The 72,089-nt window shown below is 41.9% G+C and overlaps 2 protein-coding genes across 2 annotated transcripts; one reads left to right on the plus strand and one right to left on the minus strand.

Annotated features, from left to right (window-relative positions):
- Positions 1-7,857: 7,857 nt before the first annotated feature.
- Positions 7,858-40,040, minus strand: SPHK2 (sphingosine kinase 2). The gene is made up of 5 exons (XM_015810947.1): positions 39,559-40,040; positions 18,952-19,101; positions 15,363-15,457; positions 12,576-12,691; positions 7,858-8,875 (listed from the first exon to the last, which is right to left on the minus strand). Exons 1-5 carry the CDS (start codon positions 39,980-39,982, stop codon positions 7,858-7,860), a joined length of 1,803 nt encoding a protein of 600 aa, XP_015666433.1. The 5' UTR covers positions 39,983-40,040.
- Positions 40,041-46,465: 6,425 nt separating this feature from the next.
- On the plus strand, positions 46,466-54,128 carry RPL18 (ribosomal protein L18). Its single transcript, XM_015810937.2, has 7 exons — positions 46,466-46,522; positions 48,674-48,760; positions 49,182-49,289; positions 49,774-49,872; positions 50,838-50,961; positions 51,075-51,144; positions 53,990-54,128. Exons 1-7 carry the CDS (start codon positions 46,520-46,522, stop codon positions 54,063-54,065), a joined length of 567 nt encoding a protein of 188 aa, XP_015666423.1. The 5' UTR covers positions 46,466-46,519; the 3' UTR covers positions 54,066-54,128.
- Positions 54,129-72,089: the final 17,961 nt, after the last annotated feature.

Below are 72,089 nucleotides of genomic sequence, written 5' to 3' on the forward strand. Positions count from 1 at the left end.
TTCAGACAAATAATTGTCCAGTGTCGTCTTAAAAATTTCCAGTGTTGGAGCACTCACAACTTCTGGAAATAAGTCGTTCCACCGATTGTTTCTGTCAGGATATTTCTCCTTAGTTCTAGGGTTGTTCTCTCCTTGACTTGTTTTCCTTGATTTTTTTTACAGTGCTGTTGAAATGTCGAACACTCACTAAATGAATGGTTGTTGAGGACTATCAATATTATTTCTTAGCCAAGCACCCAGACAATGTTGTCATCTGACCTAAATCAAGGGTCCCTCTGTTCTGCTAGCCTCCAAGTCAGCACACAAAGTCAAGGACCAGGACTTCATGCTATTGCTTTTATTGCATAGGATGTTTTTGCTTTGCTGTTGTTTTACGGAGTTGTAGAATATTCACTTTAAACATTATTTAGCTGACAGGCAACACAGCAGAGGCAGCTGGAGACAAAATGTTTAAACTCTACAATATATTCAGACAGATAAACATCCCAAATTACTCCCCCCCCCCTCCATTTTCTTCAGTTGTTATGTGCTGAGGACAAGATTCCCACAGCTGGAGAATCAGAAAAATGCCTTGGCTAAAAAGGAAGGGGTGGTGGTCTGAGACTGGAACAGCCTCCATTACACAGTTGATGACTGTCTAGGAAGGAGACGGAGTAAGGCAGGAGGAACTAACAGGCAAGGCTGAATGCATCGAGGGACAAAAATAAATAGATGCTGTGGAAAGAGAGAATTATGCCTCTAATTAAGATGTGCCTATCCTGACAGCACAATATTCCAGATTTTACAGTGAAGGTTTTGCAGCGAAGGGCCAGAAACGCAAAAAGCAGCATTTGCTAATGGAAAGAGATGTATTGATGCCATTCCCTCCTTTTTTTTTTTCTCACAGTTTCTAAAGCAGCTTGGTACAAATTCTTGGCATCTTCAAAAGTTGGCCAAGCCACCTGGGAGCCAGAAAAACTTCTGTGGTGTTTTTTTCTTTTTCAGATAATGCAAACAACAAAGCCTTAACACAAACCAGGGCTGCAAACAGGCAATTTAAATGTCTGACCTAGAAAAACATTACAACCCATAAACAAATAAGCAACCACTCCATTAAAAACAGGCAATAAGCAGTTTGCCAAACCCAGTTGGAAGTTTATTCTACCGTAGTGAGATCATGATTGAAAAACTGTGTTTTCAACTTGACCCTTCGCATTGCTGAACCTCAAAGCCCTGGAGTTTATATTCCAGGCAGAAAAAAAATAGGGGCATCCTTTGCAATTGATGGGGTCTTAATGTTGGCTAAAGTTGGTAAGCCAAAACTAGTACTTAAAACTGAGCTACAAATGAAACAGCCACAATATGGAGGTTTTGTTTCCAGATTGTGTCTAAAGGCTGCCTCAGAAACAAGAATTATAGTAATCTAATCTCAGTGGGAGCATTGTATTCCAGAGCCTAAGCAAAACTGGAGATGGGGCAAAAATAAAAATCTTTTACCAATTGGAGATGAGAGAAAAAGTCTTTTGGGCTATGCCAGGGGTAGGTAACCTTGGCTCTTTTATGACTCGTGGACTTCAACTCCCAGAATTCCCGAGCCAGCCATGCTGAGGGGACAAGGAGAGGTTTCCAAGCTGAGCCATGCTGGCTCAGGAATTCTGGGAGTTGAAGTCCACAAATCATAAAAGAGCCAAGGTTGCCTACTCCTGGGCTATGCTAACCAGACAGAATTGCATCAGAAATGCAAGCTTTTTACGCCGTCGAAAGGGTAGGATAAAAGAATAAGAAGATTGTATTTATTTGTGACCATTTACAAAACCTCTGCAAACAGAAAAGGGCACAAGCCAAGTTTTAATTCACACAAACTTAATAGGGCCATCCAAAATGGAAATGACACTGCCAGTGTGGAAATGTTTCCTAGGGGTGGCAGTGGGATTGCAAGAAAACAACATTTCAAATGTCATCTACTGAGACAGCTGAAAGGAACTACTTCCTACTCACAAAAGCCCACTTCCTACTCACAAAAACTACATTTCCCAGCATACACTGCAATCATAAAATTCTAGCAGCTGTCAGCAGAGCTTGGGTTTCAGCCATTTTATTCTTTTTACAATGTCTTCTATTCCAACTGCAAAGTATAATATAACCAGCTAAGTATTTGGCCACCCTATTTAATCTATATTTCCTCTTTTTTCTTGGGGGTGGGGATGAAAAATTATTTCTACGAGGTATCCTACTCTTCCTCCTTTTTCAACTTTGCTTAATTTCAGCAACCCTGGAACACAAAATCACGTGGGGTCATACCAATGCTGCGGTGTGTGATAAACATGAACACCACCCAAGTAATGAGACAGTCATAGTCTCTCAGCCCATAATCATGCCTAAGGTGGGACTAGAAATCAGTCTTCTGATAATTAATCCAAAGTCACCCAGTTGGCTTTCATGCCTAAGGCAGACCCATATGATGGCCCTCCCATTTTTTTTTAAAAAAATCCCTCAACCATCTTATAAAATAGATGAGACAGAAAAAAAGAGTGAGGGGCAGACTTTATCCATTCAAATAATGAAATAATGAATTGGGATTTAATTCTCTCCAGTAGAATAGAGCCAACATCATTCTTTCTACATAATTGTTCTATCACGGCTGCTAAAAAATTCTATGTTGTTGAGCAACTGATCACTCTAACTACATTTTTCATAATGAATTAACATTTCCTTCAAATAACCAGGTTGAAAACAAAACAGTTCACTGGAAGACTTGCTAAGGATTCTGGAAGCCCCTTTACAGAATTAGTTATCAGGGTCTTCTGATCAGGGGTCCTGACAACTAGGGAAAAACTGGTTTAAATGTGCAATGTAAATAAGCCTTGATTGTGCAAAATAAATGTTTTTAATCAAATAATAAATTAATTTAAATTAAAAATAAGCCTTCGGATGGTCCCTATCCCATTACCAATTGCAAGTGTTGCAGGATATTTTAAAAAAAATATGATTCACATTTTTGCCATTACCCAAAGCTTGTGAAATTGCCAAGAGGCAGGAACATGAATAAGCTCCATGTTGCCTGTGTACCAATTTCAAGTGGTCTACAAGGGATCGGTCTCTGGGAAGAGAATTTGGCTGGGAAAACAAAAGATGGAAAGGGAGAGAGGGGTCAAAAAGAAACATATGAAAGGGATTATTGAAGAGAATGGTTGGAAGTGAGGGAGGGAAGGAAGGAAGGGGATGGAAGACATGGAGGAAGGAGGAATGGATGGACAGAAGAGGAAGGAAGGGAGGAATGGAGGGAGGAAAATAGGGTTGCACTGTAAAACCGTAAAAATGGCTTTCTTGGGAACCTAAATTTTACAGCAAATCCCAAAGATACACAGCCTTGCCTGTTATCATCTTTATTTTGAACTGGGCTCTTACTCTGCCCCAAGACCAAGGTAGGAGGGGCTTATAAGGCTAGCAGCAAAGAGAAAGGTATTTTCTCACCTTCTAGACTTCCACAAAATTCTTCATTAGGCTAGGGCAGGGGTAGGCAACCTTGGCTCTTTCATGACTCGTGGACTTCAACTCCCAGAATTCCTGAGCCAGCATGGCTCCGCTTGGAAACCTCTCCCTGTCCCCTCAGCATGGCTGGCTCAGGAATTCTGGGAGTTGAAGTCCACGAGTCATGAAAGAGCCAAGGTTGCCTACCCCTGGGCTAGGGCAAGTATCAGCACCCAAGCACAGATATATACATAGAAACAGGAAAAAGTGAGAAAAGAGGGGGGGAAAGGTGAATTCAGCGATTCTACTGGCTTCAAAATTAATCAAGCAATCCAAGAATTACTCCTATGTGCATATATAAGTGACAAGCTGTTAATATTACGACTTTGAGAGAGAGCGCGTCTAGTAAACTTCTCAATACAGTTAACCGAAGGGGCCAAACGCTAGCACCCCATTCTTCCTTCAGCAGCTTTTACAAATACTTCGTGGTAATTCAACCCGTTTTCATAGCCAGGCTCAAGCTAAGGAACTTTTGTGCATTGTGCAATATTATTTATAAATATTATTGCAGTTGCTAAAGAGCAGCAAGCAGCTGAGGGGGCAATCGTTCTTAATACGCTGCCCACGAGGTTAGCAACAACTTATAGTCTTTAAAAGGGGGAGAAGAGGGGTTTTCATCCATGGGGAGGACATGCTCCGACTTGTCACCTGGAGTCCACCAGCACTGACTTTCTGCCATCCTGCTCCCAATGCTCTATTTTATTTTATTTTATTTTTTGGACACACTTTGAGGTCCTCTCTACATGGTCCAGCAGACAGAGGGATTCAGACTTGCATTACCCTTTCTTTCCCCTTCCATCAAGCATGTCTGTTAGCAGAAAATCAAAGCATCAATTAGGATGCAACTTGAAAGGCAGGAATTTGTGATGGCATTCAGAAATGGATATACACGGAGTCCTCGACTTAAGACCAGTCACTTAGCGACTGTTTGAAGTTACAACAGAGTTCGAAAAAGCTAATTGCAACCCGGATTTCAAGTTCTAACATCTGCCTCCCCCAAGATCATGTGACTGTATTGTGGGCACGAACAACCAGCCTGCACGTAGTCATTTGCAACCACCTGTGGTCACGTGGCCACAATTTATATCATATTTGCTGAAAATCAGCCTTTATTTCTAGTTTCTGGCAAAAAATAAAACCCAGCCATAGCGAACAATGGGTTTGCTTAACAACCATAGCATTCATTTAACGATCCCCCCCCCCGCAAAAAAAGCTTGTAAAATTGTCCGTGATCATGTGGCAATCCAATTTATGACCATCACAACTGAAATTGCAGACTCAATTACGGTCCTAAGTCGAGGACTACCTGTATGGGTCACTCTCCATCCCCAAAATCCATATTACACTCGGTTCACTTCACTTCCAGCAAGTTGCTTCACTTCCAGCAAGTTCCTGTTGCTGCTGCTGCCAATATTTAACAAGGACTCCCCCCTCCATCTACATTTGATCAATGGATCCAAATCTACTTTCTGCTCATCCTTGCCATAGACCCAGCAGCATCAGGATGCTTGCAACTGAGGCAAAGTACAAAGCCACACTATGTTTACTGCATGGTGGCAGTGGTGGGGATAGAAACTAACTCGTAAGAGTAAAGATTGAACTGGGAATACTGGGTCTTGAAAAGACAAGATGGAGCAGGGATCTAGTAGCTCTCTTCAAATGCCCAAAAGTATCACGCAGTATAAAGTCAAGACCGCCTTACTCGCATTTCAATCTGCTGGACAGGGGGTAATACATATAAAGTACAAGGAAGCAGATTTCAACTGAACACAAGAAAAAGGATTCTTAACAAGAGATAATCAGCATTGAAGCTCATGACTAAGGAAGGTGATGGCTCTTCTTTGTAGATAACTTCAGCTGGACCGTACACAGCCTCCTATCAGGGATGTTTAAATTTGGATGTTTTGCACTACGGAAGGGTCAGACTCGGGAAGGCCTAAATATCTAAGCTTCTATGATCTAGTTAACGAAATACATCCCAAGGTATCAGCTTCTGGCCTTGTCCTCTTTGTTTTTATGGGCCGGATTCTGTGCTTTCACAACTGGCCCCTCTTTTACTTTGCTGTCGTTTTTGCCTGTTCAATCCTCTTCTTGTAACTCTCCTAAAAGGCAGACAAACCATGAGGAACAGCCATCTTTACACACTGCTTCTTCACTCACATGCTTTCTTCCAGCTTGGAGCTAGATGACAGAGCTGAGAAAGGCTAGAGCAATAGAGTATGTCCAAATTTGCACGACACATGTCCCAAAACGTCCACATGAAGGAGAAAGTCTCATGCCTTCACATTTATCTTTCCCCATGTTTACAGCATAACCCGCGCTCAGATCAGGGAAGGCCAAAAAAGGTTGATTCCTGCAGTGTTTATGTCCACAAAGTTTTCTTGGAAGAATTACAGACGCAGTTTGCTGTTTTTCTCCCAGATTCAGGATATTTTTTACAGCTTTCTTAAAGTTTTGGCTTTCCAAGGTGCTCTCTCACTGAAGTATTAATCAGGCACTTCTGCTCAGCTTTTTGAGATCAGCCAGTTTCTACTAAAGTTGGCATAGAACCTGAAGCGAGTTGAGACTCAAGTCTAAGCGATTACTTGCTGTAGGGATTATCACTGTATATGAGCTTGGGAAAAGTCGGACAAGAGAGATGTTAACCAACTTGGTCTCCTGGTTTGAAATTAGTTACAACAGAGAAAGAGAGGGAGAACACATATTATAAGCTTTGTCTCATATGCAGACACTTATCTCTTACAGTTTTGGATCAATTTAATTAATTGGTTGTTAGCCCCCACATGGTGGGGAGGGGAAAAACAACCACCTTAACACAATTATTCCCACAAGAAAAATCCAGTTACATTCATCCAGTGTATTCCTAAAATGAAGCCACCTTCAAGTCATGATATGAAAGGGAGATGGTATTTTACGCTCCCTCTAGCATACCATAAGCTGGTTAGAAATCAACAGTTGTAGGTTGCAGAAAATAGGGTCTTCTTCCTTCCTTTATATGGCTTTGGTCATCCATGGAGAGGAAGAATAGCAGGACCACCCAAACGCAACCCCCTGTAAACCAGGAGAGAAGACAAAACAATTGGCCTTAATTAACTTATCTGGAAAAAAAACCCAGAGATAAAACACTCCAACAAACAGCGTTTAGCAAATTATCCGTATATTCAAAATCCAGTTTCAGGGGCCGTTCCCTTGGCCTGTATTTAGGGTGGGAAGCCAGGAAACCTGTGGTCTTCAAATATTGTTCCTTTGCCCCAGCCCATCTGACCAGCAATCAGGGATGGGGGCTTTGTAGTCCAGCAATATTTGGAGGGACCTAAGTTTCCCAACTCCAGTTTATATGGAGGACAGGTGCAAGAGTGCATGTCAAGAGCGGAACCGTCAGGGCCTCTACAGTAAATGAGTACTTTGCTCAGTCCCCATCCTCTAGCTCAGAGGTAGTCAACCTTGGCTTTTTTATGACTCGTGGACTTCAACTCCCAGAATTCCTGAGCCAGCCATGCTGGCTCAGGAATTCTGGGAGTTGAAGTCCACGAGTCATAAAAGAGCTAAGGTTGACTATCCCTGCTCTAGCTCTTTTGAAATGTGAGCAAAAGATGGGCGAGACCTTGGAATAGGGGACTGACCGGCCTCTTGGAGAAAGGGGGCAGAGGAATCCCATTTCACCAGTGGAACATAAAGTTTTGCTTAAAGGCAAAGTCCAGTGTTTTAAACCAAGTGCTGAAAAGTCAGGCTAATTTGAGTTCCAAGGACTAAAGGGCAGTGGGAGCCTTAGTGCTCAATTCCTCTGGAATATCTTGAGCTAAACCACCATCCCAGCCCTATAGCTTTAAGTAAACCAGGATTTTTAAGGGACTGGCAAAAATATAAGGTAGATAGACAGCTGCTTACTGTCTCCAACCTTCAATAGTGAGAAAGATGCCTCTAAGCCCTATTGGCAAGATGCCTCTAATCTCTAGAAGAAGAGCTAACTTAGGGTTGGAAAATTATGACAGAAGGAAATGCTGGGTGGAATTATGGAAACCCCAGGTCAATAATTGAGACATTAAAAATACGTATGAGGGCACTACATTTGTGTTCCACCTCACTCAAACCAAGAGACTTGGAGCCCAGGGGCTTCTGAGTGATGGAAAATCTTGAGGCAGCCTGTCGATGACTGCATCTCTTGGAAAGCAATGGTCAAAACAATCTATAGATGCATTAATAGGATATAAGATGTATATGCTCAAATGCCTAGAAGGGTAACGAGTCATTTTAAGCATCTTGCCCTCTAGTGGCTGGAGAACAGATCGAAGGAAACAGAAGTCAAATTAGAACTGTTAGTCTCTGTAAGACAATTAACACAATCCGTCAGAAGGTAGTCAGCTTAGACTGGTTGATCCCAGTAACTAAGTTGGCAACCCCGTGATGGATTTGTCCCTGAATGGGCCCATATTCCACCCGTTCCCCATCAATGGTAATGATTCCCTTGTGAGTGAGAGGTTCTATGCGGAAAGCTCGGACAGGCAGGTGTGTAAAATAAGGACTCTCATGCTCAAAATGAGTGCCTTTCTCCATAGCTAAGAAGAGGCGAATCATGTTTGCCCGGGAGATACCCGCCCTGACAAAGCAAAGATGGATAAGACCATCATTAAAGCCAGCGATGGGCATGGTGAAGAGGTCTGCCCCTAAGTGAGTCTGGTAAATGGCCAAAACCAGCACAAAATCGTCCTCCACCGTCACCCAGGACTTGGGCACCGGTTGTTCAAGTGGGGCCAGAAAGTCATCCAGAGGGCCATGCATTTGCCGGGCAGAAGGCAACCGGTCTGATAGAACTTTGGGCAGATCGGTGTGCTGGGACTCCTTGTCAACTGTCACTTCTGACAAGGTTTCAAAACTGAAGTTGGATGCTTGGAAGCTGGAAGAAGAAGGTGGGGAGCTAGGTGAGGGGGTGGGCTCCTCAGCTGACTCCATCTCACGATGGCGGAAGGCTTGGCGCTCCTCGCAAAGGCCCATATCAGAGACCGTGCGGTGGAGGGGCAGGTGCTGGAAGGGAAGGCTCCCATTGGCGGCTACGGTGATACTGCGCAAAATCGGCCGATGAGTTGCACAACCAAGAGCAGGAAGGTAGGAGAGCCGGCCCCGGTAAGTGTTGAGAGAAACCAGGCGAACCATGGTCCCCAAGGTGAACCGGGCTGGGCCCATGTGCCGGTACTTCTCACTTTCGATGTCCACATCTGAAATGAAGCCCCAGGCCACACTCAGGAAAGAGAAGACACGGGTGCCTGATGCGGTGGTGATGGAGACCAGGTCCAAGGGAGAAATTGCCCCATGGCAGAGCAGAAGGGTGCAGTTTGTCAGCAGCTCCTGGCCCAAGACCTGTTCAAACCTGGCCAATGGGACAAAAAAACAGAGACAGAACAATCAAAACTGCTCAGAGTCGTTTGCCAAGTGGATGGCAGTCCGGTCCAGTCCAATCCAATCCATCTATCAACCTCCATCTCTTTGGAAGGACAGAAAGGGCAGGACAGCATCACTGAGTAAGCACTTAGAAACAATATACAGGTAGTCCTCGACTTACGACTACAATTGAGGCCAAAATTTCTGTTGCTAAGCGAGAAAGTTGTCAAGTGAGTTTTGCCCCATTTTGTGTTCTTTCTTGCCACAGTTGTTAAGTAAATCACTGCAGTTGTTAAGTTAGTAACACAGTTGTTAAGTGAATCTGGCGTCCCTGTTGACTTTGCTTGTCAGAAGGGGATCATGTGACTCCAGGAAACCGGAACCGTCATAAATATGAGTCAGTTGCCAAGCATCTGGATTTTGAGCACGTGATTGTGGGAATGCTGCAACAGTCATGGGGAAAGTGGTCACAAGTCACTTTTTTCAGTAACTTTGAACAGTCACTAAGCAAACGGTTGTATGTCAAGGACTACCTGTACAGGAAATCTACTTTTACCTGCAAATTTAGGAAATAAACTAGGTCAGGGGTAGGCAACCTTGGCTCTTTTATGACTGGTGGACTTCAACTCCCAGAATTCCTGAGCCGGCATGACTCAGCATGGAAGCCTCTTCATTTCTCCTCAGCATGGCTGGCTCAGGAATTCTGGGAGTTGAAGTCCACAAGTCATAAAAGAGCCAAGGTTGCCTACCCCTGACTTAGATGGACAATTGTTTTACAGCTGGAGGATGCACTTGGGGTTTTAACTTTTAGTTTTTATCTCCTGGAGGGCTGCCTGCAGTAGTCACTGACAGACATAATTCAATATTTGTCATATTTGATTCAGATATGTATCACTTGCTGATACTTCTCAAGACATACATATCCCTACAGGGAGAGAAATCTGCCTTCATTCCAGTCTCGCATGCATTGGGAAGTTGTTATTATTATTTATTATTAAATAAGAGGGGATTTTCAAAATGCTAGATCTCAGAAACAATTGCTGTGCATAGGGGCTGAAAAGGTATATATCAGTTCTTAATCACAAGATTTTCCTGGGGGGGGCACTTAAGCCTGTGTGAGCTTTTTCTATTCAAATCTAAAGGAATAATTTTTATTGTAAACAGCCCAGAGTCACAAGGTAAGGTGGGTGGTGTAAAAATGTGATAAATACATAGATACATGGAGGTTAGGACCAACATTTTCATTCTTTTTGGCTTGGGAGGAGAGTTGAGTAATTACAAGGAAAACATGAAAATGTTGAATTCTTAGAGAGACTTAGCCCATCTATTTTTATGTCCTTTTTCAAACTCTAAAAAAAAGGGGGGGAATCACATGTTTTTATAAGTACAGAATGAAAGGGAAAGTCTCTGGATCAAGCTCAAGTTCTGGTAACACACTTTTTCTTGGTTCTATTTCAGAAGTGGGTTGTTTACCGCCTTCGTTCTGGATCCTGTTTGAACATTACACTCCAGCCCTGCTATTTCCTGGCAATCTCCCATCCAAGTAGGAGCCAGGCCTGACCCTCCTTAGCTAAGGATCCAAGACATGATCAGCCAGGTATTACTCACTGTCAATGTTCTTACAAGTTACCAGTATTAGGAGGGTGAAACATGGGTGGGGCAGGGCAGGGCAGGGCATGGGTTTTGCAGGATAGAAACTTAGCAAATGGTTATGATGTTCATTACCCCACACCATAAAGAGGGCCCATTGATGCAAGTGCTTTTCTTTGCCCTCCTAAATGCAAATCTACCTTCTCAAAAAGGACACTTTTATCTAATTAATTACAGGGCCAGTTTCAAAGCCGTGTAACTGCAAGCTTCGCTTGTGAATGGCAGACACAGAGAAGCTGAAAGTTATTATTTGTGGGAGAAGAAAGAAGACTCTCTGTGAATGCTTCCCGATACTCGTACATGGTTTAGCTTCCCCTATCCAAGGACTGAACCTTAAAGAACACAGGATTCAAATGCTGCCACTTTCTGGCTTGGGTCAGAAGTGCAAGGCTAGGATCATGGTGGGCAATGGCCACCCCTTCCCAGGATTTTAGAACAGAACAGAATAGCAGAGTTGGAAGGGATCTTGGAGGTCTTCTAGTCCAACCCTCTTTTCAGGCAGGAAACCCTATGCCATTTCGGACAAATGGCTGTCCAGTCTCTTCTTAAAAACTTCCAGTGTTGGAGCATTCACCGCTTCTGAAGGCAGGTTGTTCCACTGGTTAATTGTTCTCACTGTCAGGAAGTTTCTCCTTAGTTCTAGGTTGCTTCTCTCCTTAATTAGTTTCCATCCGTTGCTTCCTAATAATAATAATAGTAAAGTTGGAAGGGACCTTGGAGGTCATCTAGTCCAACCCCCTGCTCAGGCAGGAAACCCTATACCATTCTTAAAAACTTCCAGTGTTGGCGCATTCACCGCTTCTGGAGGCAGGTTGTTCCACTGGTTAATTGTTCTCACTGTCAGGAAGTTTCTCCTTAGTTCTAGATTGCTTCTCTCCTTGCTTAGTTTCCACCCGTTGCTTCTTGTCCTGCCTTCAGGCGCCTTGGAAAATAGCTTGACACCCTCTTCTTTGTGGCAGCCCCTGAGATATTGGAACACTGCTATCATGTCCCCCCTCGTCCTTCTCTTCATTAAACTAGACATACCCAATTCCAGCAGCCGTTCCTTATATGCTTTAGCCTCCAGTCCCCTAATCATCTTTGTTGCTCTTCTCTATTCTTTCTACAATCTTTTTTACATTGTGGTGATCAAAACTGGATGCAGTATTCCAAGTGTGGCCTTACCAAGGCTTTATAGAGCGGTACTAACACGTCGTGTGATCTTGGTTCTGTCCCTCTGTTAATGCAGTCCTAGGCTGCATTGGCTTTTTTGGCAGCTGCAGCACACTGCTGGCTCATATTTGATTGTCCACTAGGACTCCGAGGTCCCTCTCGCAGTTACTATTATTGAGCCAGGTACTCCCTATACTATACCTGTGCATTTGGTTTTTCTTGCCTAAATATAGAATCTTACTTTTTTCACCACTGAATTTCATTTTGTTAGATAGGGCCCAGTGTTCAAGTCTGTCAAGATCCTTCTGTATGTTAGAATAGAATAATAACTTTATTGTCACTTTGAATGTCACTTTGAATGGCAAACATCAAAATTAAATTTTGTTGCATTCAGCTCTCAAAGGGTCACCACCTCCAATATACACTACATAAATATGATAAAAATAAATAAATTAATATAGAATTATGCATATACCCACATATATTATATGACACAGAGAAATAACAGCCTATAGTAGCTCGGGTTATGTATACAAGTGTATGGCGAGAAAAACGAATCTTGCGAGTTTACCAGACGGATGGCATAGGGAACAAAGCTATTACAGAATTGGTTAGTCCTGCTAGAAATACTCTGAAACCTCCTCCCAGAGGGGAGTAACAGAAACAGACCATAAAGTGGATGGGTGGGGATCTCTAACAATGCTTTGAGCTCTAAACACATATTAAGCCTGTCTTCTGGAGTGTTGGCTACTCCTGCCAGCTTGGCATCATCTGCAAATTTGATGAGTTCCCCATCTATCCTCTCATCCAAATCATTGATGTAGATGTTGAAGAGTACTAGGCCTAAGCCCCACTGCATTATATTTTAGAGAGGGTCTCCCACTTACCCAGCACTACAATTAATAGCTGCTGCCACGGCATTCCCAGATCCGCAGGGAAGAATCCCCAGAGGCATTTTAACTGCTTCCTCCCAGTCAGGACGCTCCATCAAACCATTAATAACCTGAAAGGAAAGCAGAGAAGGGTGAACATAGGTAGCCCTCGACTTATGACTGGCCCCTTAGTAACTGTTCGAAACTATGACCTGCGGCCGCGCGGGCGGTGTTGGGAGGGACTCGTCACTCCCATGTAACGCCGCTGCTGCGCGAGCTGCACTGGTTGCCAGTGGCCTTCCGGGTGCGCTTTAAGGTGTTAGTTACCACCTTTAAAGCGCTCCATGGCATAGAACCTGGCTACCTCCGAGACCGCCTTCTGCCACAGATTCCCTCCCATAGACCGGTACGCTCCCACAGAGTGGGTCTCCTCAGGGTGCCGTCGGCCAAGCAATGTCGGCTGGCGACCCCCAGGGGGAGGGCCTTCTCTGTGGGTGCCCCTGCCCTCTGGAACGAACTACCCCCCGAGATCCGGATTATTCCGGATCTCCTTACTTTCCGCCGCGCCCTCAAGACATGGCTCTTCCAACAAGCGGGCCTGGCCTAGGGAGGATTTTTAAATTGGGTTTTTTAGAAATTTTAATTATTACAACACTAAAATATTGGTTTTAATTTGGTTTTATTCGGTGGGGTGTGTGGGTCTCTCTTTGTTTTTAATAATGTTGTGAGCCGCCCTGAGTCCTTCGGGAGAAGGGCGGGATACAAATTGGAATAATAAATAAATAAATAAATAAATAAATAAATAAATATTTATGATCCAGATTCAAAATTACAATGGTTGCCCCTCCCATGATCACATGACCACACTTTGGGGGCTTAGCAACTGGGCCACATTTATAGTCATTTGCAGTGCTCTCTGGTCACAGTGACCAGATTTTACAATGGTTTTGTGAAAACCGGCCTTTACTTCTGATTTTCTGCAAATGACTTAATGAAAATGTTCATAAAATTGTCTGGCCATCATGACTTACAACCATAATAGGCAGGCTCCATTAACTTGAGGACCACTTGTACTTCTAATGCAGTTCATCAAAAAAAATAATAATAATCAGAGGAGACCATACAAGCATAGTAGGAAATCCAGCACTGCTGTTTTATATGTTCTTCCAAGGAATCCTACAGGAATTTTTTTGGGTAAAACCCTCCTGATCAATCAACAGGATTCCAAAACGCAACATTATTCTCTGCGGTGGATATGCAACAATTCAGTCCCTCTTTCTCTGATCTTATGCCCTTCCATTACATGTAGCCCTTGACTTCTATTTAACAATCATTTGAAGTTAGCATGGTGCTGAAAAAAGTAAAACCTGTCCTCGCACTTATGACCGTTGCAGTGTCTCCACGGTCACATGAACAAAAGTCACATGTTTAGCCACTGGCATGTAAAGGCAATCCCCGACTTAGGACCACAATTGAGCCCAAAATTTATACTGCTCAGTGAGACATTTGTTAAGTGAGTTTCTCCCCATTTTATGACCTTTCTTATTACAGTTGTTAAGTGAATCACTGCAGTTGTTAAGTGAGTAACACTTTTGTTAGGGGAATCTAGCTTCCCCATTGACTTTGCTTATCGGAAAGTCGCAAAAGGGGGATCACATGATCCCAGGACACGGCAACCGTCAGACATACGAGTCTGTTGCCGAGCGTCTGAATTTTGATCATGTAACCCTGGAGATTCTGCAATGGTCCTAAGTGTGAAAAACGGTCATAAGTCACGTTTGTCATGCTGTTGTAACTTTGAACGGTCATTAAATGAATGGCTGTAAGTCAAGGGCTACCTGTATTTACAACAGTTACAGAGTCCCAAGACCACATTATGTCGTTTACGACCTTTTCAGAGGGAACGTCTGAGATAAAACCAATGGGGAGAAGCTGGATTCATTGGACCATGTGATTCAGTTAACGACCACAGCAAAACAAAAGCTGTGAAATCAGGTGTGACTCCCTTAATAGTCGCACTGCTTAGAGATGGAAGTTCCAGTCCCAAATGTGGTCGTTAAGTCAAGGACTTCTGCATGTGGAAATTATAATCCAACATACCTGGAGGGAAAAGTTCAGCTAATGTAGGCAAACACCTATCTCAGGAATATTTACATATGATCTCTTGGTAATATTTTTTAGGAAGAAGATATCGGGAAGAACATACAACACAAAATCAAGTAAATTCCTATGTTCTCAATTAGCCTCTTTTTCCCCACCCCCATCTAGACAGAAGGTGGAAGGAGAGGCCTTCTCTTCCCCAAACCCCACCCAAATAGACCAGAAAATTTTAATTTTTTCCAGTTTTAAGAGAAGCAGCAAAGGAGCTCTACAGGTAACTGGAAGTGAGTATGAGCAGGTGTCTTTTTGAACTTAGAATAGAATTGAGCTCGAAGCGACCTTGGAGGCCTTCTAGTCCTCAAGCAGGAGATCCTTCTAGCTCAAGCAGGAGACACTATATCAGGGGTAGGCAACCTTGGCTCTTTTATGACTCGTGGACTTCAACTCCCAGAATTCCTGAGCCAGCCATGCTGAGGGGAAAGGTAGAGGTTTCCAAGCTGAGCCATGCTGGCTCAGGAATTCTGGGAGTTGAAGTCCACGAGTCATAAAAGAGCCAAGGTTGCCTACCCCTGCCCTATATCATTTCAGACAAGTGGCTGTCCAGTCTCTTCTTAAAAATTTCGAGTGATGAAGCACCCACAACATCTGAAGGCAAGCTTTTTCCACTGGTTAGTTTTGTTGTTGTTGTTGTTTGAACGATACCTCATGAAGAAGTCCGTCTCCTGAAATGACCACAATACCATCCCATTCATCTAAACAGATGCTCTGCACCAGCTCCCGGGCGTGGTTCTGTCTCTCTGGGGAAGACAAGGACAGGCATAACATTAAGTAGCTGAGCTCCTCCAAGTCTCTTTTCTGACCTGACAGCTTGCTTCAGTGTCTGGTGTCTTGGTGACAACTGTGATTTGTCTTCTGTGAGAAGGAAGTGGCTATTTATAAGTATATGGAATGAAGAAGCTGTTGCATTAATTACTGAATGGCTGAAGTTATTGCACAAGTGTGTGTGACTGGCACCGTGGATGAAAATCTGGGGCTATAAAGTAAATGGCTGTAATTTCCGCATTTTGGTGAACAATTAATTCTAATTGTATTTTAGTGATTATGCAAAGCTTTCGGTGAGGAGGTTTGTGTTTATGACTGAATGCAACTGTCAGCAGCAGGAAGCATAATTATTTTCAGTGGTGCAGAAAGCTGGAGAGAAGGACGGAGGCGGAGGGGAAATTGTGTGTTTTTTTTAAAAGGTTTCCTAGGGAAGGCTTGGCTGGAGAAATATTTTTCACCCTCCCCCAAAACCTCACAGCTTCCCCTCTCTTGTATACTGCAAGTGTTCTTATGGACACGCCTGTTCTCAAATGTTGCAAGAGCTTCATGTTTAGTTGGTAAAAACTGGTATATCTAGATTCTAGAAGATCATTCTGCAGATGCTAGTCAATCCTGACCTCTGGAGAACCCTGAAGCAAAGGCAGATATAGCAAATTCTAATATCTCATCCTGAATTTTGAGATTTTTTTTCGTTAACCTAATTCACAGATGTTTATGGATTATGCTCCACAGAATTGTCTATGGTGATCGTTTCATTGTTTTCTACAAGAAACCACGATTCACCAAGCAGGTCATTTTGTGAAAAAACCTATTTTAGCAAAATTTCACTGAATCCAATGGATCCTCTGGCTGTTAGTTTTCTCTATATCTTTTTTAAATATGTGGGTGGCTCTAGAAAACTTTCACTCCCCATGGATGAAAACAGTATTGAGTTTAGCAGCTGGATTTCAAATTTTCAGAAATGGGGCATCAACATTTAGAGGCTTTATTTCTTTAGAGCAGGGCTTTTCAACCTTTTTACCCATTGTACCACTTTTAGGATATGGCAACATCCAAGTATCACCAGCAAGGTGTCAAAAACTTGATGACCCCCCCCCCCCAAAAAGGAAAAAAGTACAGGTAGTCCTCGACTTATAACAGTTCGCTTTGTTCGAAGTTACAATGGCACTGAAAAAAGTGCCCCCCAAGCCACAGCTGAGCAAGATGCCTGCCTGCCCGGCGGCGCTCTTCCTCCTGTCCGAGGTTTTCATTGTTGTGAGCATTTCTGTTGAGGATTGGCAGCAGGGGTGGGGTTGGGGGGGTGTTTGGTTTTTATTCCCCCCATCTGCTGGGTGGTTGCAGCAAGTTTTGGTCACTTCACATGACCCTGGGACACTGTGACCATCATAAATATGAATCAGTTGCCAAGCACCTGAATGCTGCACTAGAGATGCTGCAACATTCCAGCTGATTGGTGCTTCTTCAGGGCTCAGCAGAAGCACCAGGATCAGCACCGAGCTCCAGCTGGAGCCTGGCACTGATCCTGGCGCTTCCACTGAGCCCTGATAGCCCCGAAGAAGCGCCGATCAGCTGGAAAGCGGCACTGATCCTGGCACTTCCGCTGAGCTGATAGCCCTGCAGCTCCAGCCCTCTCTTGCTCAGGCTTGTGCGGTGCTACTACCGGTTCAGCTCATTCCCCTCCCCCGCTACTTCTCTAGGATGGTTGTGTACCACCTGCCAGGTGCCAATGTACCACAGGTGGTACCCGTACCACTGGTTGAAAAGCCCTGCTTTAGAGAACTGTTGGTTGCAGCCGCCACTTCTACACATAACATGATCTAACTTTTGTTTGGAGATTGATTCCACTATCTTTCCAAGATTAACCTGATGAAAACATGAATAGTAAACACATGTCTATTCTTCCGTTTTGATGAATTTTGAAGCATCTTGGTTTAATTTGCCAATAAAGTAAGTGCACTAACCTGAACTCCCAAAATAGAATGCAGCTAATCCTCGATTTACAACAGTTCATTTAGTGACTGTTTGAACTCACAATGGCACTTAAAAAAAAATGACATGATCATTTTTCACACTGACACAAAATTGATGCCTGGCAAACTGACTCAGATTTATGATGGTTGCAGTGTGCCAAGGTCATGTGATCACCTTTGAAACCTTCTGACAAGCAGGGAGAAGCCAGATTCACTTAACAATTGTCTTCTAACTTAACAACTGGAGTAATTCCCTTAACAACTGTGGCAAAAAAAGGTTGTAAAATTGGGCAAAATTCACTTAACAAATGTTTCACTTAGCGGAAATGTTGGGCTGAAGTATGGTCATAAGTCGAGGGCTACCCGTAATAGATTTTATTTCAATAATGTTGGGTTTTCCTCTCCACCTCGTGGTCAACATGGGATGTTAAAAGTTAACTCAGTTCACATTACATTTTGCAAAACCCACACTTAGTTTTCCCTGCTTCTAACTTTCTCCTTTCAGTAGTGTAATATAGTCAAACTTGGAGCACTTCTGCTGTTCTCGTGGTTAAAAAACTGGAAATGAGAAATCCCTACCACTTGACTTAACATCACCCAGATCACGGGTGTCAAACTCGCCTTGTCACGTGACATGTCACGATGTATCGTGACTTTTTTTGACGTGGCCTCCCCTCCGTATGACGCAACCGGCAGTTTGACACCCCAACCCAGATAAATCAATCAGAGATCTACTCCACATGTGGCACAGAGTGAGAGCAGAGAAATCCTGTTACTTTGGTCCAAGAATTTACGGTCACTCAACTATTTCCTTCAGATCCTAGAGAACTCTGTGACCATAATTGCCTCCAAAATGTTATTTTTCACTACTTTGATATATAAAAGAAACAAACACATAATATAAGCAGGATTTTGTTATGTGTGTGTTTTTGAGACTTGACTTGACTTGACTCCTAGTGACTGTCTAGACAAGTCCCTGACATTTTCTTTGCAGGGGTTTTTGGAAATGGTTTACTGTTGCTTACTTCCTAAGATAATCACCAGCCCACAGTCACCCAGTTGGTTTCATGTTTAAAGTGATACTAGAACTCACAGTCTCCTGATTTCCAGTCTGCTGCCTTAGCCACTATAAGAAACTAGTTCAAGGTAGGATTACTAGTTAAAAAAAGAATAAAGACTATCATTATCCTCACCACCACTACCACCACCACCGGTATCCTGGAAAATCACAGTCATTGAATATATCCACAAATCAGCTTTGCATTCTTGTTCCACCCATGATGGCTTCAAAACATCAACTCCTTAAAAAATAAATTATGGTTTTCCTGGGCCAACTTCTCCCATTCTGCTGGCCTTCTGATGTATATGAACTGTGATTCCCAGAATTCCAACTTGCAGGGCCAGTGGGATTCTGGAGGACACCAGCATGGGGAAGGCTGTCAAGAGATAAAGTCATCCACTATTCTTAAGGTCACTTTTTTCCCCATTGGAGCTTTTACCTGTTTGGATCAAGTTGAAGCTGACATCTGCCTCAGTAATCATGGGAAGGATGTGACTCTGACACCACTGCAGTGCGTTACCTTTGCCCCCAAAGGGGTTGAGCAAGAGGAGCAGGCGGCGGGAACGTGGCAATAGATTACAGCTAATCTCTGAAGGGAGGAAAAGACAACAAGAAGATTAAGCATTTGCACTGACCAAATTAGATAGATAGATAGATAGATAGATAGATAGATAGATAGATAGATAGATAGATAGATAGATAGATAGAGAGAGAGAGAGAGAGAGAGAGAGAGAGAGAGAGAGAGAGAGAGAGAGAGAAGCTTTATTGTCATTTTATACTATGAGCACACTGGCATACATTAAAAATGAAATTCTGCTGCCTGCCCTAAAAAAATAAATAAATGTGTGTGTATTCGGGTCTTTTCCCATGTAAAATTGAGAGTATCTTGGCGACGTTTCGACGAGGTCCCACTCGTCATCTTCAGGCTGGGGTCTTCGGCTTCGTGCTTGTGTGAGCAAAGTGTCATCGGAGCTGCCGTCTCTCTATAAATATTGGTGTGTGTGTGTGGAGTGCTGGCTTAGTTGCTGTAGGTGGGTTGGTTGGCTACCATGAAGCCCTCTCCCAGAAGGGAACAAGAAAAACTGGTCATAGAGAGGACGCGTAGCGTCCCTAACAATACTGCGGATTGTACTCAAGCAGTATATATGCCATGTCCTGGATTAGAAGGAAGTGAACTACCAATAACCTTTTCTGCTGTTCACACCAGGATAAGTAATCATGGACTTATCTTCAATCTAGTGCAAAACTAAAGTATAAAATACAAGGTCCAGTCCTATGATAAAATCAGCTTCACATACTGTACACATTAAGGGACTATAAGCAAAAGCTCCTGATATTCTAATTTGTGCACATACCAAAGATAAATCAAGTGGATCCTCATACAAGGGTGGAAAAGGCAGAGAAACTAATTGTTATGAGAGAAGAATAGCAAGTTTCTAAAATTTGGTCACAGTCAACGTTTAAATTTTTAAGAAAGCAATCCTACCATAGGTACATGTCTGAAAGGGAAAGAAATTTAGTCAGTTATGAGGCTGAACTGATGTAAAACTGCATACAGGCAGTCCTCCACCTGGGGACACAAACTGAGTCCAAAATTTCCAATGCTAAGTGAGACAGTTGTTAAGTGAGTCTGGCCCCAATTTACGACCTTTCTTGCCATAGTTGTTAAGGGAATCTCTGCATTGTTAAGTTAGTAACACAGTTGTTAAGTGAATCTGACTTCCCTGTTGACTTTGCTTGTTGGAAGCTAGTTGGGAAGGCTATAAATGGTTATAACATGACCCAGGGACACTGCAACTGTTATACAGATGTGCTAGTTGCCAAGCAACCAAAATCTGACCATTGGGATGCTGCAACAGTTGTAAGTGTAAAAACCAGTCATAAGTCACTTTTTTCAGCGCCATTGTAACTTTGAACGGTCACTAAACAAGCAGTTGTAAGTCAAGGACTCTGTACAGTATTGCATTCACTATGGGATATCTTCCTAGAATGCAAGGAAAAGCATCACATCACTTCAGCCTTTGCTCAGGTAAACTAGCTAAATTCACATTTCAGGAAGCAGAATCTGCCGCCTGGTTTCTCATGAAGGCATCCAAAAATGCCAGCTCAGTAGTTAATAATAATCCTTCCACACTGTGCAAGCTTCCTGCTCAAAATTCCACCCACGAGATAAAAGCAGCTTTTCCAAATTGCAGGCAAGAAGGAAAGACAGATTAATGCTGAAAAAGGAAGCCTGCAGTTCCAAATAACTGATTGATCTTCTCAGGATCTGCAGCTAATCTGCTAATTTTAGGTCACAGACACTCAGCGTGACAGCACTAAAACCTCACAGCATCTGAAAGCTGTCTGAATGGTATTTTCAATACTTTGCCCTAAATAATGACCTTTCGTGCGGTGGGCTTGATCTCTGAGGATGCTACAAGGCTGGCTGCAGGCGCCGAATTGTATCGTATTTACACACATGGATCTCTATATCTACCTATGTACTGATGTGTCTGTATGCATAACTATTAAAAAGTCAACCTCTATCCAGTGCAAAGTGAAGGCATCTATACTGAGAATTGTGAACTTCAACTCCAAGCTGGCTGGGGGATTCTGGGAGTTGAAGTTCACAGATTTTAAAATTGACAAGTTTGGACACCTCTGCTCTAGAATCTGGGTTTCCCACATTCAAACTGTCCCCACATCCATTGCAACTGTTGGTTTAATTCTTCTGACTTTTATTATCATGATCTTGTATTAGTCTATTATTGATTTTAGGGAAGAAGGCAGATCTCCTCTTTATTTCTACACTACACTATCCATTGGTACATATTCTTAAACCCAAGAAAGCAAAACTACCACCTTCGGTTCTTTGATGCCTAGTATGAATTTGCTAAGAGCCAGTTGGGGTAGTGGTTAGGTCTTATTATGCTAGAAATCAGGAAACTGTTCAGTTCAAGTCCTGCCCGAGGCAAAACACTAATGCTATTTTGATTTCAGCTGTCATCTATTCCAGTCCTGCCCTTTTAAGATTATATTCAGTATACAGCTCAGTAAACATGAGGCTGAGGTGTGCCCTCATTTCATTCCCTTCCCTAAACCATCCATTTCTCCGAATTCAGTTGTTAGCGTATGTTCTTTTTCCATAAAGAGCTTCTTCATAAGAACAATAAAATCTCCCAATAAGTTCAATTAGCCTTACAATAGTCCACATTTTAATATGATCACAATTCTTTCTGTGCCATTTTACATCTTGGCTTTTGCATTTATATATCAGTTGTTTGTGGTTAGTTTTTAAATTATCATTAACATTGATAACTTGTAAATTTTAATGTTTTTTTATTTTGTTCTTAACTGTGCTTTTAGTCATGTTATATACTTCTTTATTAACTTGTTTGTAAACCGTCCAGAGTCACTTACGTGAGATGGGCGGTGTAGAAACTTGACAAATAAATAAAAATATTATTCTATGTTTAGGTTGTATGTTGCCCAGTCACACTGCCTGAGTAGGGCAGCCTTATACATCCTTATATAAAGAAACAGCCTTGCTTTTGTGAAGAAAACAAAGATGAATCTTCTATATTTTCTTGCTCTTTATTTATCCTGTGTTAGCTCTCTGTTCTGACATTTTTCTGAACCCTGTCTGGCTATTTAGAATTTCTTTCTCAGCACACTTTGTATTCTTCTTTGCCAGTTCTTCACTGAAACTTGACTTCCATGAGGAATTAGTTCAATAATGTGCATACTTTTTTTGCATTTCATTTCTTTGGTATAGATATGTAAGACAGTATTATCCAATTTCTTGGTTGCATGGACTTAATTCACATTGGTTGATATAGAGAAGTTAAAAAATTTAACTCTCTTTTGCACTGATGATGTTACCTAGTTTGGGTAAGGAAACGTCTGCAAGAAAACAACCAAGCTCAGAGAGTACCAAGGACTCCAAAACTCTTTTCTTGTAACTTTACACATTCAATAGTAATTCAGCTGAGCTTAGTGATTTCTTATTTGATAATAATTGGATAATTTACTTCATTCTTATATGACAATAATTTGACATTAGAGCAATTGTCTATAGTACCTTATTGTCTAAGACAGGGCTTTTCAACCTTTTCACCCATTGTACCCCTTTTAGGATATGGCAACATCCAAGCACCACCAGTTGCCTAGCAAGGTGTCAAAAACTTGATGACCAAAAAAAAAGGAAAGGAAAAAAGTGATAAAGTACAGGTAGTCCTCGACTTACAACAGTTTGCTTAGTGACTGTTCGAAGTTACAATGGCACTGAAAAAAGTGCCCCCAAGCCACAGCTGAGCAGGACACCCGCCTGCCCACCCAGCGGCGCTCTTCCTCCTGTCCGAGGTTCTCATTGTTGTGAGCATTTCTGTTGAAGATTGGCAGCGGGGGTGGGGGGGTGTTTGGTTTTTATTCCCCCCGTCTGCTGGGTGGTTGCAGCAGGTTTTGGTCACTTCACATGACACTGGGACACTGTGACCGTCATAAATATGAATCAGTTGCCAAGCATCTGAATGTAAATCACAAGACTCTGGAGATGCTCCAACATTCCAGCTGATCGGTGCTTCTTCTGAGCTCAGCAGAAGCGCCAGGATCTGGCGCTGATCCTGGCGTTTCCGCTGAGCCCTGACAGCCATGCAGCTCCAGCCATCTCTTGCTCAGGCTTGTACAGTGCTGCCACCGGTTCAGCTCATTCCCCTCCTCCGCTACCACTTTTCTAGGATGGTCGCATACCACCTGCCAGGTGCCAATGTACCACAGGTGGTACCCGTACCACTGGTTGAAAAGCCCTGGTCTAAGAGTTGTCACTACTTCAATATAATATCTCTCTGCATATGATTCTGTCATTTTTTGTGTGAAGTATTTTATACTCTAGTACAGGTAGTCCTCAAGTTACAACCATAATGAAGCCTGCCATCATTGCTATAAGTTATGAAGGTTGTAAAATGGTCATGTGACCAATCTGACTTTATGACCTTTTTTGTGGTGGTCATAAAGCAAACCAAATGTTCGCTATGAGTGCAGTTTTGCTAAAAGCTGGAAATAAATACCAGTTTTTGGCAAAACCATTGTAAACCATGGTCACATCACCATGGGACACTGTGATTGGCTGTATATGTGGCCTGGTTGCCAAGTGTCTAAAGTATGGTCACATGACCAGGGGGTGACCATTGGAACTTTGAATCTGGGTCATAAGTACCCCCAACAGGTTCAACAGAACGTCAAACGGTTGCTAAGCAACTGGACATAAGCTAAGGACCATCTGTATTTTCATCTTTCATTTGCTTCTATAGAGATAGAGTTTTCTTGAGATTCTTTCTTGGCTGAAGTATTTTTAATCTTGAAACCATCTTATTTTCTGTTTTTCTCCATTTGTTGACATTTTTTATTGAGATTTCTTTTCTTCTCCTTTGTTACTTTCTGTTGGAAGTCTACACTGAATCCTTAATATCCTGTTCTGGTTTATCTAAGGCTTGTGCTGTCCAAATTTCTTCAACTATCATAATAGCTCATTCTAAAACTCACTTGAATTTATTCTCTTTGAAATTGATGAGATTCCTCCCTCCTCACTTTTTACAGAGTGCCCAATCTGTTCCAGAAGCATTCATCTCATAATTTAGGTCTAGTGAATCTACTTTTAATTGATCTTAAATTCTGACTAGACATCTTCCAAGACAATACTTGTTTAATCAGTTTAGTAATAATAATTTATGTCTATTTCAATCTGCACCTGAAAATATTCTGACTGACTTGCACTTCCAAATTTGGATTCCCATTTGATCTCAAGTACATCACCAGTTTCTAATCCCTTCACGCTCACAAAAGATCTAAGTCCAGCCCTCCTTGAATTCTGTTGACTCTTATTGCCGCCTATTTGTCTTGACCAGGGGTCTTCAAACTTGGCCCTTTTATGACTTGTGGACTTCAACTCCTCAGTCAGGCACGCTGGCTGAGGAATTCTGAGAGTTGAAGTCTACAAGTTATAAAAGCAGCAGACCTGAGGACCTCAAAGGACAGGTGAATTAGTGAGGTGGCTGTTTTTATAGCTTTTAAATGATTCTAATAATTGTTAATAATAATGATTTTAGATACTTACTGTTTTAGTTTTGTTATACCCTGCCCAGAATCACTTATAAGATGGGCAGTTATATAAATTAGAAAAATAAAATAAAAATGTAACAGCAATTTGTGACTGCCTTTATTAGAGTTGATTTTGGAATTCCTTCTCCTAGATCGGATGGTTGTTAATATCATTGCAGAGTCTCATTGTGCATATTAGTCTGATAAAAAATAATATTTTTAAAAGATTATTTAAGAAGTAGATCTGGACTTCGGATATCTTGAATTATGAAGGCAGTATTGATGGTCACTGGGCACCATAGAGAGCTCTTCTAAATGCAAGGACAGTTTATTAGCTTTTACATGATTTAGGGATTTGGCATTTATAATTGAGAACTTGTTGATCTACGCCACCTTTAGTAGTAAAAGGTCAAATATTGCCTCCAGCTTATTAATCTTTAACTATATAATCAAATTTTACAGAGATATAAATCTTCAGAAGCACAAATATGCACAACATATTAGACAATTAGGCAATCACCTACTGTTATTTCTCAATATTTTATATAATCAGGGTTCAAAGATCTTAGAGATAATTATTTATTCAACTTCAATGGGTATACTCTGTAATAAAACATCCAAAGTATAACTGCTCAAATAAAAAATAAGTCCAAAGATAACATCACAAAAGAATATGAAAAATGTAAGTTCTAACAACAGCAAGAAATAAATAACTAGATGGATGTATTCAGATGTCAAAAGTCCTCTTAAATAATTCTGGTTTAAATATTTTCCTAAAATCATACAGTTCAGCCCTCTAGTTGGTACAAGACTGGAGTGTCGTAGAAAACATGACAGATGACCATCCTATTTCTATAGTAGTGCCTAGAACTGGTTTAACAAGGGGTGTCCAACCTTGGCAATTTTAAGACGTGTGGATTTTAACTCTCAGAATTACCTAGCCAACCATGAGGAATTCTGTGAGTTAAAATCTAAACATCTTAAAGTTGCCAATGTTGAAAAACACTGTTCTAGATGGAAGCTGATCCCAAATTTTAACTGTTTTATCATGCTGCTCAAGCAACAATCTGGCACAATTCAACTTAATTAAAAGCCCCACGCACTGTAATGCACTGAGAGCAAGTATGCCACAAAGCATGACATCATTTCATTCCCCAAAACTGTCAGATGAACCTCAGAGAAGGGCAAAAGCTTTCTAGGATGATGCTGGTTTATGGAAGAAACTCTTCCCAATATTTATTCTGCATGTACGCAATGGCACAATAGGGGTGAGACCTGAACAGGTACTTAAGCCTTTAAGACGCAAGCTTAGGTTGGGGCTTCGAACAGTGGGCAGGGCCAAGACAAAGAAATGGGTGAGGCCATACAGAATAGTAAATCTGACCTCCAAACATTTATTGATATTATAATTATGATATATAATTATTCTGTTTATTATGTTTCCCCATATCTAGAGTTAGGCAATCATTTCTGTAGTAGTAACCGTAATTTAAAATGCAATTCTCTGTTTGTTTTCACAAAGCAAACATGCAATGAGGACTAGAGACATTGTGTTCTACTTTGACTTTCATCAGAGTATAATTGGGACAAACCTTTATCCCTATCATTTCTACATGGCATCTTCTGCTGTTTCTTAAAGATGACCTTACTCAATTTCCTATTTTCCAAATATACAGGTAGTCCTGGACTTACAACCACAATTGAGCCCAAAATTTCTGTTGCTAAATGAAACATTTCTTTAAGTGAGTTTTGCCCCATTTTATGTCCTTTTGTGCTACAGTTGGTTAAGAGGTGTCCTTGATGCTCTATGAGCTTTGTTGTTTTCTTGCAGAAGTTTCATTATCCAAACTATGATATATCCAAACTATATATTACCTAGTTTGGATAATTAAACGTCTGCAAAAAACCAACTAAGCTCAGAGAGCACCAAGGACCCTTCGTTTCAACCCTGAACTATATAAATATTCTCCTTTATTAGTACAGTTGTTAAGTGAATCATTGCAACTGTTAAATTAGTAGCACGATTGTTAAGTGACTCTGAATTCCCATTTACTTTGCTTGTCTGAAGGTAGCAAAAGGCAATCGCATGACCCCAGGACACTGCAACCGACACAGATACAAGTCAGTTGCCAAGCGTCGGAATTTTGATCATGTAACCACGGGGATGCTGCAGCGGTCGTAAGTGTGAAAAATGGTCATGTGTCACTTTTTTTCAGTACTGTTGTAGCTTTGAATGTCACTCCCAGCCTGGCTCTAATGCCAGAAACCCAAGCAGGAGAAACTTACTTAAAGCAAAACTAAGTGCAGAGATGGAATACAGGAAGTCCTCAACATACAACCATTCATTTAGTGAGTGTTCAAAGTTACTATGGCACTGAAAAAAGTGACTTAAGATCGTTTTTCACACTTACAACCACTGCAGCATCCCCAGGGTCACATGATCAAAATTCTGACACTTGGCAGGTGGCATGTATTCATGACAGTCCCAGTGTGCTGGAGTCATGTGATTCCCTTTTGCGACTTTCTGACAAGCAAAGTCAATGGGGAAGCCAGATTCACTTAACAACCGTGCTGCTAACTTAACAATTACAGGGAAGAAAGCTTGTAAAGTGGGGCAAAACTCGCATAACAACTATCTTGCTCAGCAACAGAAATTTTGGGCTCGACTGTGGTCGTTAAGTCGAGGACTACCTTGCTGAGAGGAAGGAATATCGTCCTTTCCTTTCTTGCCCTGCTTTGTTGGCTGGAGAGGGGGCACTCCTGCAAAAAAGAAAGTCTCCAATTCGAAAAGTGAATGGGGTTGGGTCCCCATAAAAATACAGGAGGGTGCCTGTTTAATTTGTCTTTTACACCGTGGGAAAGAGCCACAATCCAGAAAGCAGCTCCCTGCACTGAAAGACTGGTGACTCTGCAAATGAGCGTCTGGCTCCACTCTGCAGGTCTCCCGTGGAGTTTCTCACCATTAAACTGCAATGCCAGCAGCTCTGTCTCGGATGCACAAAATTAGGATTCTAGGGTGGACAACTACACTTAGCTTATGTCACTCCCAATGCATCTGTGCCTTTTGATCATGGAGTCTGTTGCCTAACAGTTGGGGAGTGTAGTGCAACACTTTCCCAAAGGAAGAACAAACTGTTCGTGCTATGGAGATTCTCAGTCATCCAGGTCGTGATTGTCCCAAATATGCTTTTTCAGGAGGCAACTGGACTTTGTTTTTCTTTGAAGACATTTAGCTTCTCATCCAAGAAGCTTCTTCAGCTCTGACTGGATAGTGGGAAATGGAAGGATTTATACTCCTTGCAGACAGCTGGTCATTTGCATTCTTTTAGAAAGTCCACATTTTGGACAGAGAGGACCGCTGGTTTGAAAGAGGGTTCAAAGAGGCCATCTATGTCAAAATTGAACAGCCCTCCCTCAACAGAGGGGGAGGGATCCACCATTATCTATCTCCAGTCTGCAACACAGTCCTTTCAGCCATTCCAAGAATGCTCCACACCCATTTGCACCACTCAGGTGGCCCTGAAGACACAGAGAAGCCTCCAGGTAGCTTTAAGGACTCTCTAAAAGGATGCAAATGAACAGCTGTCTGCAAGGAGTATAAATCCTTCCATTCCCCACCATCCAGTCAGAGCTGAAGAATCTGAGAAGCAAAATGTCTTCAAAGAAAAACAAGGAAGTCTAGTTGCCTCGTGAAAAAGTGTCTTTGGGAAAACTGTTCATGTGTTTGTTTATAGATTGTCCTCAACTTATGTCATATCACCCCAGGCACTTGGTCACATTTATGGCCATTTAAAGCGCTCTTCGGTTATGTGACTGCATTTTACAACGGGTTTGCCAAAAACTGACATTTCCACTCTTCGTCAAACTGGCCCACAGCAAACCATCGACTGCTGCAAGAAAAGGTAGTAAAATCAGATCAGTCATGTGATTGACCTGATTTGTGACCATCATGATTCCAACGAGGAATCAAGTACTCCTAATTACCTTTGCAGCTTCTTTGCGCAATAAACCATGTAGCAATAGTACTAAGACTTATATACCACTTCACAATGCTTTACAGCACTCTTTAAGCGGTTTACAGAGTCAGCCTATTGCCCTCAACAATCTAGGTCAGGGTTGTCAAACTGCCGGCCCACGAGCCGGTTTCATCATACCGGAGCCGCGCCCACCCCATTGCCGGCAACGGCAAAAAAGCTCCGATACGTTGCGCGACGTCACGTGACATCGTGAGTTTGACATGTCTGATCTAGGTCCTCATTTTACCGACCTCGGAAGGATGGAGTCAACCTTGAGCCAGTCAGAATTGAATTGCTGGCAGTCGGCAGAATTAGCCTGCAATATGGCATTCTAACCACTGCGCCATCTGTTGTGGTATTATTTAATTCAAAATTTATTTACTATTCAATTCAAGATTTATTTGATATATTTCTAGGGCCTTTAAAGGCTATGCAACCTCAAAAGGTGGTTCACATGACGTTACTAGAATTAAGTCATAGGACAATAGCCTAAAATACACAGTCCGTAGAAAAGAACTGAACAACTGGACTCAAAACTTCCAGATGTTTGCCAGCTGATTCGTGCAGATGTTCAAAACCAGAGAAGCTACAATAGAGATCTGAGGCAAAGTCCAGGAGCATGAGATGATATAAAAGTTCGACGACTTCTCCTCAGTCACTGGTGTCTCACCTTCTGGTTATCTGAGGAAATTTCATAAGAGATTTTATATAGGGGTGAAAAAATCTCCAGAACCTGGTTCTGACTGAATGAGCTTTATTTTTATTGATTTATTAATCACATTTACATGGCTGTCCCCCTCACAAGAAGTGACTCTGGGTAGCTTTGTCACAAGATCTAAGAAATATATGGGGGGAAGGGGCAGAAATAACCTGGATTAAAAATGAGGGTAAAATTCCACAGTAGGAACAATGATGAGAGGATTCACACACCCCAGTACAGCTGAACTAACCAGAAGGACAGACAAAGCAGCTGTTTCCTGCAATAATTTTACTTCTTCCTTGGACATTCCTTATCATGGTATCTTACTAAATAGAGAATAGAACTACAGAACTTGCTGAACTCACAAATCAGACTAAGTACTAAATCACAATAATGATTTGCATGTGAACCACAACCCACTATGATTTACAGTATGCCATTAAATCCTATTAAAATCTCAAGTGATTTAATAACACCAGGTTAAACAGTTTCCCACACCACATTTTGCAATCTACACTGCATGCTCAAAGAATGCCACTGAAACTCATTGGCAAAGCAATTTTCATGCAAGGCAACTTTTTGTAGCTCTCCCACAAGATCAGGAGACAAGCTTCAAGGTGTTTAATTCCTATACAGGGAGTCCTTGTCTTACCACCATTCGTTTAGTGTCCATTGGAAGTTACAAGGACATTGAAAAAAGTGATTTATGACCATTTTTCACACTTATGACCATTGCAGCGTCCCCATGGTCACGTGATGAAATTTGGTTGCTTGGCAATTGACTCATATTTACGACGGTTGCAACGTCCCGGGGTCATGTGATCCCCTTTTATGACCGTCTGACAAGCAAAGTCAATGGGAAAGTCGGATTCACTTAACAAACATGTTACTAACTTAACAACTGCAGTGTTTTACTTAACAACGGTGGCAAGAAAAATCGTAAAACGTGACAAAACTCATTTTAACAACTATCTGAGCAACAGAAATTTTGGGCTCAATTGTGGTCACAAGTCGAGGACTTTATGTAATTTATACCTTTATATCAGGGGTCTTCAAACTTGGCCCTTTTATGAGTTGTGGACCTTAATAGATCAACAATTTTACTTAATGAAGTACAGTTATTACTCAGAAAAAAATGTGTTTTCCTCCACCCTCCACCTAATATGATGTGCACAACCAAACGACGTTTCCACTTCTGGTTTCTTTTCCCAAATGCCTGCTCCATATAAATTGGCACCACCATCTCTTGCCCTAGGCTGATAGGCCAATAGGTCTGGATAACATTGCAGCCCAAACGCCATTGTCCCTGAACCCACCAATAAACTCTCTCAAGTCCCAATATACAAAGCACAAACAAAGAGTTTTATGGATCGATACCAAAGGATTCAGTGATTCTTCCAAGGACAGAAGATGCACAATAGATGCAAACCCTTCAAAGGTTGGCAGCAACTAGTAGCTCTTAATGGGACAGAAATGGAAGCTCTCCTGGAGACTATGAGAATTCCATCAATAATGCATTGGATTCAGTGCAATCAATTTGATCACCCTCAAGTAACTGAACTATCCCCATGTATTACATAGAGACTATTTAACTATACTGATCCCCATAGACAATATGATTAAATACGATTGAATTTAAATGCTGTTTCCTCTTCATTCTGGCACTGCCCACATCTTTCCTGCTGGCCTCTGCTATTTCTCTGCATGCCACACAAAGATCAAGAACGATCCTTGTGGGGTGTGTTTGGAGACTAGAGAAAGAAGATGCAAACAGCCCTTCTTGCAAGCATTCTTTCCACCAAAATTCTGCTTTATGCTCCATAAATACAGGTAGTCCTCATTTAATGACTATTCGTTCAGTGACTGCTCGAAGTTATGATGTTGCTGAACAAGTTGTAGTTATGAACAGTCTTCAAAGCTCCAATAAATCCAGTGGTCACATGATCGTTATCTGGACACTTGGCAACTGGCTTGCACTTATGACAGTTGCAGCATCCCATAGCCAAAGGATTGCCATTTGTGCAACCTTTCCCCTCAACCAAAGTCAATGGGGAAGCCAGCAGAGAAAGTCACAGGTTGCTCGCACTCTCCCCCAGTCTTGCAGCACTTTGCTAGTTACCTAACATCCTCCCCTGCCTGATAGCAGCCATTACCTGTTTGCTGTCCAAACCATTTAGGACTTGCTTCATGATCTACAATCCTTGCTTAACAAGCACAAACAGGGAATGCCAGAATTGCTGTCGCTAAGCAATGTGGTCATGCGATATTGTGCTTTATAATTATATCACGGAGCGATGGAAATCCCAGTCCCAATTACTGTTGTTAACCAAGGAGATCAGAAAAAACAGCCCTGTGTTCTAAGCCAGGAGTCTCCATGGCTGGCTGAGGAATTCTGGGAGTTGAAGTCCACAAGTCTTAAAAGTTGCCAAGTTTGAAGGCCTCTGTTCTAATCTTTTGGGGTCCAATCTCCAGTATGGGACTTAGATACCAGTTGTGCAGTGTTAAGGACTTACCATTCCTTAGGCTTTACCATGATGATGGGAACCCATGTGGAAAAATATTGGTAATCAATCTCTCTCTCTCTCTCTCTCTCTCTCTCTCTCTCTCTCTCTCTCTCTCTCTCTCTCTCTGTGTGTGTGTGTGTGTGTGTGTATACACACATACATACTTACATATACATACACACATACATGCACACACATACATACTTACATATACATACACACAAACACACACACACACTATGGAGAGCATCAGGATAGAAATAGTTCTCAAATGGCTTTTCTCCTATATACTGGAACAGAACGTTATATACAATATTCTAAGTACTGCCAGCATAACAGGATTTCCATCATTATAATGCTATAATTATAAGCTGAGTTATTTTGCACTTTGTAAGTAATGATTTATAGCCCCCTTTTTTTTTTCTTTCAACATGCACAGGTGTTCCAAGGTTGCTTTCCATCCAGCAAGCTTCAACAAAGTTGTGTCTTCATGTAATTCAGTTCACATTCTTGACATATAAAATGTATCTACAAATACAGCTTTTTATGCTTTGCTGCACAGATTTTAGCTTAGAGGGGAGATCAGCCCCCAGGGTTCATTTGTGTTTTGATTATATGTACAGAAAAAAATACCAACTGATTATTATTAAACTATTGTTTTCTTCTCTTCACTCCATCTTCCATGGACCTTTCCCAACTGGACTGAGCAGCTGAAATTCTTCAGCTTTTTTCTTTGCTTCAGTTGAAAAACAGAACGTTGGTACAAAAGCAGAGCTGACAGATTTCCTGTCAATGGAAATGATAGACTGAAAGAGCCTGCAGGTTGAATTCCTGGTGCAACACAACCTTTTAGATTTTAGCCAGTCCCACAGAATCTTCTGGATGAGGAGAACAGAGCAACATTGTCTAAGCCAGGGGTAGGCAACCTTGGCTCTTTTAGGACTCGTGGACTTCAACTCCCAGCATTCCTGAGCCAGCTATGCTTGCTCAGGAATTCTGGGAGTTGAAGTCCACGAGTCCTAAAAGAGCCAAGGTTGCCTACCCCTGGTCTAAGCAAACAAGTCTAAGAATCTGGAGAATGTATGACAATTCATAAGATAAACGATAAAAGTTGTGTAGCATCATTTAAAGGAAGCACCCAAAGCACAAATCACTTACTAAGGAGGAAACCTGCGTATAGTGTGTTTTCCCTGCCAGGCCACCCTTCTTCCATAAAATCACTAACCACTTCACAAAAACAATTAATCATATAAATCTTCTAGCAGTAAATGTATTCAGCCACCCATCACCAATGGGTAACGCATCATACAGAAATTCCTGGCCACTTCTGAACTAAAATGAATGAGGGAGACTGTGCTCTTTCGGACAATTCCCTTTTAATACAGGCCCTCCTATGCAGTGTTCAGCACTTCCTCTGCAGTTTTTTAATTGCTGGTACAGCTGTCTGTGTTTAATGCATCATCATCATCCCTTAGAAAGCCTGCTCTTTCTCTTGGTACACAAACTCTGAAAGCAAGCACTTCTATTCTAAGGGGGCATATAGTTCTGTACAAAAAGTACTGCATCTTATGGAGCAGCAATTACTTTGACTTGGTTCTTGAGAATTTGTCTTACAATCAGCTCATTCCTGACTTCTTTGTGGAATGTGCAAAGCCAGATGCAAAAGGAGGAGAGAATTTGTATGATGTTCTTCGTTAAAAAAAAATCACCCACTAGTTTTAGCTAGTACTGAATCAGGCACTCATAGGTTAAAGAGCATGTTGTGATCTGTGAAGTCTCAGAGAACATTTGATCTTGCCATGGTTAGGCTCTGATTAGACAGAGCTGGGCAACTGTGGCCCCTTTACAGCCTATGGACTTCAACTCCAAGAATTCCTCAGCCAGCCACACTGGCTCAAGAATTCTGGGAGTTGAAGTCCACAGGTCATAAAGTGGCCAAAGTTGTCTACTCCTGAGTTCGAAGTTAGAAACTCAGTCACTTTGGGGGCAATTTTCCCTACAATTGTCTATGGAGATTCTCAATCATCCAGCTCATAGCTATCTCAAAGGTGTTTTTTCAAAAGGCAACTGGACTATTTTTTTTCCTTGAGGAAGTAGTTTTGCTTCTCATCCAAGAAGCTTCATCAGTTATGACTGGATGATGATGGTGGTGGGGTGGAAGAATAGGTTCTGACAGGATGGTGGGAGGGGGATGGAAGGATTATATTACTTTGCAGTCATCTGGTCGTTAGCACTCTAGAGCTGTTGAAGCCACTTGGGGGGTTTATTCCATTTGATAAAGATATTTAAAGCAAGCAATCTCCTCTTGGAGATAGAAGCTTTTGAATCTCCTTGAACTTTTGTAAATGACATTGCCATAGGTGTATACTATAGGCCACCTAACCAAATGGAGGAAATAGATAAACTTTTTGCTAGTCAGCTAAGGTATGTAGGAAGCACATCACAATAGTAATGGGGAAGTTTAACTACCCTGACATAAACTGGGAGACAAACTCTGCACCAAGTGGAAGATCAAACAGATTCCTGACAAACCTAGCAGACAACTTTGTCTTCCAAAAAGTAGAGAAGGGAACTAGGGGATTAGCCATATTGGATCTAATTCTCACTAACAGAGATGAAATGATAGAAGGTGCTGAAGCCACAAGAACCTTGGGAAGAAGTGATCATGCAATATTGGAATTCAACATTATGAAAGCATAAGCAATAGAACACAGTCAAACTAGAGCCGTGGTGGCGAACCTATGGCACGCGTGCCACAGGTGGCACGCAGAGCCCTCTCTGTGGGCATGCGCGCCGTCGCCCCAGTCCTAGGCATTCAGCTGGGTTTTATAAAACCATTTCGGTTTAGGCCTCTGCCGCCGTGTGCAAAAAAAAAAAAGGTTCAATCAATTAATCAATTTCAACTTCTCGTGGGAAAAAAAAGATCTTGCAAAGTTGGAATTGATTGAATTTTTTAGTCCCAACCAATCTGCCTTTACCACCGAAGCCATGCCCACCCAATGGGCCACGCCCACCCAATGGGCCATGCCTACCCAATGGGCCACGCCCACCTGGCACCTGATGATACATAAGTGGGTTTTGGGTTGCAGTTTGGGCACTCAGTCTCTAAAAGGTTCGCCAGCACTGAACTAGAGTCTTTAAGAGAGCTAATTTCAATAAACTCAGAGAGGGCTTGGGAAGGATTCCATGGATGAGAATCCTCAAGGGGAAAACAACTCAAGAAGCTTGGGAAATTTTGAAAAGTGAGATAATAAAAGCCCAGTCTAGCACAATACCAACAAAGAAGAAAAATAACAGCTCTCAAAAGGAACCAGCATGGCTGCATAAAGAACTCTCTGATTAATTGAAAGATAAAAAGGACAAATATAAAAAGTGGAAAGAGGGGCACATAACTAAGGCAGAATATCAGAAAATAGCCCGAGCCTGCAAAGATGAAGTGAGGAAAGCTAAGGCTCAAAATGAACTAAGTCTTGCGACAACAGTAAAAAAATAACAAAAAAAGCTTCTTTCAACATGTAGAGAACTAGAAAAAAGTGAAGGAAATGATTGGTCCATTAGTGGGGGAAAGTGGCAAAAAGGTGACAAGCAACAGGGAGAAAGCAGAACTATTTAACTCATTTGTTTGCATCTATCTTTACACAAAGGAAAAAAACAGCCCAACCTATCAAAAATAGTGCCATAAAAAAACAGAATAGAAACACAAGTTAAGATAGGCAAGAAAATGGTAAGTGAGCACCTGTTTAGCCTAGATGAGTTCAAATCACCAGGACCAGATGGATTACACCCCAAGGTTCTCAAGGAACTGGCAGATGTGATCTCAGAACCACTGAACTATATTTTTCAAAGATCCTGGAGCACTGGGGAACTACCAGAGAACTGAAAAAGAGCTGATGTCGTTCCCATCTTCAAAAAAGGAAAAAAAATGGATCCAAGAAATTACAGACCTATCAGCCTAACCTCAATACCTGGGAAGGTTCTGGAAAAGATAATCAAACAACGAATCAGCGAACATCTAGAGGCAAACAAAGTCATTACTAAAAGCCAACATGGGTTTGTCAAAAACAGATCATGCCAGACAAATCTTATTGCATTCTTTGACCAAGTGACAAAATTAGTGAATCAAAGGAATGCTGTGAATAATTTACTTGGACTTCAGTAAGGCATTTGATAAAGTAGATCACAACCTACTACTTGATAAGATAGAAAAATGTGGGTTAGACAGCATCACCACCACATGGATTCGTAACTGGCTGACCGGTCGTACTCAGCATGTTGTCCTCAATGGAACAGCATCTACATGGAGGGAAGTGTGTAGTGGGGTGCCCCAGGGCTCTGTTCTAGGCCCAGTGCTCTTCAACATCTTCATCAACGATTTGGACGAGAGGATAGATAGGGAACTCATCAAATTTGCAGACGACACCAAGCTGGCAGGAATAGCCAACACTCCAGAAGACAAGCTTAAGATACAGGAGGATCTGGACAGACTTGAACACTGGGCGCTATCTAAAAAATGAAATTCAATGATGAAAAAAGGCAAGAAAAACCATTTAGGCAAGAAAAACCAAATGTACATGTAGAGTATAGGGGGTACCTTGCTCAACAGTAGTAACTGTGAGAGGGACCTCGGAGTCCTAGTGGACAATCACTTAAATATGAGCCAGCAGTGTGCTGCAGCTGCCAAAAAAGCCAACACAGTGCTAGGCTGCATTAACAGAGGGAAAGAATCAAGATCATGTGAAGTATTAATACCACTTTACAATGCCTTGGTAAAGCCACACTTGAAATACTGCATCCAGTTTTGTTCACCACGATGTAAAAAAGATGTTGAGACTCTAGAAAGAGTACAAAGAAGAGCAACAAAGAAGATTAGGGGACTGGAGGCTAAAACATATAAGGAACAGTTGCTGGAATTGGGTATGTCTAGTTTAATGAAGAGAAGGACGAGGGGGGACATGACAGCAGCGTTCCAATATCTCAGGGGCTGCCACAAAGAAAAGGGAGTCAAGCTATTCTCCAAAGCACCTGAAGGCAGGACAAGAAGCAACGAATGGAAACTAATCAAGGAGAGAAGCAACCTAGAACTAAGGAGAAACTTCCTGACAGTTAGAACAATTAACCAGTGGAACAACCTGCCTCCAGAAGTGGTGAATGCTCCTACACTGGAAGTTTTTAAGAAGAGACTGGATAGCCATTTGTCTGAAATGGTATAGGGCAGTGGTGGCGAACCTATGGCACTCGTGCCAGAGGCAGCACTCAGAGCCTTCTCTGTGGGCATACGTGCATTGCCCCAGCCTCGCCTCCCCCTGCGACCCACTCACCAGCAGCCCCCCTGGAGGAGAGTCGCCCCCGAGTGTGGCCCATGCGGAGCAGCACAGCCAAGGACATGGCAGCCAGGCAGCGTGGACAAGACTCGGCCCTCATGCCCCATTGCGCAGAGTTGATGCTGCGGGGCGCAGGCAGAGGAAGAGGCTGCCATGGCGCTGCTGGGCTGCCTGGATGATCTACAGTGGGCCCTGGAGGCGGTGAGTGGCCCTGCGGACAGGCAGGGCAGGGGACAGGGTGGGGGCGGAGTGGGGGGTCGAGCTGGGCGGGGCCAGTTACTGGTATAGGGTTTCCTGCCTGAGCAGGGGGTTGGATTAGATGACCTCCAAGGTCCCTTCCAACTTTATTATTATTAATTTCAGAGGCACAGCTCTAACTCAAGTAATCATTCCGCTATTAGTATTGACTCACATCATACTTTGATTCTGTAACCAATTCTGAGGCCTTCATAGCTTTTAATTTTATGTGCTGTTTACAGGTAGTCCTTGATTTACTACCACAACTGAGTCTGCCAAATACAATAATCATGGTTGTCAACTGAGTTATCACATGACCAACCCAATTTTACAAGCTTTTTTGCAATGGTCATAAAGCAATTGCCATGGTTGTTAAGCAAACCCATTGTTTGCTATGGGGTGTTTTTGCTGGAAACCAGAAGTAAATGTTGGATTTCAGCAAAAATGTAGTGAACTGCAGTCACATGATTGTGGAATGCCACAATTGGCCAAAAATGCAGGCTGGTTGCCAAGTGCCCAAAATGTGGTCACGGGGACTGGATTGTAAGTATCTTTTAGGAGACCATCTTTAACTTCAAATGTTTCCTGACTGACCGGTCGTAAATAAAGGACTACCTCTATTCTATTTGACTTTCCCTGCTCCTCTGTTATACATTGAATAAGCTGTTGTAAATTGTGCTGATAAATAAGAATACTCAGTGAAGAATCACTATCAGTCTAATATTCTTTAATCTAACACAACATATTCTGTATTCTTTAGAATTGTTGTGCTGATTGGAAATTACAAAACTGAATTCAACACACTTGACTTCAGAGCTACAGCTTGTAAGCAAGTTGTTCAACATAAATGGATTTTCTCCTTCAGGTTTCCATGTACACGAATTGCAAGTTAAACACATTTCAGTGTGGGACATATAGCCATTGCAGCATTTGACTCCATACTTCCCAGGACATTTGTGCTCACATTTTAAACAGAAAGTTCATTCAGTTGGCAAAATATACCTTTAGACTGTTTATAAAAGGAAAAACAGACAGGTATATATTCTCTTCTAGCATAAGGGTCCCCAACCCTGGTCCGTGGACCGACACCAATCCGCAGCATGCCAGCAACTGGGCCGCACAAACAAACGAAGCCCCACCCACGGGATGCAGGCAGTATGCAAAACCACATCCCCTCTGGTCCGCAGAAAAACCTTTCTCCATGGCACGGATCCTTGGTGCCCAAAAGGTTGGGGGCCTCTGTTCTAGCAGACAAGAGTAAGAATGGAAGGAGGTTTTAAAAAAAACAAAACAATTTCAGCGAAACATGACATTTCCAGCACTCAAAACTGCTCAGGGAGAAGAAAGATCTAATACAATGTAATCTGAGGGGGCCTTAGCTTCAGTATCTTTGAATTCTGATGGGAGTTGCCTTCCATTATACAAAGGCAAGTCAACACAGCAATAATTTTATTAAAATGTGCTGTACTTATTAGGAAAGCCACAACTTGCTTCCATCTCAATTACCAAATACTTCAAAAGCTAGCAACACCCTGGAAGGCAAGTTTGCATCTTTCCAGGGCATTCCAACATCATGGATTTGTAGATTGGGAGATTAATCTACTCTGTAATCCCAGCAACATGAAAGTAAGTTTACAATAAGATTATAAAAATGATAATTATTAATCTTGCAGTACACATGATGCAAAATTTAGAAAGAAGATAACAGAGATAGATTTATATTCTGTAGGTCATGAGTTTGTATTAATTAATTCTGACTTTTTTAACTAAAGATTGACACATCTGCCAGCAGATATACCGTACTCTAATCTAAGCTGATGTTCGGTTTTTCAGATATCTCATAAAATTATGTGGCAGGTCTGCACAATGCTGTATTTATTAAACTTATATGCCATCCATCTCACTGCTGAGCCATTCTGGGGGTTCTCCTATTATTTAACCACCACCACCCCGACACTTTTATTCTTTACCATCCAGAAAATCATCCTATCAGGCTAAGGACTTGTTATAAATTCTCTCCTAATGAGCTGATTTCGATTTTTTAAAAAACAGACTGATAAACACACAAGCACCCATTTGACTTGTAGTCCACAACAATACAGTTTAAGGAATGCCATCGCGCAGAAACAGATAACATTTACCATCTCTCCAGGTGAGAAGCAATACTCCCCAATACAGGACACCCCTTACCTGTTTCACTGGAAATTGGAATCCCCAACACTAGGCACTTGATGGCAGCTGCCCATTTTTCGGCAAGAGCCTGGTTTTCCTTGTAGTGCTCTGCTCCATCCACTTGAAAGGTCTTTGCAATCCGCTGCCGGGCCCGTCCTGAGCCCACGGCCACCTTTTTTTTCTTCAGTGGATAGGCAAAGATGCAGAAGAATGCTGACTGGTTTGCTACTGTATGACTGCGTAGTGTGTGGCAACCAACCACATCTATCAGCCGTATCACGGTCCGTTGATCAGTGTCCGGCTTGGGTACTAGGCGTTGGATATGCAGTTCAGTCCGGGTGAGGCTGAGGGCATAGCGGATCCCCTTAGGGGGGTAGGACCCAAACTCCCCATGGAGGATGGCCTCAGAACCTTCTTGACAAGGCTTCAGTACCAGATTCATCTTGTCATGGAACCCCAGCTTTGCAATTGTGCTTTAATATCTGTCAAACAACTAGTTCCAACCCATCACTACTTAACCTCCTTTTTCACCACTCCACCCATCACCCAAGATTTCAAAAGCAGGATTTAAAACCTTTCCATTCTCACAGGTTTTTCTTAGGTCGGCTGAGTGGCCGATGCAACTTACTTTTACCAAGAAACTTGCTTCCTCACTAGAGCTTCTTAAGCATTTTCCAGAGTTAATTGCTCTTTTATTGAGCAAGAACCTTTGTGTCAAGGAAATGAAACAAGAGGAAAAAATACTGGCATGTACATACCTCCCCAACTTTTCTGAAAAATGTCATCCAAATTCTAGAGGAATGAACACAGACCTGTCTGATCCTAACACTAGAGTTAATAAGTTTGAATTGAGGCTTTTCTTATCAAAACAAGTGCTTCTTCAGAAACATATGTAGAAAATCTGGTTTTCAGCATGATTTCACCTTTAGATAAGGAGTTTAAATGTTTAACTAGGAAGCTGTCCAACCTGTAAAAAAATCTAATCAGAACACCTGGCCACAAAAACATACTATTTTTAGCAAACTCTTTCCCTTCTCTTTTACAAATCTGCTTCCCAAAACCTCAGAGAAGGGAGAAGAAAAGAACTTCAGTTAAACATTAAACAATAAAAAATACTGATCTGTTTAGGGGACACTCAGGAATGAAAAAGAAAAATACCAAAAAAAAAGAAAGTTGAGTTTGGAAAGAGACTGCAGACACAACATTCTATCCTTCAACTAGCGGCAAACAGAAATGAAATACTTTTATTAAGCGCCCCATTGGTCAACCTAACTCAACTGTTTTCACTCCCGAGGTTTAGAAAAAAAATAGTTTCTCACAAATATTTGCAAGAGCGTGTCATCATAAAAGGGGGGAACAGGGAAAAGCTCTTTACAAAAAAAAAGTGGAGGAGGGCAACAGAGCTGATCATTATTACACACACACACAAATATACATTTATACTGGGAGGGAGAGGACGTTTGAGATAACCCCCCAGAAAGGACCCTATTCCCCTCTCACCGGGCACTCTTTGTCCAAAAAGCCAGATGACCTTAGGAAGGAATCTGTGGAGAGGAGAGGGGGAAAGAAGGAGAAGCTCCCGGGCACTTCTCAAGGTCTGCCCACCCCTAACAACCTCCAATCTTCAGCACCTCTCCCACACTTCTTTCCACGCCATCCCCCTCTTTGCTCAACCCCGGCTCTTCTTCTCGCTTTCCGAGCATAGTTCTCGCCTCTGCTCTGAGCTGCACACTGCCTCGCATGCTACATCGGGAAGTGTTCTTTTCTACCTGGGGAAGGATGAGCAATGGGGTGGGGAAAGCTTTCTCCCTCCCTATCAGAGGTCAGCAAACCGTGGCAGTCCCGCCCCTCAACGGCACTCTCCTCGGACATTGGTGAGCGGTTTTGCCATCTTTGACGACAGCGAGGGTATAAAGTAGCAAACCGGCCATCTTAGTTAAGGGATAGACGCCAACGAAGGGGCTCAAGTTAAAAAGAATGTTGAGTCCTTAAAAGTGCTAACGAAAGAGGTTGCTTCTTTCAGCGATGATAGGTTTTGCTGAGGGGAGAGGGACAATTTGAGCTTTGGGCAAAATCAAGGGAGAGAGAAATTCCCAGCTTCCTCCAGGACTGCCATCTTTAATAAAGGAAATAAACGCAGACTGTCTCGAGAAGAGGGATGCGGTGGCGGCCATTTTGGATCAGGGCAATTTTATCTTTCACAGACAATTCCCAAACCTAATACATTTAAAGTTAGGGAAAGTTCGGTATGCGTCACGTAGTGTCATCCATTTTGGATATGGGCAAAACGTGGCACGTTCACCTCGATTTTTTTCTTATGGAACGCAAGCCTTGATTGGCTGCTTTTCAGCTTAGATACTAAAAAGAGCCATTTATAGGCCACTATGGGCTTTCACTCCGAAATTGACATATAATTAATTGTAAATATACAATGTACAGTCTCTAGTCTACATCATACCTATTCATATTATTACACTTTCAACAGAAACAAAGTGGTATGCAGTAAACTTGCTTATATACATAATACAAGTAGTGCTTTTTAGACACCAGAATTGGGACTGGCAACTTGGTCATTAAGCAGAACAGTCACTAGGCGAAATTTTACTTCAGCTTTCCCTTGTTTTACAGACCTACGAAGATTATATATATGAGGCCAGATTGCAAAGTTACTTTTCATCACAGTTGTAGCTAAATGAGGACTACCTATATAAAAGTATTAAAGTCAAAACTAATCTGCTGAAAGCAATTTAAAAGACTTTGTAGTTTTTTTAGACACACTAGGCTATTCACTATTCCAAAGGAAAATATATTCCACACTTTAGGAGAAATATAATTCTATATATTTCTTTTATACCTGGTTAACAGGCTTCCATGAATAAAAAAAGACACTATGATAGATTCTTCTTCTGTATTTAATGTATTAACAGATTTATATCATAAGATTGATGGGCTGAATGCCAAAACAAAGCAAAATTATGGCATACACTCAGTGGCGGGATTCAGCCGGTTCGCACCACTTCGGCAGAACAGTAGCTATTTTTTTATGCTCAGGCCCAGAATACCACCACTGCATACACTTGAAAGGAGATCAGGAAGTCTGTAATTGAGGAGTTTGTCTGGCAAGAATAAAGAATGCTTATTCACACAAAATAGGCACATGTAAAGCTTGTAACAATTCTGGATGGTTAGAAAGCTGATAAAAGTAACAAAGACTTAGGCATCTTGCAAGCTCAGCTAACAGTTAGGAATAGAGATGGCCTGGAGCAAATAGGAAGTATATTAGATACCTCCTGGAGCATTCATTAGCCAAGGCATAGGAATAGGGATGGCTAGAGACCAATAGAATAATTGTTAGATCATTATTGAAATGTTTATTAGATTATATTTCTTATATATCCCGTCTTCTCCTTAGTGAAAATGTATAAAGCTTTCTTAATTCTGTGGTTAATTTCCTTGAAATTTTGGCCAGGATCCCTTTTCTTGGAGAGTTTCAATAAAAGAAAACAAAACCTGCATCTCATGTCTGGTGTACTTCATTGGCCTCAGCACCAGGCTCAGACCCGAATTGGGGACAACAAGATGGTGTTTTTATTTTGCATGTACCTATATAAATAACTATGTTCAACACAAAGTAAAAATACCTCAATAAAATTGATACATCACTTGTAAAACATCCAAAATTTGTACAATAATTACAGTGTAAGATCACAACTAAAATATATAGACTTAGTATGGAGGGCCCATATTCTTTTTTTTTTTTTCTGTTCAACTGTGCCCAATTCTCAGAAACTTCCTGGACAAGCCTCTTCATATATATATTTTTACAAGGTTTTTCAGAAGTGGCCCTTGCCTGCTTCCTAGCAATGAGAGAAGATGACTAGTCCAATCTTAATCAGCTGGTTTATACCTAAGGTGGGACTAGAACACATATCTATCCCATTATCTAGCCTGATGAATTCACAATCAAGTAATTCCGGATGGTAAATAAATCTTTTATTCACAGAAGTCAGCTATGCATGCACATAGCAACAAAGGTACCTAAAACAACACTGAGCACCTACGGAAAGATATATTGTTAACGTAACAGAAATTAGGCATATTAAGGTCAGGTGAGGGACCAGGTATCGGCTGACTAACAACTGTTCTTTTTTTATTATTATTATTATTTTTTATTTTTCACCATACACCATACACCAAAAACTACATAAACATAAATCTTTTCTTCTAACAGAACAGCGCTTTACATTTTAAATATTCTTTACATCTTATTTACATTTTATGTACATCAATAATTATGTCTTTTTCTTTTTCTGTTCTAGCCAATTATAACATTTATTCCAAATTTCATAAAATTCTGACGTCTCCTTGTCTTTTAATTCTAACGTAAGTTTGTTCATTTCTGCGCATTCCAAAATTTTATACATAATCATATCATTTGTGGGAATATTTTCACTCTTCCAACATTGCGCATATGCTATACGAGCTGCAGTCAATATGTGTATAAATGATGTGTTGGAGTTGTTTTTCCATCTTTAAATTTATTATGCCCAAAAGAAATATTTCTGGTTTGAAATCCCTTTGTATCACAGTTATCTCCTGTATCCAATCTCTTATCCGTTCCCAATAATTTTTTACTTTGGGGCACAGCCACCACATGTGATAAAATGTTCCTTCTTTAATTTTACATTTTCAACACTTCGGGTCTATGTTTTTATACATTTTGGCCAATCTCGACGGTGTTAAATGCCATCTGTAAATCATTTTATATTGATTCTCTCTATATGCAGTTGATAGCGTCAATTTGCAATTTCTGTTCCATAATCTTTCCCATTCCTCTAAATTTATATTTCGCCCCACATTTCGTGCCCACGCTATCATTGGCCCCTTCACTATTTCTTCTTCTAACTCTATCTCTAATAGGTATTTATAAATTNTCTTTATACCTAAACATCTTTTTTCTCTCTAATGTATTGGGATGAATCACTGCCTCCATCGGCGAGAACCAATTTGGAATTTTCCCATAGTGTCTTTTTTTTATTTTTTCCCATATCCCGATCAATGCTCCTCTTATCTGATGCTGCTGGAAATATGTTGATGTTTTCTTCTGGTTCGCCCATAAAAATGCATGCCAACTCACCTGTAGATCATGTCCTTCAATCATTAATATCCTTTCATTATCCAAGTTTATCCAATCTTTGATCCATAACAATCCTGCCGCATAATAATACTGTTCTTAAAGGCATAATCCTCATATATCACCACTAATACTTAAAGGACTGTGGTGGTAGAAAGGTTATGGGCATTATGGGCTCTGTTGCAAATAATCAGTGTTGAAAGAAAGGCAAATGGCTGTATCTAATGAACATGTCTAATGAGAGACAGTTTGGTCTAGTGGTTAAGGCACAGGCTAGAAACAGGAGTCTGTGAATTCTAGTCCCATCTTAGGCATGAAAGCTGGCTAGGTGACATTGGACAAATCAGTAGGAGATGATGAGTTCTAGTCCTGCCTTAGGCACGAAAGCTGGCCGAATGACTGGGCAAATCACCAGGAAACTGAGTTCTAGTCCTGCCTTAGGCATGAAATGGGCTGGGTGGCTTTGGGCCAATCACTTTCTCTCAATCCAACTCACCTCACACAGTTGTTGTGGGAAAAATAGGAGTGGGGAGTATTGTGTGGGTTTGCTGCCTTGTGACTAACAAAAGTATTTGACAAAAGAGTACAGTAGCCAGAATGAACGAATGAATGTGAACTAAATCAAAAGGAGTACACCAAGTGGTTGGTGGTGGTAAAAAAAAGAGCATGAATGATGCAATTGGAAAAATAATTTATTCTTTCATGAAGATGAAAGAGAAGACTGAGGCCATTGTGATGGAATTAGAATTTATCATACTCTGAACAATTGCAGGAATGTGGAACTTTTTAGAAAATTTGTCTGAAAATTCATTTTGATTTTTGGCTATAGTAGACTAATATTATTGTTCTCTTACAATGAAAATATAGAAGACAGAAAAATAGATTTTAACTAGTCCTCTTTCCTTTTCTTGCTTTAATTGAGGGGAAGGTGGGTTACTATATCTTACATATTTTCTGCTTCTTTGTTGCTTTTCCAAAAGGTGTGATATTAAGGTGATCAACCGTCCTCCTTTAGGGAGGACAGTCCTCCTTTTGTAAGTTCTATCCTCCCTCGAAAAGTGTCCTCCTAAATGTCCTCCTTTTCGATATTTGAAGACTAATCTGCAGGGCTTTTTCTCTCTCATAGAACGCTCAGAACGGCGTTCTGGCACCTTTTTTTGATGGTTTTTTTCCCCAACTTTTGCATGAGCTGTGCTACTCCCACTATTGGCTTTCAAAAGCCAATAGGAATTGCTGCTGAGCGTGCCAAAACACCCAGCTGGCAAACTTTGCACATGCAAGTTATCTGTATTATTGTTACAATGAATAAAATGTTTCTTTTATTTACTATATTTTTTTCTTCAATTTATTTATGTCCTCCTTTTCATTGTAAAAAAGGTGGTCACCTTAGTGATATGCATGTAGGTTCATCCCACAAAGCTTCAGTGAAAGCAATACTATCAGGTTGATCGGCCATAACTAAGTTTCATCCGATATCGAACAGTTACTTATCTCTCTAACGAGATATAATTGATCAGAAAGTTAACCCGGAAGCTTGGTTTCTTGACAAAGGAATGTCGCTCTACCTTACGTGCACGGTCTTAACATCACCATAGAGCAGGGGTAAGCAACCTTGTCTCTTTTATGACTCGCGGACTTCAACTCCCAGAATTCCTGAGCCAGCTATGCTGGCTCAGGAATTCTGGAAGTTGAAGTCCGCGAGTCATAAAAGAGACAAGGTCGCCTACCCCTGCCATAGAGAGATAGAATTACCCGTTTCCCTGCCTCATCCTTTCGTTCCCATAGTTCTTTGCGCGTCGGTGGCCTCTTCCGGTCTCTCTTTTTTCCGGCGGTGCTGACGCCACCATGGTAAGAATTGAGAGGGAAGGGAGCCGGGCTGTTGAATCGGTTGTAATCTTCTCCGGGGAAGCAGCCTGGAGTGCAGGTTGTGTTGTGTTGGTAAAGTGGGAAACATACAAGTTCTGGGGGGCCAGGATCGAACCCCGATACTAGGGAGGGCTGCCCGCGGAGGGCGGCCGTTGTTGCAGGTTGGAGTTCGGGCCTAAGAAAGCTCCCAGTTTGCGAGCTCTCCTAAAGATCGGGCAGAGAAAAGCTCGAACATGTGTGTGCGCGACAAGCCAGAGTTGAATTCTTAAGTGTCATCTAATTACTTTGGTTGTAATAAAGAAACATTAGATGAAAAACGGGGATCCTGGTGTCACAAAAATTTGCTTCGGATATCCTCTAAAACAGGACGCTATTTTGGAAGAGTGTAGTTTTGGTGCCATGTGACTATTACAAAATAGTGATAGTAGAATAAATACTTTTGGTTTTTTTGTGTCTATTGTTTGAACAAACTAGGAGACATAGGATTCAACGAGATTTATTATATACAGTGTAGTAGCAATAGGCAAAGCGACTTTTCTGGATGTAGGAATAAATTACAGTATAGAACAGGGGTAGGCAACCTTGGCTCTTTTATGACTCGTGGACTTCAACTCCCAGAATTCCTGAGCCAGCATAGCTGGTATAGAACAAGAGAAAACTTTTAAAAATGGTGACTAAACCAGATATTGGTACTGTAGTGAAAACAGACGGGGATGGGTCTTTTCGTCATGAAATGTAGATAAACGTGAAGGGTGAACACATAATACAGTCTATAATTTGAGGAACACATAGCTAAAGTAAAAAGATCAATCTCGGTTGAATGGATTGGAAGATGAAGTTGTACTTTTATATATAGAGAGAGATATATAGAGATATAGATAGATTTGAGAAGAAATTTATTCAATTATTTACAAGATGCCTCACTGTTTCAAACAGCACATTTCCCCCTATGAATTAGTTGATGCAAAGCTATAGGAATAGAATGGAATAGAACTGGAAGGGACCTTGGAGGTCTTCTAGTCCAACCCCCTACTCAAGCAGGAGACCCTATACCATTTCAGACAAGTGGCTGTCCAGTCTCTTCTTAAAAACTTCCAGTGATGGACCAGCCACTAATTCTAGAGGCAAACTGTTCCCCTGATTAATTGTTCTCACTGTTAGGAAGTATCTCCTTAGTTCCAGGTTGCTTCTCTCCTTGATTACTTTTCATTCATTTCCTTGATTAGTTTCCATCCGTTGTTCCATCCAACAGTAGTAGTATAATTCTAGTATAGTTCAGTTTAGTTTATTGTAGTCACCTATTTACCTGTGTGTGTTTCCTAGGGCTGAGAGAATGACAGGCCAAGGTCACTTTGTACCTAAAGCAAGATAGATCTCCCTGTCTTCCAGATTTCTATCCTAATGCCTGAACCACTAAACAAAACTCAAGAGTAATTTCTAAAGAAATGCAATTATTAAATAGTACATAAATCTATCAATACTAAATAGAACTGCGAAACCTAAATGTGAATAACTTATTAAAAAATGAAATAAAACTAAGTGGCTTGTCTGTGCAAACCCCCCCCCCCCAAAAAAAAACCCCTCTTTTTTTGTTGTGGTACCTGGCTGTATTCATTGGGACAGAGCAGATGAGTCAAATTGATGCTTCTCATACTCAACAATTTTAAGATTGGTGGACTTCAACTCTCAGAATTCCCCAGCCAGCATCTGACTGGGGAATTCTGGGAGTTGAAGTCCATGCATCTTAAAGGTTCTTGAGGTTGAGAAACACTGGGTCAGATAGCAATGGATATAGATAAAATAAGTCTGAATAATCGTGGCATTTGTCTAAAAAAGGGACTAACAGCTACTTATGTGACCCAACATAATAGGGATAGTATGGTGCAACATGGCTGAATGTCTGTTGCTGTTGTGCCATATATCATTCTAATGTCATTTACATTTTGTTCATTTAGTTTTACATACATATCTGACCCTAACCCTACAGGGGAGAGTGTCATTCACAGTGTAATTGTATATATCTTACACAGATATATACATGTATAAAAAAGCAAGATATTTTTTTATTTGTCAGGGAAAGGGCATATATAAGATATTTCCATTAACCTGAATATTTCTCTTATTTGTCACCAGGGAATTGATATTCGCCACAACAAGGACCGTAAGGTTCGGCGTAAGGAGCCCAAGAGTCAGGATATTTATCTTCGTCTCTTAGTAAAGGTGAGACCCAAGTTTTGCATTTACATGAAAAAATATAAATACATGGGTATTGGGGGGGGGAGAGTTACACTTGACAGCAATGTACTGTATGTATAAAGATTCTAGGTGTCATCATTGATCACTTTTGCATGATATGATCCTTAGTTGCTCGGAAATCTATTAGCAATATTTAGGTTTAATTTTAGACTCTTCATTGGGCAATGCACCTCTTTCATAATGATCCAGGCGATTTTAGGAGATAATAGACTCTTCTTTGTGGTGATATTTGAGGAAAGTGTGGACTTCCATTTCATTTGCAAAGGTCATATATTGAATAAGGTTGCTATAAAATGCTCTAAATTTGAGGCTAATTTCTAGATACCTTGGGGCAGGGTGAGAGAATAACGTAGTATATTTGGAGGTTTAATTTCCACCCTCTCAGCTCTACAGATTCCTGGCTCGCCGGACCAATGCCAAATTCAACAAGGTGATACTCAAACGGCTATTCATGAGCCGCACCAACCGGCCTCCATTGTCTGTGTCGCGCTTGGTAAGTGCAGACTCTTCATTTCTCTATCACTTTTCTATTTCTTGGTCCTTCCGTTACCCCCTCGGTTTTAGTCTTTCCTCTTTGCTTTAAGTATGATTTGTGGTTGTCATTGTTCCTACCCTGTGGAAAGAAGCGATGCCACCTCTGCTGTGGCTTTAACCAAACAGAAAAGAAAAGAAGAACGGAAGTTGGTATAGTGATGAGCTCAAGAGGCGAACAGTGGTAATATTCCAGTAGGAGAGAATATTATTAACTCGGAAGTGCTTGGTACTCTCTGAACTCAGTTTTCCTGCAGACCTTTCATTAGCCAACTAGAAATGTCTGCAGGAAAACGACGACGCTCAGCACAGCGATATTCCCCTCCTGATTAAGGTTGTAGGTTATAGCTAAAAGCAATGCTGCTAAAGGACCAATGAAGCCTCTGTTTATAAAGACAAATTGGTCAGGACAGGCAGGCTAACTTGATCCCTCTCTTATTCTCTAGATCCGTAAAATGAAGCTCCAAGGGCGGGAAAACAAAACAGCTGTTGTGGTGGGCACAGTGACGGATGATGTTCGCATCCAGGAAATTCCCAAACTGAAGGTATCCTGACTGGTGGCAGAGTAATTCTTCAGATGGGAGGGGACGTAGAGCAATGGACGGATGGATTTCTCGACAGCTCAAATTTCATAAACTAGAGGAAAATAACAATATATAGGAGCGTACAGTAAATACAGAACTATATGCAAAAAGGCGGTGTGTATCTTCAGTAAATATTTACAGTATCCGTTATCCATCATAGCACCACCTGAGTGGAGTTTGAATCGTTGATGAAAGCGTTGTGCTTGAGAGATGGAAGACTTTTTTTTTTAGATAAAGTGCTTTGCTGCTGATTCTACCCAGAGCAGAAATGCAATTTTTATGAGCGCTTTTCTTTAAAATATTTTTAATATTCTGAACCTTGGCTTCCTGACTAATTGTTGAGTGTCTCATTGTAGTCAATTGATTAAAGGTACTGAGATGTAGGTGAATAGGTAAATAGAAATGTCTTCTATCATTTGCGTGGGTTCAATTCCTATCTGTTATTATAATGGAGACAGTAAAAAAAAATTGTTACACATGTGCACAAGCTTGTTCCCATTTTATCCATATGCAAAATAATCTAAAATTACGGATGCATAAAACCCTTTCCTGTGGGGAACAAGGTCTCATATTTTCTAAGTGTAGATAAGCCATTTAGGGGCAGCAGTTAAGAGACCAGGCTAGGAACCAGAGAACTGTTGAGTTTTAGTCCTGCCTTAGGCACAAAAGCCAGCTGGGTCACTTTGAGCCAGTCACTCACTCTCGGTCCAATCTACCTCACAAAGTTGTTGTTGTGGGGAAAATAGGAGGAGGAAGGAGTATTAGGTACATTCATGCCTTGAGTTATTATTAAAGTAATAAAGACGGGACAACAATCAAAATAATGATCCCATGGGTAATGATGGCTGCCTGTGCTTACATTTTTTTTATTGTTGGCTTTGAGGATTCTCATGTTGCAGACTGGTTTTTTTTTCTCTCCTCCCCAGATTTGTGCCCTCAGAGTCACACAGGGAGCCCGCCGACGCATCCTGAAATCTGGAGGCCAAATCATGACTTTTGACCAGTTAGCCATGGCTGCCCCTAAGGGCCAGGGAACTGTTTTGCTTTCTGGTGAGTCGGGAGAGGACATTAAAGACTTTCAAGAGTTTTGAAGCTTTTATTGGTCTTAGTCCTGTTGATGTCTCAGCCTGACTGAAAGATCTCTCTGAACTTGCCTCTTGTAGGACCTAGAAAGGCCCGCCAGGTTTATCGGCATTTTGGCAAGGCTCCTGGTACCCCCCACAGCCACACTAAGTGAGTATTCCAGACCATTAGGTTTCCTTCTGGGCATTTGGCTCTTACCCTATTTTGTCTGATTTACAAAGTCAAGAGACGGTGGTTCAAAAATCACGACCACTTTTTAAAAGACTTAATTTGAGCTGAATTTGTGCTTTTGCTTAATGCTTACTCTTCTGCAATGACACCTTTGGTTTCTAAACTTACGGGTAGTCCTTGACCTATGATCACAATTGAGCCCAACATTTCTGTCGCCAAGCAAAACAGTTGTTCAGTGAGTTTCGCCCCATTTTATGACCTTTCTTGCCACAATTGTTAAGCGAATCACTGCAGTTGTTAAGTTAGTAACACGGTTGCTAAGTGAATCTGGCTTTCCCTTGACTTTGCTTGTCAGAAGGTCAGAAAAGGTGATTCCCCTGACCCCCGGGACACACTGCAACCGTGATATATACATGCCAGTGGCCAAGGGTCCAATTCTGATCATGTGACCATGGGGATGCTGCAACGGTGATGTGAAAACTGTTCATAAATCACTTTTTTCAATGCTGTGGTAACTGAATGCTCACTAAACAAATGGTTGTAAGTCAAGCACTATCTCTACTGCTTGCTTCTCCTAATCTGGCTCGCTCTCTTTCTGATGCTTTGCCTGCACCTTGTTTGGAAAGTATTGAAAAGGGACACCCTGCAAAGTGGGGAGGCAGAAGTAAAAAGTATCTTCCAGGCCATGAAGCAGCAGTGCCTTCTGGAAGGCTGGGGGGGGGGGGGAACTATATCAAAGGCTTTCCCTGCGTATCTGCAAGCTTCATGTTAGTTCTGGAATAGTTAGTAACACAGCTGTGCGTACACGATATCCAGGAACAGTCCCCGGGTCAGCTGTGTTGAGCATGCTGAAAGGCATGGCTGTTTAAAGGACCGATGCTTTGTGAAGGGCTGTTTCCAGATTTTCAAGGAAATCTGGACTCATGTAACACTCTGAGTCCAATATTGTCCTGGAAAGGTCAGTTAAGTTAATGCTCCAGGACGATGCTTTGTAATTGGAAGGCATTTTCAAAGTTTCCCTGAATGATTAAATATATTAGGAAGATTTGAGAAAGTTGCTCGATGGCCTTTCGAAATTATGAGTTTGTAAAGCACTTCTGGCTGTCAAAAAATGTTGCGCCAACACACACATCATGCGATTGCATTTCAGGTGCTTGGCAATTGGCTTGCCTTTATGGCTGGTTGCAGTGTCCCACGGTTACATAATCATGACATGCTATTCAGAAGAGTGGTTTCATGCTTATGACCACGAGGTTGGCGGAACAGCTGCCGATTCGCTTAACGATATCACAAAAAGTTTTGTAAAATCGTGTCCAGTCACTTGGGCGCCTCAGCTTAACCATCCTAATGACTTCTGACTGGAAATCCAGTCCGAATTGCAGCAATAAGTTGAGCGCCATAAATGCAGTCATGTGACTATTGGCATGACGTTTTACGACAGCCAGAAGTACATTACAAACTCGTAATTTAAAGTGGTCATATCAGCAACCAGTGTAAGTTGAGGATTACTTGTATAACAGCTGCTTTCATCTTTAAGACTTTTACAATGTTATCAGCAAAATATGTGCTCTTAGAATGAGAGCTGAGGATTTTTGCCCAGTTGGCATAAAAAATAATAGGTACCAGAATTATTATTATTATTATTATTATTATTATTAATTGCATTTATATCCCGCCCTTCTCCTTTCGGACTCAGGGCGGCTGACAGATTAGATAAAAAGCTAACATAAATACATATTACACCTAATTAAAAATTTAATTAAAACGAAATATTTGAAAGTGTCCAATTAAAAGTAATTAAAACCCCTATAAAATCCCCTAGGCCNTCTCTGGGGGCAGTTCGTTCCAGAGGGTGGGAGCTCCCACAGAGAAGGCCCTCCCCCTTGGGGTCGCCAGCCGGCACTGCCTGGCCGACGGTACCCTGAGGAGACCCACTCTGTGAGAGCGTACAGGTCGGTGGGGGGTAATCTGTGGCAGGAGGCGGTCTCGAAGGTAACCAGGTCCGGTGCCATGGAGCGCTTTAAATTCCTGAGAAAACTATCAGGATCCATAATTTGCCACACCAGATTATTAGATTAACTAAAGCTTTAATTCTCTGCTTACTTTTTTCTCTGGGGAAAAAGTTTGTACTCCGCAAGATTAATACCTGAATAGGTATGCCTCAAACTAAATTGAAAGAGATTTTTTTTTTCATCTTTCAATCTCACTATATTTTTAGATCACCTCAGAAAATATTAGTCCTTCCAGCTTTGCCAGAAAGTAGGATGGAAACTTTATGACGTACATCACTGTTCTTGCATTTGTATATTTTGCAGTAACTTTAAAAAGTGGTGCTCAACATGAATTGAAGAGCTATGACTTGCAATTACTTGTTTCATGTAATATGTTAAGGGATTTTTTCCCCCCAAGCCTACCATGTGGGAAAAATGAATTGTGCTTTGTAATATCTGCAGCCATTGAACTATCTCAACCTATTGACAGGTTTGAGCTGCAATTCTTACATAGTTTTCTGTTATCTACTGGCTGAGTATTTTAGGAATAAGGAAAGTCCCACTGAATACTTATTCTTGGAATTAGAGGACCTTTTAAAAGCTAAAAATTAAATAATTTGAAAGCTAGAAACTAGTTACTCCTTTTTCCATTTAAGAGAGAATCCTGTTAGATTAGGGAGTGAAGAAAAGGGACTAGAAATAGGAAGCCACATTTTGTGGCTTTTTTGAATTTCAGAACACACGTGTTTTCTGTCCTCTGCATAAAAATAGGATATAACAATAGGCCATTTATCTTACTCCCCCCCCCTCCCATCCCTTCTCTCTTTTTCCAGGCCATATGTCCGATCCAAGGGGCGGAAATTTGAACGAGCTCGAGGTCGTCGTGCCAGTCGAGGCTACAAAAACTAGAATGTTTCATTAAAAATGTAAAGACAATTACATGTAAGACAATTAAATTTTTTTTGCCTCAAATTAATATTCTGACAGCGTCTGCTTGTTTGCTTAGAGTCCAGCATGCAAAGATCTGTTGAGTCAAAACAGAATTTGAGACTTCACTTTAAAATACATTCTTCTCCCAAGAAAACTTTACCTCACATAATTAATAACTCACATTGTAAACAGGGTTGTTAAAAAAAAGGCAGTTATTGTAAGAACTTTAGCAGAAACGTTGGCTGGCTAGTTAAAGTTAAGGACCAAATAGGATTTGGTCCTTACAGTGGCACTTTGGGAGTTGGAAAAATATTCTGAAATTGCAATACATTTCAGAGCATTGAGAGACTTTCTTGGAAGATTTTAAAAAAAAAATAGAAGTAATATGCTAACCTAGTCTTTAAGCACTATTTTGTTAGCCGTTGGTGACCCAGAATTAGAGGCAGTATCTGAGAACAGACTGGAAAAAAAAAAGGAATGAAATTTACCACGCTTGAATCTGGGATCTAGAACTGTTTGCTTTAAAAAGAACAAGATGGTAAAAAGACCCATGGAATCAGTTTGGAGTACTGGTTAAAATACCAGGCTAGAAACAGGCTGAGTTCTAGTCCTATCTTGGATAGGATGCTAGCTGGTGACCTGGGGCCAGCTAATCTCTCTCAGCCCTAGGAAAAATGCACTGTCAAACTACTGAAAATGTTGCAAAGAAAACCTTAGTTGCCAGTAGTTAAGATTTGACAAAAAAAGGAAAGGGGGAGAAAAAAACCAAACCAGTCCCCAAAAATTTCTAGGAAGGAAACTGGAAAACATGATAATGTTAACAATTCAGGAAAATAATTTGGGGAAGGGAATTTGAAATAAAATTACTGGATTGCTGGACTGTGCAGGTAATATGTGAATGTTGCTCTTGTTTTATCCATGATCAAGGAAAGCAAGAAAGTATTAGCTCCGAGGAGGGATTCATCTTAACTGAACAGACCTGTGATCAAAACGTTAACAAGTAAGGCGGTTATTAAAACGAAAGTCCTGAGGATACTTGAATCCTTGCTCTAGATTAGACCCATTGGTTCATGCAGCAGGCAGGCCAAGTAACAGGAGATGATCCAGGCCCTCCTCACTTGGTCTTCCATATTCTGAGGGTGAACCAGGCGCAGGAAACGGAAGCCGAGAGCCTTGTCTGTCAGGCTACGCAAACTCAGTACCTGCCTCTTGGCAGCCTCTTGCTGAGCCGTCAGCTCCACGGGTCCCGCCTGCAGGAATGGAGGCAGTGAGGGCAACTCGCGGCTCCTTCCTGCACTGAAAGTGAGGAAGCCGCTAGGCGCCGCCAGAGCATACCCATGGATTGAATAGTGGGCCCGAGGACACCGGGAGCCATCTCGTTTGCCTCGCGTCGTTCCTTGGGCTTCAAAAAAAAGCTCTGCGCAGTCCAGAGCCACCAGCACCATGTCGTGATGTCGAAGTTGCTGTTGTGGCTTGAAGGCATCTATGTAGCGCTGGCTGAAGGCAACTGGAACCTGCCAGTAGTGAGAAATACTCATTTGCTGTAGGCCCACGGACAATGTAGGCATCTATAGGCAAAAAGATTAGGGGGGAGGTGGTGTACGATCTAAGCTGGATGATTAGCAACAGGAGTAATAGTTGGGATTCAACTAATTAAGTCTAGCATCCTGTTCCCGCGATGGTAAAGCAAATGCTTTTTTGGGGGGAGCATAAGAAGAATGGGATCACAAGGCTACCCCTCCTATTTATGTTCCCCAGAATGGATGTTGAGAGGGCCACATAACCCTTCTCTTTTTTGCTGCTGCACCCTAAAAATCAATCCAGTGTTTTCCAAACTCAGCAACTTTAAGACACGTGAACTTTGACTCTTAACAGTTGAATTAAATTCAATAGTTGAAGCCCACACATCTTAAAAGTGCCAAGTTTGAAAAACACTGATTTACTTTGATAAAGGGACAAATGAATATATGGGAGTAATACATTTAATTAAAAGTTTGTTTTGGCCCTGCTTATTTTTTGGAATATAGTCCTTGGTTAAGCCAAGGCTTAGTGTACCCCTTGATCAGATACAACCAAATAGTAGCAACTTTGCAAGCGATAGTGGATCATTAGTATGGTTTGCGAATAGGAAACTGTTCACAATTGGAATGAGATTCTGTCTTCACCCAATGTCCCAATTGCTGAGATGAGAGAGTTGTCGTCTAAGTCCTTTCTCAGTATAATGCTTCTGGATAAATACGATGGGGACCGTGAACCAGGATAAAATGTTTGCTGCCCAGGAAAATATTCAGTGACATTCAGAAAGTCACAGATTGACTTTCTGCAAAGACGTATTGGTGAAGGTCTTGTTTTTATTTTGAATGATCAAAGAAGATTTGGAAAATTGGGACATAAATGCATAAAAGAGTCCAGGGAAAGGGTTTAACTCTCATTAAAATAAATAGAAAAAGTGTGGCAATTTAGTATATTCCATTAATTTTAAATGATATACTTCAATGTAATTCAGATTTGAAGCACCATACAGATCAAACAGAAGAGCCAGTTTGAGGCAATGGTTAAGCCACCGGATAAAAGACAAAGAGACTGGGAGTTCTAGTTTTGGTTTGGGTACTAAGCCAGATGGGTGACCTTGGGCCAGTCAACTCATTCTCAGCCCTAGGAAGCTGGCAAGGGCAAACCACGTCTGGAAAAACCTTGACCAGAAAACTGCAAGGTCTTATCCAGGGAGTTGCCAGGAGTGAAAAACTGACTCAAAGACACACACACAAACACAGATCAAACAAGAAACAATTTTTTATTCATAATTCCAGGAGTGGGAGCATGAGGCAGCCTAAGGTTTGATCTTACAAGGAAAATACACAATAGATCTATATAGGGTTGGGTTTAAGTATGTCAGGGGTGTCAAACTCAATTTCATTGAGGGCCGCATCAGCATTGCGGTTGCCGGCGGGGGGGGGGGGGAGGGGGGGGTGCGGCCTACTGGGTGGGCGTGGCCAGCTCTACATCGTTCACGTCAAGGGTGCCTGTGGGGGCCTGGGCAGGAGTGGGAGAGATCTGAGGGTCTATGGCGGAAGGGGGTGGGACCAGGGCAAGTACCAAGGCATGGTCTACTGGAGGAACCTCACTGTTCCTCTCAGGCCATGCAGGGGGACTGGATGGTGCGGGCTGCCCAGAGCCCTGGGCAGCAGAGGTCAAACACCCAGCCTGGCCCTCGAGCACCTGTGGAACCAAGCCCAGCCCCACTTCCCCAAGGGGCGCCCAGCTGCACTTATCTCCTCAAGGCTGCTGCTGCTGTGCTTGCTCTCCTTACCCAGGCTGCTCATGATGGGTACGAGGGCAAAATCAGAGAGAGGTCCATTCCATCTCCATGGGAGGAGACCCGGCTTTGTATCCAAAGCTTCCTTAAGCAATAGGATGGGAGACTCCTGGATAGGGCAGGAGGAGGGGGCAAGGGGAGGGTGAAAAGGGCAGCAGGGCAGGACTAAGGCAGGACTTCCCTCAGACCCTCCCTCTACTTCTTTCCTTCCTAAGTACAGAGTGGTCTATGCGGCAGGGGCTGGTTCCTCACTGTAGCCTTGTGGAGCTAAGACTGAATGCATTTCAGCATAGATGGCCACCACAAAATCGTACATTGGCTCCCAGCTGGCCTGGGCCAGGGCCAGGGCCAAGGCAGCGGGGGCCGTTCCCTCACTGTTTCCAGGATGGCTTCGCGGGCCACATGAAACCACTTTGCAGGCCGCATCCGGCCCCAGGGCCTTGTGTTTGACATGTCTGAAGTATGTTACGTGCTTTATAGCCTGATCCACTAGGGGGCACTGCAGACCTATACTTAAAGAAACTAATCCCTGCTCTGTCAGCCAAATGCCCTGAGGCAAATTGAAAGCTAAATGTAATTCTTAACCGCAGCTCACCTTCCATTACTGTTTTTTCCCCCACATTTATTCATTGAATAAGCCTTTTTTTAATGGGATAAACTTCAACTCCCAGAATTCCCCAGCCATCCATGCTAGCTGGAGAATTTTGGGAGATGAAGTCCACCGATCTTAAAAGTTGCCAAGGTTGAGAAATCTGCTTCAGAAACTGTCAAAGGGAAAATTAAAGACCATCACATATAGAAAAAAAGTTTTTGAAGGAGCACATAAAATAAATAATCCGAGTGCCATTTTAAGGATAGACTGAGGGTTGAGAGAAATTCAGATAAATACAATAAGCAGCCATTGAGGAAGACTGAAATCACTTTTTCTATGCTGCTTCAGTATCTGAACAGTTCCCATCACTTTCAACTATGAGACCTTAGCTCAAGAAGTTTAGGACAGCTCATCTGGACTGGGATGGGGAAGCAAGGCAGGCAGGCAGGCAGGCAGGCAAGGGAAGAAAGGAAAGGGAAAGGAAAGGAAAAGGAAGGAAAGGGAAGGAAGGAAGGAAGGAAGGAAGGAAAGGAAGGAAGCACTGGCAACAACCACTCACCTGTCGTAGTTTTTGTTCCATCAGTTCCATCCAGCTCAGCCAGTAGCGGGAGGCTGTGGATTCAGAGATATGGAAGCGAAAAGCCAGATCTTGAAGAAGGAGCCCCAAGCGCAACCGGACAAGCACCAAGAAGAGCTGGTTTTCGGGACTGAGGGCACAGGGGGGACCATTCTCCAGACTCTCCCCCTCCTGGAGGAAGTCCAAGAAGGCCTTGAGGCGAGGGTATCTATCAAAGCCTGTGTAGAACCTCAACCACTTGCCGTGAGTCTTGACACCCTCCAGGGAGAAGACTTCATGTTGCGCTCGGTCCTCAAGCTGCCCCCTCGCTTGCTCGCTCAGCGAGAGGACAGTGGCACTGTAGGCATCCTGCTCCTTCTGCAAATGTTGCCCCCCAGGCTCCAGCTGGTACCGCTGGCAGCACAGGTTCTGCTTCCCAGCTTTGAGTTGAGAAACATGGCCTTCAAGATCAGCGAGAACCTCAAATTTCTTGGCTTCTGCTTTTTCCTGGAAACAAAAGCCACACCGCAGGGGTTTTTCTCTCCTCACCATCCCACTGCTGGTCTATTACATGTACCAGGTTATGCAGGGCTGGCCCTTACCTGAAGTTCCCGACACTGGAGTTCCTGGTCCTCTACAGTTTTCTGCAGGCTGAGGAGGAGCTCACTCTGGTGGGACACAGTGTCCTTCAGTTTCCTCACCAGGTTCTTCAGAGCTGCTGCTTCCTCAGGGATGCAGTACAGAGCATGATCGTGGAGAGCTGTCCGTTCCAATGGGCTGGGCTGATGGTGGAGAGGTTGGCTGCCATGGTTTGTCTCCTCAGCTGCTACGGTCGGGTCACCAAGACGTGGGGCAGCTTCTGCTATGGACAGATGGGGTTCCAAGGACTTAAACCAGGGGTCCTCAAACTTGGCCACTTTAAGACTTGTGGACTTCAACTCCCAGAATTCCCCAGCCAGAAACTGTCATACTGATGGCCCAGGACCTGAGCATCTCTCGGGATCTTGGACAAACTCCGGGAAAGGGTGGAGGACAGGGATGCCCTGCCGTGCTCTGGTCCATGGGGTTGCAAAGATTCAACACAACTTAGCAACTGAACACTACTACCACTGCCTACAAATCCACTGACATCCATCTCAATTACTAGTACAGGTAGTCCTTGAGTTGCAACCATTATTCAAAGTTATACCAGCGCTGAAAAAAGCGACTTATGACTGGTCCTCACACTTAACACCAGTCACAGCATCCCCTCGGTCACCTGATCAAAACTCTGGTGCTTGGCAACAGGCATGTGTTTACAACAATTGCAGGATCACACGATTGCCATTTGTGACCTTCCCAGATGGCTTCCGACAAGCAAAGTCAACGGGGGAAGCCGGATTCACTTAATGACAGCATGAGTCACTTAACAGTTACAAGTGTACTTATTTTGTATTTATACAAAATAGTGTATTTATTTTGTATTTAAACTCCATTTCAACTCCTGCCAGAGCTGCTGGGACGTTCTATATTGCATCAACTGCTGCTAGAGCTGTAAGTTTTGGGAGGATCCACCAGGAAAGTAGCTAGGCCCTGATTGGATCTCCATTTCATTTATAGTGTATTTATTTTGTATTTAAACTCCATTTCAACTCCTGCCAGAGCTGCTGGGAGTTCTATATTGCATCAACTGCTGCTAGAGCTGTAAGTTTTGGGAGGATCCACCAGGAAAGTAGCAGCCCGCGCACCTAACGGCGTGCGAATTACATAACTAAAAATCATAAACAGCAGCAGTACATTCAGGGCAAGTGTGTCTGAGATTCCCTGTATCTAAGAATGTCTGGCTTAGTTCAGTGCAACACTTGCCTTGCAGTTGTCTTTCGCAGTACCCTTTTCAAACTTGGAAACTGTCCTATCTGTAAACAAATCACTAGTCTACAAGGACAGATAATTTATCTAGGGTCTGTAATCTGTGCTCTTCAGGCAGAAATTAGGCGTCCAGTTCAGCCCCTCTACTCTAGTAAGCCTCCGTGCTATCAGCCCCCTCTACCACAAAGATCCTGCAGGAGAAGGGCAGTGTGGACAACTGTGGGATCTGGCAGGGTGAGCGCTGTGAACCATAAACACAAAGCTTTTGCTGTGTCCCTGCACAACAGTTACAGTGCCCTTGCTGACCTTAATAGGGACATTAAGGAGACAGGTAAAGGTATTTGTGAAGATAACTCAAATAAGCAGGGGATTGTGGTCCGAGACGAAGAACTAGATTTCGACAGGGAGAAGTGTGAATCAGCTACTACACATCAGTCATGCAAGAACAGAAAGGCATCCAAAAAGAGAAGCTACCTTCTGGTAGGTGATTCAATTATAAGGTTCTACATTTCTCACTTAACATAAATTCTAGTCCCAATTGTGGTTGTAAGTCGAAGACTTAACTATGCTATAGTGGGGAACTGTTTCCACAATACGGTTCTTTTCAAGAATTATAGAGCTGAGGTGTTGAATTGGGACAGGGCAGAATCAGAGTGACAAAAAACAACTTTCTCAAAGACTTGACTGGATAACAGGCTAGTTATTAGGATGATGTTTACCCAACCCTGCTTACCATAACTAGCCAGGCCCATTTTAGTCTAGCGTAGTGTTGATTTACTATGTCATGTAATGGCAGAAAAGTGGATTAAAATGAGTAAGCACATGATGAAACACTCTCATCTTCAGAAATTGTGAAAATAAGACGAAGGAAGCATCCCTGCTTTGATATATGTGCCACTCTGAGCTCTCAGGCAAAAAAAGAATTTAAATGCATCCATTAATAATAAAAAACAAGCCAGCTTGTTATGACATTTCTCAGTCAGATGAATGCTAAATTGCTGGAGGAAAGAAATAAACCTCTTTGAAACTATCCAAATGCATACGCGGTGAGCCATTAAGATCTTAGTGTAGCATTTCCCAAATAACTCGTACTCTGTTCTTTTTAATTAGCTAAAGCCTGTTCCTTATACATCACTTCTAGAACTGTTTAAGAAATCTTATCAGGTGAAGTTTTTTCTTTTTTTAAAAAAAAAATGCTTAGGCCACTTAGATTTATGTTAACAATGATAAGGGTTGCACCTGAGCTTCTTTTATTGTGTTCTGCATTCGCTTGATTTTTATTATGTGGTTAAAAAAAGTAAAATAAATGTTGTTTGTTTTTTAGTTGGTATTCTCCGTAAATTTCTGTTTGATATCAGAGGGTAGGAAGTTTATTTAATCAGTTGTCTTTCCCGGAGCAGGTAATCCTGCTGCATTCTGCAGTGGGAGTGATGGATGTTATTTATTGGCTGATAACCAATCTTCAGCAGCTGGTTTTGCAGCAGATGTGCAGAGAAATAAATTTTGAGATGCACAAAGTTCTTGCTCAAAGCTTAAAGAAGGGAGTGAAAGGGCGAAGAACAGAGCTACCTTTCCCAATTTGCATCTTCAGAAGCCTTGGGCTTCAGTTCTCGTTGTCTCCCACTTGATGGCTCTGCTGGCTGATTTTAAAACATTGAAATCCACTAGATTGGCAGGGCACTGTGATGGGAAGGCCTGAAATAGAGGTTGATGGATGAGAGTGCCAGAAAAAGGTAAGTTTTTGGGGGGAGGGGGACAGCTTAATTTTTGTTCTTTGGATACAATTGGAATCCAATTGCTTTTCTTTAGTCTTATTTCTGATGGATCAAAATCAAGGTCAGGGGTGGGCAACTATGGCCCCTTTATGACCTGTGGACTTCAACTCCCAGAATTCCTGAGTCAGGTCACAGTTGCCCACCCCTGATCAAGATGAAGCCACAACTCTGTAATCAAAGCCATTTGATTATATGGTTGGGGCTGCCATGTTAAATTTTTTGACGGATGGATTCCTCAGGCATGTCAAACTCGCGACATCACATGATGTCTCGCGACTTTTCCCCCATTGCTGGCAATGGAGTGGATGCGGTTTCGATGTGACGCATCCGGCCCATGGGCTGGCAGTTTGACATGCCTGCTCTAGATCCATCCAATCATGCTAATCCAGTGATCTTTTAATCTCCGCCCCTCTTGGTGAAGATAGCAGAAGGAACAGGTGCTCCAGTTTGTGCATTCCTTAACATATAAGTCAGGGGTCTTCAAAATTGGCCCTTTTATGATTTGTGGACTACAATTCCCAGAATTCCTCAGCTAGTATGCTTGGCTGAGGAATTCTGGGAGTTGAAGTCCACAAGTCATAAACGAGCCAAGTTTGAAGACCCCTGATATCAGTAGTCCTGGAGTTATGACTACAAGTGGGATCAGAATTTCCATTGCTAAGCAAGGCAGATGTTGTGAGTTGTCCCTAATTTTATGATCTTTTTGCCATGGTTATGTGAATCACAGCAGTTAAGTGAATGATTTAATTGTTCCCCCATTGACCTAGCTTGTCAAAAGCTGGCTAGGAAAGTCACAAATGGTGATCACATGACCCCAGGACACTGCAAGTGTAGTAAATACGTGCCAATTGCAAAGCACCCAAATTCTGATTATGTAACCCTTGGGATGCTGTGAGGACTGGCTGTAAATCACTTTTCAGTGCCCTTGTAACTTCGAATGGTTGCTAAATGAATGGATGAAAGTTGAATATCTGTCACATGAATTCCAGAGCAGACTGTAAATATCTCATCTTACTTGTCATATGATCTACACCTGATATTTGGCTATGTGCAATACACCGTGGTGCATTTCTTTGAGGCTTAGCGTTATGCTTTTACCCTGCCAACTGTGGTTTATTCAGTATGCCATGGTTAAACTTAACATTATACTAAACCAGGTCAGGATAGCTCAGGGACTGTAATCCATTCTTTGATCATGGAGCTGGCTCGGAAGCTGCTGATTAGGCAGAATATGGCAGCAAATATGTGATGCTTGCCATTCTTTAGGCCAGGGGTCTTCAAACTTGGCCCTTTTATGACTTGTGGACTTCAACTCCCAGAATTCCTCAGCCAGGCACGCTGGCTGAGGAATTCTGGGAGTTGAAGTCCACAAGTCATAAAAGGGCCAAGTTTGAAGACCCCTGCTTTAGGCACTACCTCACATTAGTTCTATGAAAACTACGGTAGTTGCCTAGCTCAGGGGTAGGCAACCTTGACTCTTTTATGACTTGTGGACTTCAATTCCCAGAATTCCTGAGCCAGCGTGCCTGGCTCAGGAATTCTGGGAGTTAAAGTCCACAAGTCATAAAAGAGCCAAGGTTGCTTACCCCCTGGCCTAGGTGCTTCTGCTGGCCTTTTTTATAGTAATTATGTTCAGGGCCTTAATACCTGACACATGTATACATATGTTGCTGAACTAGAAACTGGGGGCCATGAGTTCTAATCCTCCCTTAGACATCAAAGCTGGCTGAGAGACTTTGGGCCATTCACTCCCTCTCAGGTCAACCCTGAAAACTAGTAGTTAAGGCCCTAGGCTAGAAAGCAACAGATTGTGAGTTCAAGTTCTGCCTTAGCCATGAAAGATGTCTGGGTGACTTTGGGCTAGTCATTCTCCCTCAGCCCAACCCATCTCTCAGGATTGTTGTGGAAAAAATTGGAGGAGGAAGGTATACTGAATATGTTCACCACCTTGAGTTATTTGTAAAAATAATAAAGGTGGCACACCAATAAATGAATAAACCCACCTCATAGGATTGTTGTGGAGAAGAGAGGAGGTGGGAGCATTTTGTACAAAATACCGATAGTCCTCAACTTATGACCACAATTGAACCTCAAATTGCTGTTGTTAAGCAAAACATTTAAGTAAGTTTTGCCCCGTTTCATGACCTTTCTTGCCAGTTGTTAAATGAATCACTGCAGTTGTAGTCAGTAACATGGCTGTTAAGTGAATCCACTGACTTTGCTTGTCAGAAGATCACAAAAGATGATCACATGGCCCCGGGACATGGCAACTGTTATAAATATGAGCCAGTTACCAAGCATCTGAATTTTGATCAGGTGACCATGGGGATGCTGCAACGGTCATTAATTGTGAAAAATGGTCACAAAAGCTGTGGTGGTGCAGTGGTTGAAATACAGTACTGCAGACTAACTTACCGCTCACTCCAGGAGTTCGATTCTGAGTGGCTCAAGGTTGACTCAGTTTTCCATCCTTCTGAGGTCGATAAAATGACCCAGATATTTGAGGGCAATATGCTGGCTCAGAAAAGGCTGAAAAGCACTATGAAGCGGTATATAAGTCTAAGTCCTATTGCTATTGCTATAATCATTTTTTTCACTGCCATTGTAACTTTGAATGGTCATTAAATGGACTGCTGTAAGTCGAGGATTACCTGTAAGGGTGGGAACTGCAAGAATGCCAGAGATTCTCACAGTGATCAAATCTGAAGATTTGCAGAAAAGGGCTGCAAGGGTGTCCCATGTTAGAAGAAACATGTGGGTACATGCTGTGTCACTCTAGTTTGGGAATCCTCTTTCCCTAGATGCTAGGCTGGCATTGCCATGGCTGCCCTTTCAGTGCCAGTCAAAGTTTTTGGCTTTTCATTCTGTTTTTGAGACTTAAGGGTCCAGGGCCTGACAGAGCCTCTCTCTCCTTTGTATGTTTCAATCAGTCTTACTGTGGTTATTATTCTGTGTGTTTAAAGCAAGTTATAATTGATCTTAATCTTTTTCATGAGCTGCGAACTGCCACTAGACCCCCCCTAGCTAGACCATAAATATTTTAAATGAAAAAATAAAATCAATCAGGATGGAAAAGACAGAACGTGTGGCTCACAGAGAACCTTGGCAGATCAAGGTAGCTCAGGGATAGCTACATCGGCCAAGCCTCTTGCCCAATGTTTCACAAGGTTGGCAACTTGAAGATGTGTGGACCTCAACTCCCAGAATTCCCCAGCCAGCCATCTTCAAGTTGCCAAGCTCAGAAAATACTGTTCCTGCTTATTATTTCTTGCATAGCTGTGCAAAAAGATCAGAGGAGATACCAAAGCCATCCTGAAGCTCGCAGGTCAGCTTTTTCTTCTTCCTTCTCGGTGGAGAGGATCTGGTAGACACCTTCATCTCTGGCCCAGAGTGTGCGTCACAATTGCATGGTGTATCTGAGGGCGCCTGGGGGATTCAGATATGAATTAAGAGTTAGATAGCACTAATCTGTCAGGTGGCAAAATTGCTCTAATGCTCAAGATAACTTTTGATTTTGTGAATGGCAACTGTCAATTATCATGGTCGGCATGTGCTCCATTTTATTCCCTATTCCCACCTCCCACTACAGATCAAGGTGTTTAATATACACCTCTCTCTCATCCCAAGATGTCACGCCTCTGATGAAGAGGACTTGTATGGTAATAGATACATTGGTAAAATTTTTTTAAGTGGCACAAGATTCTGCCTCTCTCTTTGCAATTGCTTAATCTAGCTCACATCCCGAGGAGTTGCTCTGAGAATCAGGCGGGTTATAAACCGAACACAAACGGCAGCAACTTCGAAAGATTCACAGGATCAATCAGTTTTCCCTAATCTGTAGCTGGACTACGACTTCAGTAACTGGCTAAGATTCGTGGGAAAATATAGTTAATGCATCAGGAGGGCCTTCTTATAAGGGAGACGATTGTGTTTAGAGAACTACAAACCCGATCATTGATGCAAAGGAAAAGAGAAAAAGAAGGGTTGGGGTTGCAAATATGAAACGGCATGCCTAGAGTGTGCTAGGACCCCATGCGCTCTTGGCAATAAATACCTGCGAGAAAATGCGGCTGCTGCTGCTATACAATGACTCCCGCAACCTCGCTTCCGATTCAAAATGGCGACAGACGTGAAATTGCCCTATCTCTTTTAGTGGCACGGTTAAAGTTGGAGCGGGTTGCAGCCGAGGTTCCCACAACCAAGATGGGGGATTGCGCTTGAAAGCCTTGAAACCGGAGGAATGTGGCAGGCGTTCCGCCAGAAGTCGGGTCCTAGTTGCTGCATATAAATACTTTTCCTTCAACGAGGTCTGGAAGAAAGTCAGAGTGGATAAAAACGCGTTTTAGAGTTAGCAGTTCTACTTTTCTTCCAGTATTGTAACAGAAAGAGCCGGTATCATTACGGCTAATATTGGGCGGGGGGGGGCGGGGGGCGGGAGAAGAATATTGATGCAATCTAACATTACAATGTTTACATATGTCTCAAATAAAATTATATGTCCGAAGTCACTATTCATTAAAAGATGTTCAAAAGTTCTGATGTTTTTCAAATTTCACCCTAAAAATATGATAAATCATGAGATTTAGAGACAACAGGGTTCATAAATTTGAAGGGGATGGGATGAAATCAGAAAATAAATTAAATTATGCAAATCTAGGCTGCTAAGCCTGCCAACAGTTGAGGGGAAAAAAGTAGACAGTTTACAAGGTTATAATATGTGAAAGCTTAAATGAGTGTTGTTTAGACAATCCATTCCAAAGTAATAATAAAAGGATACTAAAAAAGCTGAACAACAACAACAACAACAACAACAACAACAACAACATAATAATAATAATAATAATAATAATAATAATAATAATAATAATAATAATAATAATAAATAATAATAATAATAAAGTTGGAAAGGACCTTGGAGGTCATCTAGTCCAACCTCCTGCTCAGACAAGAAACTCTTTATCATTTCAGACAAATGGCTGTCCAGTCTCTTCTTAAAAACTTCCAGTGTTGGAGCATTCACCGCTTATGGAGGCAGGTTGTTCCACTGGTTAATTGTTCTCATTTGTCAGGAAGTTTCTCCTTAGTTCTAGGTTGCTTCTCTCCTTGATTAGTTTCCACCCATTGCTCCTTGTCCTGCCTTCAGGCACTTTGGAAAATAGCTTGACTCCCTCTTCTTTGTGGCAGCCCCTGAGATATTGGAACACTGCTATCATGTCCCCCCCTCATCCTTATCTTCATTAAACTAGACATACCCAATTCCAGCAGCTGTTCCTTATATGCTTTAGCCTCCAGTCCCCTAATCATCTTTGTTGCTCTTCTCTGCACTCTTTCTAGAGTCTCAACATCTTTTTTACATCGCGGTGACCAAAACTGGATGCAGTATTCCAAGTGTGGCCTTACCAAGGCATTGTAAAGTGGTTATTAACACTTCACATGATCTTGATTCTATCCCTCTGTTGATGCAGCCTAGCACTGTGTTGGCCTTTTTGGCAGCTGCAGCACACTGCCGGCTCATATTTAGGTGATTGTCTACTAGGACTCCGAGGTCCCTCTCACAGTTACTACTATTGAGCAAGGTGCCACCTATGCTGTACTTGTGCATTTGGTTTTTCTTGCCTAAATGTAGAATATACAATATTTTATTGTAATGCTATGCTTGTCAGATTTGGGATATTAGGACAAAAAGGAGGACATGTTTTGTTATATGTCTGGTAACCCTAAACTTCCCCAGCCTGCTTTTTGTGGATTGTAGCTGTTGATGTCTAACACATCTGGACGATACCAAAGTGAAATATGAGCATGAAAAAAGATAGTATTGATATCCCATATTTGTACTTCTCCCTTCACGTGTTTGGCAAAACCCTTAAAGGACCTTGATTAAGCAATCTAATATATACAAGGAGGTTGTATGTGATCCAACCTTCCACACTCATGTTTGTGTGGAAGTTTGGTTCCTAGTGTAAAGAGGAAAGATGGTTTTTCTTCATCTCTCCAGAAGTTATTGCTGGAAGAGTAAGGTGAAATATTGGAAAAAAGAAAAAAAAATCAAGTCCCGGTGAGTCACAAGCTTCATTGGTCATCAAATCCATGTTCAGATAATGTCTTCCTTTGGATAATTCAGTGGCTAGATTTGGTTCTGTCAAGGTTGGTAACAATTAAAAAGGTAAGCTCTGCAAAGCAGGGCCCTCTTGAGACTTAGCTACTGCATGTTCTGAGCCAGAAAAACAAAAACCCTACCATAAACCCCCAATTTCATCAAAAATCGTACACAAAGTGTTTTTGAATGCTAGCTACAACTAAGAAAATCAATAGGATTAGTAGACAGTAGGATTTTTATCTCGCAACCTTTTCCCCAACCTTTTTCCAAATTATTCTCACCTTACAGAGAGGTGTGGCCTAGTACCTGAGTTGGGCTGAGCTCTAAGTGACTTCAATCACATAAAATCTGGTTCTCCAATTTAACTTTAGCATCTCCTTTTAAGTTCTTTGTTAAAGAATGGTAGCTTTCGTTTCTTTGCAATTGGGTGACCTTGGAGGTGGAAACATTCCTTGCTGATTTCTGAATGTTGCCACTTTCAGTGTTGGAATTGTGTCCATTTATTTTACTTTGGCTCGGGGAATGACCCTAGGACTGACTTATCCTATGCAAAGGGCTGAAGAGGTAAGACATTTCATTCTGTAAGAGAGCTAAGAATTTGGGGGCACTGTGTGAATGTATATACGATCCAACCTTCTCATTTGCTTTGGCCGCTGACAGCACCCAGAATCAAGAACAGAGATAGCATGGAAATATGATGTGAAAGAGGAGTATCCATTACGACTTTTGAACCAAATTAAAGGTAAGAGTTGTTGTTTTTTTTAGAATGAGATCATTCTTTTAAATGCACTACAGTTCCACAGCTGGAACTGATGGATAGAATGGATATTATGGGGAATATAATAGCTGTTGGGTGAGGTGAGGCCTCCATGTTGTACAGTTTTAAAACTTGTATCTTGCTTTCTGTATGGTTAGTTATCAGATGAAAAACAGGTGGGGAAAATGCTGGGTGTGATTCTGGAAGAAATTAAGAAGTCTTAATATCAGGATCAGACAAACATTTGTGGGCTGGTGGGGGAGGGCACACCTAATCTTTTGGGAGGAATGAAGACTACAGTGGGTGGAGTGGGTATAAGGTTGTACACATAAGTAGGACTAGGAAGTTTTTTAGTCTTTCCCTTTTGGGGAGGAAAAAAAGTTTAATTTTGATGATAATGGTGAGACGGCCTCAGAACGGCAGAAAACAAAGTCAAAATTCAGTAGTTATGTTTGAATGGATTCTATAAGGCTACCAGCTCAGTGCTTTAAAACTCTGAAGAGGTATGTGTTTGTGAGCTGCTATCTATTGGAGATCTGGATTTTTGCAGTCCAGATCTACAGCAGATCTCGATTTATGACTAGTTAAAGTTAAGATTGATCAGAAAATAGGGACTTACAACCCAGATGCAAAATTCTGATGTCCAGACCCCCACCTGTGACTGCATGGAACTGGCCCATATGTTACAGCAGTTTGCAGCGTCCCGTGTTCATGTGACTGCAATTCACAACATTTTTTTTCTGGAAACCGATGTTTACTTCTGGTTTCAGCCAAAAATGGCCCATAATGAACAATGGATTTGCTTAGCCATTGTGACATCTGCTTAATAAGCATGAAGTTCGCTTTATGACTCTTGCGTTCTCTTAAAAACAGCTGCAGAAAAGATCATGTGATGATCTGTTTTATGACCATCACGACTTACTATCAGAATTGTGGGTTGTAAGCAGTGGTGGGATTCAAATACGCGAACAACCGGTTCTCTATGTGGATGCTGCTTCTGGAAGTCCATTCTGGGCCTGGGCAACAAAAAATTAGCTACTGGTTCTGCTGAAGTGGTGCGAACCGGCTGAATCCCACCACTGGTTGTAAGTCAAGGAGTACCAGTACTTCTCTTAAGGTTTGAGGTACTGCAGAAAAATTGGTTTGGGAGCCAAATGCCGCCTTGTATAGCAGGCCTTTACTTTTGCATAAAATGTGATGAAGAAAGCATTGGGCAGGTTAGTCTCTGCTAAGTGCAAAATAATGTCAAGAAATATTGAGTCAAGAAGTAATGCTGTCTTGTTGAAAAAAACAAGGTTAAATATATATATAGAAGCTATATATATATTTAAGAACTCATTACTCAGACCTGTCACTTGGTGAGAGAAAGCAGTAAAAGAAAACGTGACAGCATTTTGGGATGTTGCAGTGACAATAAAATCTCTCTTCCAGTAGCTTTGGTTCAGCTTAAATTCTGTTTTGCACTTATTCAATTAATCTGATTCTTAAGACTTTTACAAACTTCTGCATTCAGAGTCCCATTTCGAAGGCTCTCCTGTTCCTGCCTTGCTACTCTATTCTGTTTTACAGAGGATCTTTCTTTGTTTGAAAACAAACTTGTAGGGTCCAGAAAATATAAGAAGAAAACTGCCACAGATTTGTCCATCCAAAGTCAGCTCCTGTGGAGGAGACTTAGGATTTCAATGTTTACAGTCACGTACATTTTATACATTACATTTCTTTTTAAATGAAAACCATTCTTCCTAAATGCATAGGTGCTCACTTCATACAGATGGGTCTCTTCTTTTTAGGGATGCCTTTCCAGGCCTTTGAGAGACTGAGAGAGAATCCAATGTGGGTGGGAGAGAGTCCGTTGGAACATCTCCTCCCCCTTCTCTTTGCAATTTGTCCTAATGAATTCTTTTGCTCCATTGAAGTCAATGACCCATGGAAGGCTGGTGAACGCCCAAGCGTTGAAATAATTCTCGGTACTATATTTCAGTTGATTATAGCAGTTGATCTGCTCTGAATGGGAATTATGGATTTGTATGGACAGGTTTGAACACGAAACCGGATGGATTTAGTGGTCATTTAGTGACTGTTCAAAGTTACCACAGCACTGAAAAAAGTGACTTACAACTTGTCCTCTGACATGTGCCCATCACAGCACCCCCATGGTCACGTGATCAAAATTCAGATGCAGGGTAACTGACTCATACTTATGAAGGTTGCAGTGTCCCGGGGTCATGTGATCAGCTTTTGCGACCTTTTGACAAGCAAAGTCAACAGGGAAACCAGATTCACTTAACAACCGTGTTACTAACTTAACAACTGCAGTGATTCACTTACCAATTGTGGCAAGAAAGCTTGTAAAATGGGGCAAAACTCATGTAACAACTGTTTTGATTAGCAATTGAAATTTTGGGCTCAAGTGTAGTTGTAAGCTGAGAACTACCTGTATTTTGGAAGGTTGAACTACTTTTGTGACCTTCTGACTTTCAATATATTCAGCAATTTCAGGCCAGCATCTCCCTTTGATGTTCCTTCGTTGAAGAAGAGTTACTATGACATCTGCAGATATCTGAAATCTTCTGGCACTGGTTCTTGAATGTTGCTATTTCTGATGTTGGTTTTGTATCCGTATATTATTCTCCAGCATAGAGATTTGCAATAAAAAGAGGGCAGTTGGGGTGAGAAATCTCATTTCTCAGTGGACTAGGAATTTTAGGGCATCTTTAAGCACATGCACTTATATTCTGACCTTGTGACTTTCTTTGTCAGCTGCCTATCTTTCCTAGCATGGGTAGGAATTAACTCTTGGAATCTGGGATACATGTCTGAATCAATCATGGATTTGAAAGTATCAGGATAAAAGGAAGTCTGCATGATGTTGCACGACATCACTAGCGGTGCATCTGTATAAATGAGACAGTTAACTTGATGGCAAGTCTAAATTTAACCATCTATGTTGGCTATATGTACTTCTTTGAAAGTCATAGAGAGATAAGGAGAGGCAGAGACTTCTTGGTAACTGTTATGTCCTGGGCCTGCTGAGTGACTCAGCAGGTGCAGGAAGCTGCAGA

Source organism: Protobothrops mucrosquamatus, unplaced genomic scaffold (genome assembly GCF_001527695.2).
Source record: "Protobothrops mucrosquamatus isolate PMUCROS unplaced genomic scaffold, P.Mucros_1.0 scaffold25, whole genome shotgun sequence".
NCBI classification, from domain to species: Eukaryota; Metazoa; Chordata; class Lepidosauria; order Squamata; family Viperidae; genus Protobothrops; species Protobothrops mucrosquamatus.

Bases quoted from the DNA above. Each gene is read 5' to 3' on its own strand.
- SPHK2 (XM_015810947.1), bottom strand. From the start codon at position 39,982: ATGAATCTGGTACTGAAGCCTTGTCAAGAAGGTTCTGAGGCCATCCTC. The intron at 15,458-18,951 runs GTAAAAGCTCCA...TGTCTTCCCCAG, and splicing joins CTTCAACTTGATCCAAACAG to AGAGACAGAACCACGCCCGG. The intron at 8,876-12,575 runs GTAAGTGGGAGA...CCCATTGGCCAG, and splicing joins GCTATTAATTGTAGTGCTGG to GTTTGAACAGGTCTTGGGCC.
- RPL18 (XM_015810937.2), top strand. The intron at 48,761-49,181 runs GTGAGACCCAAG...CCACCCTCTCAG, and splicing joins ATCTTCGTCTCTTAGTAAAG to CTCTACAGATTCCTGGCTCG. The intron at 51,145-53,989 runs GTGAGTATTCCA...CTCTTTTTCCAG, and splicing joins ACCCCCCACAGCCACACTAA to GCCATATGTCCGATCCAAGG.